The sequence below is a fragment of the Cryptomeria japonica genome, chromosome 7, assembly GCF_030272615.1.
Source record: "Cryptomeria japonica chromosome 7, Sugi_1.0, whole genome shotgun sequence".
Taxonomy (NCBI): Eukaryota; Viridiplantae; Streptophyta; class Pinopsida; order Cupressales; family Cupressaceae; genus Cryptomeria; species Cryptomeria japonica.
In genome coordinates this window covers 263,137,922-263,210,010 of record NC_081411.1, presented here as the reverse complement: position 1 = coordinate 263,210,010, position 72,089 = coordinate 263,137,922, and the positions used below count along the sequence as shown (strand labels likewise).

The 72,089-nt window shown below is 38.1% G+C and overlaps 1 protein-coding gene across 2 annotated transcripts; it reads right to left on the bottom strand.

The window, feature by feature from the left end:
- Positions 1-48,372: 48,372 nt before the first annotated feature.
- Positions 48,373-56,358, bottom strand: LOC131030027 (glutamate receptor 3.2). Of its 2 annotated transcripts, none has more exons than XM_057960711.2 (6): positions 55,930-56,358; positions 54,579-55,843; positions 54,056-54,333; positions 49,594-49,625; positions 49,076-49,473; positions 48,373-48,993 (listed from the first exon to the last, which is right to left on the bottom strand). In XM_057960711.2, the coding sequence occupies exons 1-6, from the start codon at positions 56,207-56,209 to the stop codon at positions 48,550-48,552; spliced, it is 2,697 nt and encodes an 898-aa protein (XP_057816694.2). In that variant the 5' UTR covers positions 56,210-56,358; the 3' UTR covers positions 48,373-48,549. The 2 variants fall into 2 exon arrangements, with proteins under 2 accessions (XP_057816694.2, XP_057816695.2); XM_057960712.2 differs by having other exon boundaries at positions 48,733-48,993; positions 49,126-49,473; positions 55,930-56,352.
- Between the last annotated feature and the right edge of the window lie 15,731 nt (positions 56,359-72,089).

Below are 72,089 nucleotides of genomic sequence, written 5' to 3'. Positions count from 1 at the left end.
TTCACCGTTGGAGTCGTCCGTCTCCATTCTGCTACTTTCCTTAACAATGTCCTCTGTTTCCAACCCAGGGACGCTTTTCCTTTTTTTGCTGGAGGATGCCTTCTCCTTTCTAGTTTCTCCCTCTTCCATCTTTCTCTTGCCCAACGAGGCGGAAATCCTCTTATTTTCCAGCAAGGCAAGGGTTTTGTAATGCTCATAGATGAGCAACAGAAGCCCGCAATGGAGAATCGGGCTGGAAGGGTTAGTCCTATATTTGTTGAGGGACCTGGAGAGGGACTGAAAAAGGTAGTAGGGTAGGGATACTTTTTTGTCGTGTCTGAAATGGTTTAAGAGCATGAAGTGGTAGGTGTGGGCCCTGGAGAAATGGCCTTCAACTGTGATGTACTCCATAATTGCGTTCAGAACCCAGCCCCACAACTTCTTAATGTTTGCAGCTTCATAGTAGCCCCTAGTAGCCTTGCCAATTTTGGCCCTCTCTTTCTCTTTTCATGGGAACAGGTTAATCGCATTGTTGGAGACTTTAAGGTCTCAAAAGAAATTAAGCCCAGTGTGGGGCATTCTGGTCACAGTGGAAATGAGCCCAGCGTCCAGCTTAAACTTAACTCCATAAAGTTTAAAAGAGCCATTAGACTAGTTATCAGAAATCTTGGAAATGGCTAAGTTAACCCTACCTTTGTCATAGTCCTCAAGTTTCTCCATGAAGCTGGTAAGAGAGCCCTTCTCCAGTTTCGCCCAGACCTTTGGCATTGCTTTCCAGGTCATCGTATTGTCTGGTTCTTCCCGCCTAAGGTCTCCTCCCATCTTCGGATACGGGCTATCTGCTTTGTTTCTTTGCAAGTTATAACCTTCTTTCCCGATGTTGCTCAAGTTTTTGAACTGAGTAACCCACAAAGCATGCAGCAATTTATTAGAGATAATAGGAGATTTGCCACAGCACCAAGTAATGATGGCCTTTCTAGCAAGGCATAAATGATGCTTTTTACTTATCATGATTAAATTGTCCTTCTCTCCCCGTATAATGGTCCTTTCTAATGAACTCTTTGATATTTAAATTGAGATCCTCCTCGTGCCAAATCATTTGGGAGTTAGAGTTAACTCTAGTATTCGCTAAACAATTTGCAACGCTGGTTTTCTCTCTAAAGGCATGTTGAATAATAATTTCTTTGAAACTGGCAATGATCTCCCTACCTTTCATGATGATATTTTCAATAGACCAGGAAGGCTCCGATTCCCCCTTTAAGCACTTTATAATATTAAGTGAATCTCCCTCAAGCCATATTTTATCATAATTTAGGATTTTGGCTATAATTAAGGTATTCAAGGTGGCAGAGGCTTCAGCAAAATGGCTAGTTTGATTCCCCAGAGGACCAGCCACCACCTTAAGACAACTTCCAGCAAAATTCCTGACAATGCCCCCATATCCAGCTTTACCCGGATTCCCTTTAGAGGCCCCATCAAAGTTAGCCTTAATCCATCCCTATGGGGGAAAACACCAGACAAGACCTTCTCTTCCAGTCTCCTTGCTAGTAGTAGTGGTAGAGAGGTTCCACCTGTCTTTAAAATCATCTTTAGCAGTAGGTCCTTAATCAGTGCAATAGAGGCATTCAAAAATACTCCTAAAGATTTTATCTGCAACCACTTCAGGAATAGCCCTTTTATCCCTAAAAATCCTGTTGTTGCACTCTTTCCAGATATTCCAGATAACAATCGACAGAGTAAGTTTCCAAGTCTCCACAATTTTAGGATTAGAATTAGGGCAATGCCATTGAAGCCAGGTGTCACCAAGAGAGTTCGGGAAGACCCAGCTCAGGTTCCACCTGGTAAGGATGATTTTCCAGATATCCTGGCTAAAAGTGCATTGATTGAGGATATGGCAAGCTATCTCTTCTTCCCTGTAGCAAAGAGAACACCTGTTAGGAAAAATAATACCTCTTTTATGAAGATTGTCCAGGGTTAATACCTTATTTTGGATGAAAATCCAGAAGAAGATATTGACCTTAGGAACTAACTTCTTGTTCTAGACTTTAGCCTAGATGGGAATTTCTTCCACTGGGACATTGTGTATAGCCACAGTAGAGGAAATAGAGTATTTCCCATCTAGAGTTTCCCTCCATATCAATCTATCATCTTTGTTGTCTCTAGGGATTTTAGCAGAGAGAGCCATTTGAAGGAACTTGAGTCCCGGACACTGCTGGCTAAAATCAATCCATTTCCCATTTCTCCAGTAATCTCTTACCCTTTCTCCATACTTGCTTTTGAATCGGTCTTTCCAATCTTTAAGGATTGGGATTTCCTCCAAAGGTTTATCCAGGATCCATCTATCTTCCCAAAATCTTAATCTCCTCCCATCTCTAAGGTTCCAAGTTCTGCCAGTAGCAGCCCAGCTTTTAGCTGATTGCATAGCATTCCATATGGCGGATCCTTCAACATTAAAAGAGTTGTCAAAGAATTCTTCCTCAGAGGGTTGCATATAGAGATATTTGTTTTTCCAGATAGAGTTCCATTCTCTGTCCTCCCCTTTGAATCTCAATATTTGTTTGGCTAATAAAGCTTTATTCATAGAACCAATGTTCCTTAAGCCCAGCCCACTTGAGGCCTTAGGGGAACAAATTTTATTCCAGGCAATGAGGGGAATTCTATTTTTAACTTCCACTCCCGACCAAAGGAACTTTTTTTGGATTTTTTCAATGGCTTCCACAAACTTTGAGGGGATTTTGAACAAGCTAAGAGCATACATAGGAAGATTTTGGAGAGTAGCTTTGAGCAGAGTGATTTTACCTACTTGACTTAGGACAGCCCCTTTCCAGTCAGCAAGTTTCAAGTTAATTCTATCAATTAGCTTATTCCAAAAGGAATCCTCAGGCTTGAGACACAGAGGAAGCCCCAAATAGGTGGAGGGAAACTCAGAGATGTTGCAGCCAAGAATCCTGCCAATCCTTAGTTGCCTTTGGACCAGGGTATTGATGAAAAATAGAGAGCTTTTATCCCAGTTGATCTTTTGGCTAGAGGCAGATTCATAGGTATTCAGAATAATCTTCATATTTTTGGCTTCCAAGATGGTGGCTTCCCCCATGGTAATAGAGTCATCAACGAATTATTCATGAGAGCAGACAACATTGGATCAAGAAGGTTTTAGACCCTTAAGATTTCCATCTTCCACATTTTTAAGGATGAATCTACCCAGGCATTCAGCAAGAATGGTGAACAGGATAGGGGATATGGGGTCCCCCTGTCCGAGACCTCTAGAGCTTTTGAAGAAACTAGATGGGGAGCCATTAACAACAACAACAAAGGAGGAAGTTTCCATGAGTTGAGAGTAGAGCTGAATAAATTTGTCACCAAAACCAAACGCTTTCATGATCCTAAGGAGAAATTGCTAGTTCACTCTATCAAAAGCTTTAGCCATGTCTAACTTTAGGAAGAATCCCTGGTTATTTGCCACTTTCAGGGAGTGGATATTTTTATGAACAAAAATAATGGAGTCCAAAATCTGTCTTTTGGGGACAAAGCCATTTTGCTGGACATATATAATCCTTGGAAGAATTTCCAATAACTTGGAAGTCAGAACCTTGGATAAGATCTTGTAGACAGAGTTACACAAGCTGATGGGTCTAAACTTGTTAAGAGAATCAGCTCCGAGGATCTTTGGGATTAGGACAATGAAGGTGGCATTCAGTTCCTTAAGAAGTCTTCTAGAGCCAAAGAATTCCTTAACACCATTGCATATGTCAGCCTCCACTATGTGCTAGAAATTTTGGAAGAAAAACATGGGGAAGCCATCCGGACCAGGGGATTTATCACCTTGAAAGGAGAACACCACCTTTTTGATTTCCAGATTAGAGGGAATATGGGATAAAAGGTGGTTGTCAGCTTCCAAAAGGATAGGAGGGATAGCTTGTAAAAGGGAGTTTTGCTTGTTGAAATCCAGGATATCCACATCATGCAGTAGGGTGCTGAAATGCTCGAAAGCTTCCTTCCTAATGTCACAGTCCTCTGTTAAGATGCCTTTATTGCAATTTAGTCTAGATATTCTATTGGCTGCCCTATGCTTAAGAGTAGTTAAGTGAAAGAAGCGGGTATTTTTATTGCCTTCCTTTAGAAACAAGGCTCTAGATCTTTGTCTCCAGAAAGTCTCTTCATTAGAAATGATGGAGTGGTATTTAGATAAAAGATCATTTTCAGCCATCTTAAGATCTTCGGTCAACCCCACCTCTTGGATTCTGTCCTGAACATACTTTATTTCTACTTTGACTTGAATTTTGTTCTTGAATATGTCCCCAAAAAACCCTTTGTTCCAGGTTTTAATTTTGGCTTTTATGATGTTGAACTTTTTGGCAATTCTAAAAAGAGCCTTACCCTCCACTTTAGAGTTCCACCATTCAGTAATGCAGGATTCCAAAGAAGGATGAGAGAGCCAAGCTTTTTCAAATTTGAAAGGGAAGTTTCTCTTTGCCAAAAAAGAGTTGGCAGTAAAGGAGATGGGGTAATGGTTTGAACCAATTTTGATAATAGAAGCAAGGGAACAACTATACTTAGAAAGCCAGTCAGGAGAAATTAAAGATCTATCAAGCTTAACTTGAATCAGATCAGCTCTGGTTCTTCTATTGGTCCAGGTGAAATTGATGCCCTGGAGATCCACATCAATGAGAGCTTGGTCATTAATGAAGTCCATGAGGTCTTGTTTTCCATCAAGTTGTAAAGGGATACCTCCCATATTCTCTTCATCTTTGAGTGGGGTATTGAAGTCTCCCATAATAATCCAACTTTGATTAGCAAACTGGAGTCTGTCAGCTACAAGGCTTTTCCAATATTTAGCTCTCCTGGATTTGGTATTAGGCGCATAGACATTAGATAACACCCAGACAAAGTTGTCCTTAATATGCTCAAGCTGAACAAAGATCCTATTAGAAGCAGAGATGGTTTCCTTTCCAGTAATGGTTTTTTGGTTCCAAAAAATCACAGTTCCTCCAGAAGCTCCCTCCGAGTTTGATCCTATGACTCCATTTTCTTTGAAAATTCTAATCTTTTCAACTTTTTCTTTAGACATCTTGGTTTCCTGAACAAGGACCACATCTGGTTTATGATCTCTGATGATGTTCCGTAACACATCTTGCTTATGAGGGGCATTCAACCCTCTGATATTCCAGGATATTATCTTCATACTTTAACTGGGGATAGGGCCGACTCAATGGAACATTGTGTTCCATCAACACAGTTCTTCCAACTTTCCTGTTCCCTTTGATGTTTTAGGGATGGCCTTCCTTGCTTTTTGTTCTGACTTCCAACATCTGCCTTTTTCTTGATCTTGCTTCTAGTTGAGATTCCTCCATTGAATTCCTCCTTGTTCGATTTTCCTTCTTTCGATTCGATTATCCAGAGATTCCCATCCAGCAAGTCCACACTATGAGAAGGGGTTTTATAAAGCAGAGGCTTTGGGCTTCCATTGGTTAAAAGCAATAAAGGCTTAGTATCAGAAGGGTCTTGACCTTCATTAAATTTTACCTCGACCGATTTTGAGAGTGATAGGGCTGGAATGGTCTCTTCCTTCTCCTGACTCACTGATCCAGCCTCCTGGTTCAGAATGGATTCTTCCTTCTCCTGACTAACAGATCCAGTCTCTTGGTCCTCTGGGTTTTTTTTATTGTTCAACTTAGTTCCTTGCTTTGCTTCTTTAGATCTCTCTAGTTGGTCATTGGAGCAAACACAATCTTGATGGCCATTACTACTATCCCCATTCCTCTTGGCTTCATTCCTAAGATCCGTTATATCCTTATTTTGGTTACTCTTAGTTGTTGAAGAGTCTCCTTTTTTATTTATCATTTGCCAGGTCTTTTTGTTCTTGTTGTTGCTATCGGTCTTGTTTTCCTTGTTTTTCTTGAGCAGACATGATTTAGCCCAATGCCCCAATTTTTTGCAGTGGAAACAAGCAAATGGTAGATAATCATATTCAATAGCTTGGGACCATTTTCCAAGTTTAGAAATAATGTCTATGGATTGAGGCATATCTGTCATTTGATTAACATTTACGTAGATGCGAGCAAAGACTAACCTTGATTTAGTCGTCGTCATTGAGTCGATCGACAAGAGTTCTCCAAAGGATTTTGCAATACCCTTGAAAACTTCCTTGTTCTAGTGTTCCAACGGAAGACCCGGGAGGCGCGTCCAGACTAGCGCAGAAACAAAGAAGGATTCGTCGAGGATGAGATTTGGGGCCCATTTCTGAAGAGCTAGGGATGACTTGCCAAACATCCAAGGGCCTTCGTAGAGAGCTTTATTCATGTCTTCTTCAGAATTGAAAGCGAAGGTAAAAAACCCTCTAGGCAACGCTGCCACTTCCACTTGTCCTTTAACAAGCCATTTTCTCCTTATGAAATTCCTAACATCAACAATGTTAGGCCTAAAGCTAGAGAATCATCCTACTAATGTCATAGAAAGGCCATCAACAGTCATATCAACCACTTTGTTTGGAACAGAGATAGCAAACTATCTAGAGGCAAGGTCTAAAATGTTTGTTACTTCCGAGAGCCCAGATTTAACCAATGGTTTCACTCCAAAGAGCGAAGACCATTTTTTTTCTTTACCTCTGTCATGTGGGTCCCTGGGGTTTGAATCTTTGTCCTCTCTCAGTTTTTCTTTTTCCTTGTCCACTTTTGACCCTTGAGGTGCTTGATCGCTAGTTCCGATCCCAGAAAAACTGCAATCTCCAGGAAATCCGCAATTCCCAAGGATTTCGCCATTTCCCAATTTAAAATTTGGGATTCCCGCTCCTTTTCGCTCCGCATTGATGACAATTATATATGTCATTGTCATAATCATATTCAATATTCAATCCCACTCTAGGTATAATCATATTGAATATGATTATGACAATGATCTCCAGGTGCTAAATCTAAATCCAATATGGTTATGAACCTGTTGATGGAGGAAGAGTTGGTTGTGAACTAGTTGGAAGGAGAGAACTTGAGGCAGCTTGAAGAATTGTTCAGATCGCCAAGAATTGAGGCAGTACAAGGCTTGCAAGTAGACCGTCGAACCTAGGAGCATGAACTTGAGGCAGTTGACAGGTGGACTTGAACAGATCACCGAACTAAGGCAGACTGCAAGGGTGAGGAGAGGCAATTGGAACTTGTAGTCAGACCGTCGAACTTGAGGCAATTGCAAGTATCTATGAACCGATCACCAAAACAGATTTGATGTAGCATTGGTTATCAAGTGATGGGACTCACTTTTCAATTAACCCCGAGAGTCTGATGCAGGAGGATCTGAGTAGTTCATCTGGTTGGAGCAATTAGCAATGGAGTTGCTTGGAGGTTGTTTTGTTTATTCATAATTAAGAATTTAGAGTTGCGGATTTGGATTTAGCACCTAGAGATCATTGTCTTAATCATATTCAAGATTCATGGCATTTGGATTTGATTCCAGTGAGATATCAATTCCGTTATTGTTTTGGTGTTGGTGTGTTCTTACTGGTTGGTCTTGCAGTGTGTGAAGCAAAGTAGAATTGGGTTGCGGATAGTTTTTGTAACTTACAGATCATTGGGAGATGTTGTTTTGGGCTTGACCGATGTTCTTGGAGGTTCATGCAAAGTTGTAAGCATTGTTGGAGGTGTTCTTGATGATTTGGGCTGACATATTATTGTTTGCATGTTTCATTATGAACTGGTGGATCTTTGGATGACTTGATCGAGTTGTTGTTACTTGCAGATGGTATAAGGAGGAAGATAGGAGATTGATTTGAGACGACAGAGGTTCGAAGAAGAAATATTCAAAGAAGATGTAGTTTCTAAAGAGATTCTGGTCTGGGGGGACTGAGGTCCAAGTCAGTGCAGACAATGCAGACTATTACTGGAGGTCGAATTGTTGAGTAGATGATTTGCCAATCATAGATTTGAGCTCTAAGAATTATTTTGTAATCTTGGGTTGCGGTCTAGCATTTGTAAAGCCTGCAAGCATATGTAATTCATTAAACTATTATAAAGATTTCTCTTTTTTGTTGTCCCCAGTTATATCTCATGTTGTGTGAACTGCCTACCAGTACCTTTCATGGTGATTGTGTTATAGGCCGCAAGGCAAGGCTGTCCTTCATTGGATCTCCCTACCTTGTTTACATCATAAGACATTGTAACATCACTCTCAACACTTACAAGAAATAGGAAGTCAAAGTTTCTAACTAGAGTCTTTATAGTGGCATGCAATGGTGAAGTTGGAACTCACGTTTTTCTCCCTCAACAATGAGTTGTAGCAATTTTAGTAGTTAGATAAGGAGGTTATTTTTCCCATACGCCAAGGGAGCTTTAGTTTTCTCAAGGCACATGTTCTTTTTCTCAAGTTTTTGGGGTTAGTTTTGCATGTACGCCAAGTAATGGTGGAAGGAATATTTTTCCTTTAAGGAAATAAGAGATATGTACAAACAACTCATTTTTTAGATTTTGAATTTTTTTTTTGAAGAGTTATTCAAGGATTTTTTTGTAACAAACTTCTATTTTGCTGAATAACGCCCTTTTGATCAATAAAGAGCCATTTTAGCCTTCTCATAGGTTGTATTTTGTGCATTATTATGGAATGACTGATCTTTTCCTTGATACAACTCTTTATCCTTGATTTTTTATCTCATTACCTTTTCCTTTATACAATGGTACAACTATTTTGTAGGTCTTAGTTCGTGTTTATCAAATTTATATAAGTTTTGGCTATGAGAAACCTTCCTCCTAAATGATGTTATGATTTTTAAACCTTTTTATGAAACACTTATGTAGAAACATGTCAAAATTTGAGTTGTTTATAATGTGTTGGCCTTTATAACCATGTTGTTACGCTTCAAAATATTAGTAAGTACAAGTAATCAAGAATTACAATGTATCACTTTATTTTTATATTTTAGGTTCAATTTCATATCTAATCTCTATCCAATTTCCTTATAGAAATTGGAAAATAAGTGCTACACTAGGAGAACCTATAGGTCAACCATAGCCTAGGAGTGTTTCCATTGTTTTAGTTGGAAGGAAAATTAGCTCATGAATCCTCCAAAGGTTAGATTCCAGTATGACAACAAGAATAATGAACAACACATGACCACATAGTTATCGCCATAGCTCCATCAAAAACTCAAATCTAATTTCATTTGAATACAAATATCTAGGAAGAAGAACAAGACTGCAAAGAGAACCTACAAGTCAAAGCATGTAGCACATATCCTTCTACATACACCTTTAAATTATCTAGCTATGATAAGTATGATCTCCTTCATTAAAACCAAAAAAGAAAACCATTATCCACATCTAACCATAACCAATATGTAATCCTCTCAAACCAAAGGAAGATCGACAAATTAATTTGTTCCCAAATTGAGAGAATAAGACCAAAACATCTCCTAATCTCCACATCAATGGATGGAATCATAAATAAACTCATATGCACAAGGAGATAGACATTCCATATGCTCCTCAAATGAACCCTCCAATAAAGGGAAATGGGGCATCCTAGAAAGCTATTTGAGATCATATGTACATCCAACATCTAATCTTTCTTTACCAAATAGATTACAACATGTTGATACAAACAAATACTACTATGCAATAAAGTGGAATTAGATATAGTTTGTAGAGATTACTTTAGTGGCGAATATTCACCAATGGCGAATTTTTCACGTCAGCCCTGTCAGAAATGGCGAGTATTTTATACCATCTAGGGGTGGCCATGTCGCCAGAACATTATCAATTTCCGTCAACGTCATGGCCCAATCGCCATATGTTTTATGCAATTAAATGTTTCTATGCGATGATTTCGCCAATACAATATATGGTGGACACACGGTAAATTTAATTATTTCGCCTACACTCTCCGAGGTTGCCTTAATAGATGACCTTAATTTGCCTATAGGCATGTGAAGATTTGTTAGCCAGGGGGACCCAATTCGCCCGACATCTTGCCGACACGTGTCTCCAGTCACCCCAACTTTCACCAACTATATTGTATTCGCCTATTATTTGGATGACCTATAATTGCCTCGAAAATTACATAAGTCATATTTGGATGACCTATAATCACCTTGAAAATTACATAAGTCATATTTGGATGACCTATAATCGCCTCGAAAATTACATAAGTCGCGTTATAATTACACGTGATTCGCCAAATATTTGTATACTGGTAAATTCCTGTAGAATTCGCCATATAAGGATTGGTATAAATACATGCAAAGATTAGATCTATCTCAACACAATCTGGTGGGTTCTAGGCTCTGAATTCTAATCAACAGAAAAGTTTCAGACCAAGGAAAATCATTCTTGTTGACTATATTGGCGACTGCTAGTTACCTAAAGCCTAAAGGTGAGCGATCATATTTTTGAAGTGGTATATTATACATTATAGTCTATTATTGCTTCTTCAGCAAATTGATATTTTTTTGGCAGCCTTTATTTCATTGGAGATGTCGAACATGAAGAGGGGTAGGAAACCTGAATGTGGGGAAGGCCAGGAGAGGCCAACAAAAAGTAGAACGTTGTCTTCGTACTTTGGCATTGGAAAAGATTGTGGTACTGGTGAAAATCAAGAAGGTACATCATCACAAGTACAAGTACAAAATTCGCCACCTGCACCACATGTTGAAGATGGCGGCGAACCTGATATCTCAGATCAAGATGATCTTGAAGAAGATTATCTGGTAGATACCCAAGTTAGCCGGAATGATATAATCAACTTGGGTGATAATTCCATTGATGATAATGCACAGAAGGGGAAAAGAAAATCCATATCAAAAAATGGTGAACCACAATCAAAAAAGGATCGGGAGTGGGATATGTCAGTGAGGAATTTTCAAATTAATTGGGCATCGAAGTATCCATTCATTGAACCAGTGGAGAATCCAATTGAAGGCGAGCCTCCAATAGAATGCAGGTGTAAGATTTGCACTTGGAAAAATAAGAAGGAAATTAGGTTGCAGCTAAAATTTGACACCGTAGAAAAGCATATGGGTAAAGTTTATGAAAAACAAATGATAGATGGGGTTGAAAAATCAGTGATAAGATAGAAAACAAAGGATGAATGTAAGCATGCGAGGAATGCCGAAGAGTATTATTTTCATGAGAAATTATAGATGAAGCCTGCTGAAGTTAAAAGTTCTATTGAAGCTATTTTTGGAAAAGCAATGCAAATAGAACAACTGGGAAAAGTTGTTCAGTTAAGCGTTGTTTTTCATATTTTGAGCAGAGGGTGTGCTATGACAGATTTCCCATCAACTAGTGGTTTATTACACTTTTTGAAAGTTCCTAACTATCCTAATAGACACTGGTCAGTATATAGTGGATGGGAATGGGCAAGTTATCTTGCTGAGGTTGAAAAAGAAGATGTATAGGAAAAAATAACAAAGTCAAACTTCATTGCATTTTCTTTAGACAAAGTTACGACAGTAGACAATACTTCATGGGTATGCATGCATGTCTATACTATAGAGAATCATACCCACCAAACTCATCTACTATCTATTGCTAAAATGAAGGAGAGCGTGATAGTGGAAATTTTATTTCAACTAGTAAAGAGAAGTTTAATTGAATATGGAGTTATGGATGACATGACGGTGGCCAAAAAATTGGTTTGTGTTGGAGCAGATGGAGCTTCAGTAATGTAAGGTCACAGGAACGGTCTTTGTATAAAGATTGAAACTTCATTTGCATCATACATTACTACAATTCACTGCATGGCTCATAGAATGAATCTAGCTTTTGGAATTGTGAGCAAGTTTGCTTCAGTTAAAAAAATTGAAATTTTAATCAGAGAGCTCTACTCACACTTCTGTCGAAGTCCTAAGTGATTTATGGAATTTCAACACTTTGCTGATGAATTAACTGATGGGAACAAGCTTCTCAAGGATAATGATACTAGATGGATCTCTTTGGATGGTCCAGTGCATTGAGTGTTTTCAGAATATCCATCCTTGATTGGACTATTTCACACAACTCGCGACGAATCAGATCAACCAAAATTTCGTAAACTTCTTGGCCGGTTAAGTAATTTAGAGACACTCTTAACTTTAGTAGCTCTTCTGCCCATGCTAGAGGAAATGAGGAATATTATGAAGGCTACCCAAAAAAGAGCTCTGTATATTGTAGAATATGCTACGTTGTGTAAGATGACATGCATGACCCTCGACAATCTCTATCGAAATCAACCAACACTATCTGATGAAAAGTTTGTTAAGTGGCAGACACTCACAGATTTGAACAATCCTAATAACTTTTTACAAATCGATGCAGATGGGGAGGTATGTGCCAATGTACAGGGAGTTGAGATACCAATGCACTTCTATGCCACGGTCGACCCTGAGGAACCAGGAAAGCAGCCCAAGAAGAAACTAGCAAGAGTTACAAAGGAATATTTCAACAAGATTGTTGAGACTGTAACTACTTTTGTGAAGAAAATTGCATATGATCTTTCCTCAAAAATTAGAAGCAGATTCCCTCCTAACAACCTACTCAAAGCCATGTCTATTGTGTTTCCTCATTATTGGAGCCTCAACAGTGCATCTGATTTTTGAAGTAAGCTACTGACTTTGATAAAACAATTTTGCATATCCAGAGAATTGAATGGAGTAACTATAAATGGAATATTAGATGAAACTCATTTTCGAGAGCAATCATCTCATTTTGCATTCATTATGAAACAACAACATGCCAAAATGGAGAACCCCCGCAAAGAGGGATCAGTAACAAGGCTTTGGAAATATATAGATGAGAACACATCCTTGCATGATTCAATGCCAGAATATGTGAAGCTTGCTGATTTATGTCTTACCATGATATTGGGTTCAGTGGAAGATGAGAGAGTTTTTAGTGCTTTGGGGTTCCTAAAATCAAAGCTAAGAAACAAACTAGACAGAAATTTGGAAAATTGCTTGAGGCTCTATACATCTAGGTATGATGTCCACACTTTTCCTTATGATAGGGTACTGCAAATCTAGAGGTCCAAATGTGAAAGAAGAGGTTTGGGCAACACTTCAAACCAAAGTGCCAGTGGGACTAGTGGACCTACTGGTAGCATTGAGATGCAGTTCGGTGAAGATATGCAGACTCAGACTCAGAGTAAAGAAACCACAGATGAGAATCAAGAAAGCACTGAATTTGATGAGGATGAATGGCAACTATAAGAGATTGGTATTTATTAATCTTATTACTATATCTCATCATTCATATTACAAAAGCATATTACTTTTTGCAATTAGAATTTAATATTGATTTGTAATTTTATTTTTCAACTTTCTATTTCCAGATTTAAAATAGCATAATAAAAAAAAAACCATAATGTGTTTATTGATACAGAGATGTTTATTATTTATTTATACATGCTTGAGTCTCAAATCTGTGTGATACATTTCAGAACCATATGATAAATTTCATTCAATAGTAATACACATTTCGAGAACTTAGATTTTCATTAATTCTTTCAAAATATAGCCATATGATACAATTCATTCAATAGTAATACACCAATCTGTGTGATTCTCCATGCCAATTGCAAAAGTGAATACAAAGTTTCAGAACCCTTTGCAAATGACCTTGAATTCCCTTTTATAGAAACAAGAGAGCAACAACAACTCCTGTGTGATTCTCCAATGTCCATGCAAAAGTGAATACAAAGTTTCAGAACCCTTTGCAAAATTGCAAATGACCCTAAATTCCCTTTTTATAGAAACAAGGGAACAACAACAGCTTTAGCTCGAATTGCAAGTTTGCAACATGTGAACAATGAACATCAAAATCACAAACTCAGCACATATTTATATGGCCATCGTAGGTTGTATTAGCAATTTAACATCTGCTACATGTTTGATGTCTCTTGTTCAAAAAATAGAGTTCAAAATTAAATATTAATTCACGCCATGAGTCATGACAAATTAAACATAGATAATAGCAGTGCCTAAAACCTACTAATCAGAAATAGAGAAATGCATAAATGTTAAAGAAAGGGAGAATTTGAGAATACAAATTTACTGGTTGAAGTTTTGCACTGTGCATCATAGATTCATAGGCTGGATTAACAAAATAGCAATAGCGAGTGCTATTTTTTTCCTATTCATAAATTAGATTCATAGGCTAGATTAGCAAAATAGCAAACAGAAAAAACATAAAACCTTGAAATTAAGAATAAAAGAAGAAAATTGTGTAATACATACTATGATTCTTAAGAATTATGTGCTGGTTTTTGTAGGGTGCTCCACTCTTCATCTAATGGAAGGTCAATATTCTGTAAACTATGGAAAGTCAACTCCAACTTCGTCAACATTCCATATTTAGAAGATTTACTTGACATCACTGTTTCATCCAATAGTGAATTTAGAGTTGTAAATGGTTGGATGAATTCCAGAAAGCTTTTGGGAGTTGTGTCCTTTGGAAGCAAGTCTAAATTAGACTTCATTTTTTTCTCCATGATTTTTTTGTAAGCTTCTTCTCTAATGAATTTATTTTATGTGTCAACAGGCTTAGGCAAACCAAGTTTAATCAAATTATTTTTCTTTTCTTGCAGCTTCATTATCTTTTTTCCACAACTATCCATAACTTCTGATGCTTCCCTTAGCTTCTAGCATTTTTGAATGATAGATGATGTCTTAACTGTAGCATCAATATGGCTCTTAATTCCCTTGGATGCCAAGTAGCTATCATTGGGACTATAGACTACTTTAAGAATCTTTTTTGCCATTTCCTCTTTTGAATAAACATGTGTGCTCTTCTCATAGTGCCCTTTAATTTTTTTAAAAAATTGTCTCATACTTTCAGTCAATTGAAACCATTCAAACAACTTCTCACTCCTCTACATTATTTGCCACCAAATGTTTTCTTGTATATACTTCATTGTATTTTTCATATTATCTTTCAATCTATCATCCAAAGTTTTTATTATATCATTTGCATTGTGCAGGTCTTCTTTCATTTGTGCACATTTTTTTCTTTCTTCCTCTACTTCCTCTTGCAAATGTTTTTCTTTTTCCTTCCCATGATCCAATAGGTCCCGTAATTTTTTCATTTTGGCAGCAACAGACTCATAACTTTTGTATAATTTTTGAAAACTGGCTTTTTCCTCAACAATTTTATTACTGATTTTAGCCAGTTTTTGTGTCAGGTCCTTCAATTCTGCATCCTTCTTGTCCTGCTCCGCAATTTCTACTCCAGAACCTGAATTTTTTATCCTTTTCTGTAATTCATTGCACTTGCTATTTGCTGCTTTCCTCCTTGATTTTTTCATTTTCTAGGTCTGCCTGTAACTTTTCTATTTGTTTCTCCAGTTTATTTTTTCTCTCTCCACCTTTAGCAGTGAAGTTTAGACCACTTCGTTAGTCCTTTTTGACACACTAATTTTGTCCACATTATGTACTTTGGAAAAATCCATTTGGAGGGTGCTAACTTGAAATTGAGAGGGATCTATCTGACTGTGTGGTGGATTTTTATCTTTAGATGGGCCCGGGGGCATAACAACCATGAACTCCATCATACCTTTCTGTGGGTCATATGTTGGAAATACCCTGTTGCTTGCAAGTTGCTCGTTTACAACTTCAGACACGGAATTCCTATGAAATGCTTTCTTTTTTTCTTTATTTGCTTTTGTTGTGTGTTCAAATTTTTCATAGTAATCACAAAATTGAAAATCTAGGCTTGCTGAAGCAATTGGATGTTTGAAAGGTGACATAGGAATACCATAGGCTCCAGTTCCACTTATTCCTATGGTTTTAACTAATGCTTGACTAGGATTACCAACAACAGTTCCTGATGCTGTCCCACTCCCACTGACACTTTCATCTGTAGTTTTCATAGTCTTTTGAGGTGTGTGATCTAAAGTTGCAAATGATTGATTTGTAGTGTCAGTGGCACTTGATATAGGATTCTCAATAGTATGAGATTGAGTATCTACCTCTAGTGGCCTCTTGCGAGAGATATTTTGTTGTTGCCCTTGTCCAACACCAATCACAGCGGCACTTGATTGAACAATAATAGGAATACTATCCCCAGATTCCCCACCAATAGCAGTGGCACTTGATTCACCACCAATGGGAATACCATGATGTGGTGGTGGTTGTGGATTTGAACTAGAAACAAATGTAGGTGGACCCTGAGGGTAATGAGTAGTACCTATCCCTAATGAATCTGAAGAATCAAGTCCAATGACTGGTCTATAAGGACCTTTTGATTTTGACCCTGATGGATTTTGTACTTGAAGTGGATACCAAATGCCCTCTCCTCTAGGACCTAGACCACCACCTTCAAATCCCATTTTTTCCACAATGCTTGACCCTTTGATATATTTCTCTTTCATTGCCTCATTGACTGCACCTAATATTTTAGGGATTGTAGTAGTTGTTTGAGTGGGCTCAACCTCAGGCTCATACTGATCAACATCTTCACTCTTGTCATATGATGTCGTGGGATGCTCCATATTCCACAATTTGCTAAACTCTTCATCCTTGTGATGCTATCAAATTTTGTACTTGTCTTTGGTTCACCGAGATTCCTCCTCATAGTCCAAAAATCATTTATTTTGGTTTGAGTCCAATAATTCTCTTTACATTCATGCAGAATTGATTTGGGAATAGTTTTCTTAGATGGATTAGCAGATTTTATGTAGAAATTGTAGGACCTTCTATTTTGGATGCCCTGGCCCTCCATAATTTGTGATGAAATTTCTTCTGTTGAAATGTTATTGTCAGCTACAATTTTCTCCATCTCTTTTCTAACCTCATCCCAAGAGTCCTTGTTTCTAAGCTTTTCTAGCAATGGTTTACTTTCATGTTGACATAACGCTGAAGAGTTCCCATTTTTCTTAAGCCTTGCTTGAACTACACTAATTGGATCATACTGCCAGAGACCCTCATCACCAAAGTTAAAAACTGTCAAGAAATCATGTGCCACAATGAATGATTTTCTCTCAAATGTGAACCCTCCACATGGGAAAGGCAAGGAAGGAAATATGCTCTTCTTTTGCTGACCATGGAAGTGCCTATCTGTGCTCTCCAATTGCCGTACATACTCTAATGCAAATACCCTCTTTGTCACATGTATTGGAAGTCTGTATGGTTTTACTATCAATTCGTAAAACCTTAACACAATGAATTCTTCCATGAAGAACCAGTCAGCCAATTCTATTTGACTTCCGAGTTGAATGCAATCTCTACAAGACATAGGCAACCTAGGCATTAGAGTGCTTGTAATTTCATTATACATTGGTGCCAAAAAGAAGTCTACAAAATGGTTGTAGTTCTTTCTGTTATCATGCATCCTTATCTTTGGGCTCTAATCATATATTGGACAGTTTGTTCTCTTCCCAGTCTTCTCATCAATCTTATAGCTCACAATTTGAAGCTTGTTGGTCTCAAATATTGCACGATACTTGGATAGAAGGAGATAGCACAAGTAGGATGAGAACCTAAATGTCTTACAGGAATCTTTTTTGATCATAAGTAATTGTTTTTGCATGGATTTTACAATGTGATCAATAAAATTATATCTTACCAGCTAACTTGCACAATGGATATTATAAATCATTTCAAGAAGGCTTGCACCCACTTCCCTATCATTTTTCAATCCCAGGAAAAATGACAGCAAGGAAATAGTATCCCCAACCCATGGAACAAAATTTTTACAACCATAAGGAAGCTTATGATTCTGATCCAACACAATACCAGTACCAATCTTTATTAGACCTTTGATAAATGAATCTCCGCGACTTGGATCGAGACTCTCATAATTCCTTGCCAACTTTTCAAGGTCAATTTGGACGTTTGAATTTTTGGCTTCAAATCCTAGGTTCAACAAACGAGCAAATTCTCCCTCGTTTATGGATAGAATTTCCTCTTTTGTATTTTTATGGACAATTGCTTTTTTATCTTCATCATAATTTTCGGCGCAGACCATGACAAAATCAGGACAAGGAAATACTTCAGGTAACACCATGCTTCCCAATCCAAAATCCCATGATGCGATTTTATTTGTTTTTTGTTGTAACATTGGGTTGAAAACAATAAATTTTGCCCTGGATGCAACTACCACCTTACTAGACAATGTATATCTAATATCTATGATACGCTTTTCACCATGGATAGCAGGGTCATAAATATCATGGTATTCATCATTGAAACCTGGTGTTTTAACCAGTTTGGTTAGCTTAAGGTACATTTTGTTTTTCACTTGGCTTCTTGTTGAACTACTGCTTCCTGTTTTCCCCATCACTATTATTGTTAATAATTCAAAATAATGCTAGGTAGCTAGATAAAAACCTGAAAATGCTAACCCTCAAATTGGACCACGAGATTACCAAAAGCAAAAAAGGCGGGATGTAGGTGTTCCAGATTTTACCCGGAAATTGGAATTTCTATTTCACTAGATTGGCGCAGACAATCTCTGTTGCAACTTGCATTCCTCAATCTAGTAGTTGTTTCTAAATCTCCCTCGATTTACAGGTTTATCCAAGAAATGAAAGATGATTATGATTTACGAGTCTCTTATTTTGAAAACTCTAAAAAGTAGAAAAGTAAAACCTAAAGGGCAAAATATCAAGAATCATGTTGTAATTTTATTAATTACTATTAATAACTATTCGATGGCGAAGGACAAAACATTCATTACTTCAGTATAAATTCCGAGGACATTAAGAATCATGTTGTAATTTTATTAATTATTATTAATAACTATTCGATGCCGAAGGACAAAACATTCAATACTTCAGTATAAATTCTGAGGACATTAAATGTAATACGTTCAATTCTAGGCGAAGTTCTCCCAAATGTGTTCACTTCCCACATTCGGGCCGAAATCCACCCTAAGTCGTTGATCTTTTCTCATCCAACGGATGAGGGACCAAGGTACTTGTTGTGACTTTACAAGTGTGTTTTTTAAGTCTGTTTAATAATTTTAAACTTTTGTCCGAAAAAGTTCTTTACAGACTTACTTATATTTAATTAAATTTAAAACGTTTCAATTCTGGGTGAAGTTCTCCCAAATGTGTTCACTTCCCACATTCGGGCCGAAATCCACCCTAAGTCGTTGATCTTTGCTCATCCAACGGATGATGGTACCTGTTGTTAGTTGTCATGGGTCCCATCACTTCTGCCAATTTTTCAGGCACGTCACCATACTCGTGTCACTTTTCCGAGCAAAGTTCTTAGAAATTTGTTCACTTCCCACATTCGCCCTGAAATCCACCCTAAGCCGTTGATCTTTGTTCATCCGACGGTCGATGGTACCTGTTTTAAGATGTATTGGGTCCCATGACTTTTGCCATTTTTCTGGCACGTCACCATACTAGTGTCACTTTTCGGGTTTGATTTTTAGTCTATTTAATCATTTTAAACCTCCGCCCGAAAAAAAGCTTTATAGACTTAATTATATTTAAGTAATTTTAAAATGTCCAATTCTGGGAAAAGTTCTCAGAAAGGTGTTCACTTCCCACATTCGGGCTGAAATCCACCCTAGTCGTTGATCTTTGTTCATCCAATGGTCGATGGTATCTGTTTAAGATGAAGTGGGTCCCACGACTTCTGCCATTTTTCTGGCACGTCACCATACTCATGTTACTTTTCGGGTTTGTTTTTAAAGTCTATATATTCATTTTAAAATTATGCCCGAAAAAGAGATTTATAGTCTATAGACTATAGACTTAATTCTATTTAATTAAATTTAAAATGTTCAATTCCGGGCAATAGTTTGAGAATAAAACAAATAACTAAATAAAAATATAAAATTTGATATGCAATTTGAAAGGTAAAAGTTTAATATTAAAAAGAAAACATTTAATATTAAATATAAAATATTAATTTAAAGTTTAACAAAATTCTTTGAAAATATGTTTACGATATAATTTTCAAAAATAGTTTAAAAATATATATCAAAGTTCAACATAAATTTAGTCTATTAATTTAAAAAAATGTGCCACTGCAGTCCTCAACCTGTTAAGGTGAGCAAATTTGGAAAGTACAAATGCCAAGGTGGTGATTAATTGTTGCACAAGGAGTTGTTTGCGGCATGCCGCACGAAAGGAGGAAGGGTAGGATGGCAAGAAATCTTTTCCTAATCTCATGGCATTAATGTCTTATCGTGCACATTTATTACTCGGCCTATAAGACAGAGGCAAATTTTTTAACCTTTTGATCTGTGTACCACTTTTTACTTTGAAGTAGCTGTAGAACAAATCTGTAGTTCGTAGAATCGTACCTTCTATAAGACATTTTTTGCAGGAAGTGATTTTGAAATTGTAGGTGACAATGGAGGCCAATTTTGTTGGCATTATGTGAACCGACATGAAGACATAATAATATTGGATGTTGTCATTGATGTCAATATGAGACATAGTGTGAATCGACACATGTGATAGGTGAATAGAGAGAGGAACCGACATATGTATGAACCAGTTTATATGCCAAAGTGAAGCGGCATATTTGTTCAAGGTGAACTGGCATGTAGTTATGAGAACCGGCACATGGAAGCATTGTATGACTACCGGTTGGTAGGTAGCTTCCACTTCGGGGTTTCTGGTTGGAGTACCTCAAGTCTGTGTGACTCAATTGGTGATCTTTCTGTGATGAGTTAGCAGTATGATGGAGGACAGATCATGCTGCCACGTAAGCTCTATGCGCGTTAGGGATCTTGCATGAATAAGACTATTCCTATCTACCTCAGAAATGTGCGAAGTTTGTCAAACGGTGATAACGTGTGATGGGTTATCAGCTGCCAAGAAATCGGTGGATAATGGACAATGGAGAATGTCTTGAGATCGATTCAAGATTGTTGCATTTAATGTAGTATGATTCAGCGGTCAGGATCGAACCGTTTGAATTGCTTAACCTAATAGGTTTAGGGTTTAGGGTTTTTGCTATCGACCTGTATGTTTCCTATAAGGTCGATGTTGTGTTTCTTTCTGAGGTTGTTGGCAAAAGTTGTGAGTGTGTATCCAAGGGAAGTGATACGTGATTCTTGCCAGACCAAAGGAGAGAAGAGATACCTGCAAAGTGAATGTGCAGAAGGAAAAGAGGAGCCTAAACGGATCTGCGTTAGCATTGAGTGTTGTTGACATATCATTGTAATACCTGTTGATCTCTAACCACTTCAATAGTTGTAAAATCCCCTAACAGGGTAGCCTTAACTGGCTTGATTCAAAATCACTTAAATTGGGTGGTCTTAACCGACTTGATTCAAATCCCTTAACCGGGTAACTCGAGGCTAATGAGTTTTGAGAAGCTAGAGAGCTTAGGAGATCCTTTTAGCTATTGAGTTCTTGAAATCCTCTAACAAGGTGACCCTACTGGGTTTAACCCTTAACCGGGTATCCCTTAACCAGGTGATCCCTAACAGGATCGGTTCCTACTAGAACCTATTGTAATGTCCTTAACCGGACAAGGCTCCAAACAGAGCAGACTTCTAAAGAGTTCAAAAAACAGCTTGTGGGTATTCATCCCTACCGTGGTTTTTCCCAGTTGGGTTTCCACGTGAAAAATATGTGTGTCATGTGAAATGCTTTTGTCTTGTGATGCTTTGTCTGACCTGTTAAGCACATGAAGGTTCTATGTTTTATGCCTGTCTATAAAACATATTGAACTCACTGTTGTGAAGATCTAGTGGTTAAGTTTACTTGTTTATGCATGAGAATATAATGATACTGTAGTATTGAGCTAAGAGGAAAGCTTATTGAGTGACCGGTTCATGACTGATTGAGTTGTACTGGATGTTACCGGTTGCACTATGTTTTACCGGTATCCCTATTTGTCAGTCATTTGGAGCATTTGTTGTCAAACCAGTTTTGGACTGTATTTGTGTTTGTACTGATTCACCCCCACTCTTAGTACTAGTTTGGTACTAGTGGTTCATCATTGAGTTATCAATTGGTATCAAAGCGCCTCCAGGTCCTCTGTGTTGTAAGCCTAACCGCTTGAGGAAAATATCCTAGTCAAATGATGAAGAGGGAAGGTCCAAAGTTTAACAGGGAAAATTTTGGTATATGGAAAGACAGGATGAAGATATTCATCAAAAGCATGGGTGTTCAACATTGGAGTTATGTTGAAAGTGTATATGTTGTTCCTACCAGTACTCTCACGGATGACCAAAAGAGAGAGATACAAGAAAATGGGCAAGTCATGGAAGCCCTCATTAGTAGTCTATCTGACATTAAGTTTATTGATGTTCAGGACAAGGCAAATCCCAAAGAGGTATGGGATGCTCTTGAAAATATCTATGGTGGTGATGAGCATGTAAAACAGGCTAAGGAAGAAAGCCTAAGAGGGAAGTTTGAAGACATGCGGATGGTTGAAGGAGAGACCATTCAATAGTATGGAATAAGAATCAAAACAATTGTTGGAGAAATAAAGAGTGCAGGTGGCAAAATAGAAGATTCCACTGTGGTAAGTAAAGTTCTGAGATCCCTATTGCCGGTCTATGCAATAAGGGTTGTTGCTATTCAGGAGCTAAGATCAATAGACAAGTCTAAGGTGTCCTTGGACTCCATCATAGCCAAGTTGACAACCTATGAGCTGAATAGTTTTGATGGCAGTGTTCAAAAGACAAAATCAGCTTTTAGAGCCTCTGCTATACCTTCCAAAAAAGGAAAAGAGGCTAGCACTAGTGAGAAACCTAATCAGAGCAGAGAAATGAAGGATGAAGAGTTTCTGATGGAATTTGAAGCACTTCTTGCTTGGAAATTCTCAAAAGGAACTGGTAAATACAAAAGTAAGCTACCTTTGAAATGTTTCTCATGTAACCGGATAGGAAATATTGCTATGAACTATCCTAATAGTGACAACAAGGATAAATCGAAAAGGTTCAAGAAATTCAAAGGAGGAAACGGAAGAAATTGTTTTGTGGTAGTTGATGAAGGTGTCATAGATGAGGAATCAGAAGATGAAGAGAATGAAGACATTGTGTTTGTTGCTGTAAAGGAAGATGTGGCAGACAAGAAGGCTCTTGTCTCTCGGTTTGATGATTCCAATGAGTGGATCATTGACAGTGGCTGTTCTCACCATATGACTAGTGACTGTAGCAAGTTTATATCCTTAGAGGAGTATGATGGTGGTGTGGTTCGCTTTGGCAATGATGCACCATGCATGATCAAAGGCAAAGGGTCCATCTCTTTGAATGGAAAGAGTAGTGCTGACAATGTGTACTAGGTTGATGGTCTCAGACACAACCTTCTAAGTGTTGCCCAACTAAATGATAGTGGCCTCACTCTGCAATTCAAGAATGGAGTTTGTAGAATCAAAGGTAAAGATGGTAAATTGGTAGCCACCGACATGTAGACTAAAGGTAACCTATTTCATTTGAATGCAAATATAACATGTCTTATGGCTAAGCTTCATGATAGCTGGATATGGCATAGGAGATTCTGCCATGTGAACTTTGATAACATTATGAAGGCTAGTAAGATCAAGGCAGTCAAAGGGTTGCTGGTGCTGAGCAAACTGGATAATACCTTGTGTAGAGAATGTCAATTGGGGAAAATGTCTTCCTCAACCTTTAAAGGTAAATCTTTCACTGCTAACAACTTGCTTGATCTTGTGCATACTAATTTATGTGGTCCTATGAAAACTAGAAGTGTGCAGGGTGATAGGTACTTCATGATTCTCACTCATGACTGCTCAAGAATGATGTGGGTCACATTCTTGAAAGACAAGTTTGAAGCTTTTGGGAAATTCAAAGCTTTCAAAGCATTAGTGGAGAAGGAAAGCGGTAAAAGGATCAAATGTCTCAGAACTGATCAAGGAGGGAAATTCACTTCTAGTGAATTCAACAAGTATTGTGAAGAATTTGGCATCAAGAGACAGCTGTCTGCCCCCTGGACTCCACAGCAGAATGGCCTAGCAGAGAGAAATAACCGGATGGTGGTTGAAGCAGCTAGAACCATGTTGATTCAAGGAAAGGTTGCTCACACCTTTTGGAGAGAAGCAGTGAGCATTGCAGTCTACACTATGAACCAGGTACTCATCAAAAAGGGTAAGGACAAAACTCCTCATGAGTATTGGACCGGTAAGACACCTGTGGTTAACTACTTTAAGGTATTTGGTAGCAAATGTTACATCAAGAGGAGTGAACATCAAGGAGAATTTGAAGCTAAATGTGATGAGGGAATATTTCTAGGATATTCCACCAAGAGTAAAGCTTTCAAGTGCTACAACAATAGGACTCAGAGAATTATGGAAAGCATCAATGTAAGAGTTGATCAATCCTCTGAGAAGACTGAGGAAACCGGCAGTGAGCAAGCTATAAATGAATCGGTTGCAACCTTCTTGGAACTGGTTGTCAATAAACCGAGTACCAGTAATAGTGTTCCTGAACCAGTGAATGTTGATATTGATGAAGATGAGGATAAAGAAGAGAAGCAAGAAGAACTAGTTAAGACCATTCCTCAGTATTGTAAAGCGGAAAATCGCGAGTGAACCCTAAGTGTTCCCCCCCACCACTCCGAGGAGAGGGGAAGGAGGTCACTAGGGTTGACGGTTTTCACTTAGGGGAGACTTTACATTCAAAAGAGGGGTTGAAACCCACAAGATCCAATCCCACACAATGCAAGATTGGATTCTAAATGAGCTTAAGGGTTATGACAGCAAGGCTACCCTCTTTTGTAAAGAATATGGATAGAATGCTTAAGCTAGGAATGCATGAAAAGTGAGAAAGATTCACTTATAAACTGAGATAGGGATATAGGATGAAGCTGCGGACATGGAATTAGCAGTAAAATGTTGAGATGACGTTGTCCTACAAATTTGAGCGAAAGTTGACGGGATGATGGCACCCGGCGTGCACACGGTCCTCCGAAAAATCCGCGAAACGAAGGGGGATCTGTTCGTCTCTGCACAAGGATTCCAGATCTTCAATTACAGCCGCGTACCTGCAACCTACACATAGAAAAGTGAAGATGATTGGGGGGTTAGGGATTAGGGGTTTGCCCTTAGGTCAAACCCCAGTTTTGGAATTAACCAAGAAATGAGAATGCTGTAAATGTAAATGATTGTAATGTAAAACAAGTACTAGTACCTTGTTGTAAGAATGTTTGTATTCTTACATGCGAAGGTGTAAATGTTGTTGCATGTTGTATGTTGTATGTGATCTCCTCTTCCATGGTTGAATCCTTGTCTTGAATGCAACACTTAGCCTTGAATGGAGACTTAGAATGATCAATTGCTTGAAGGAATGCTTGAATGCTTGAATGCTTGAATGTTTGAGTATCGCTTCCACCTTTTTTTCCATCTTTCAAATGGGAGAGGAAATGTAGTTTATATACTTGTCAATTAGGGTTGATAGACTGATTTTTCTGACCTTAGGTCGACCAGGAAAGATTATTTTCCAATTTGCAAACATAAAGACCCGAGGCCCCAAAAGAGACTAGGCCCAAAATAAGGCCAAGGACCAGGGCGTTGGGCGCCATGGTCCAACCTCCAGGGACAGCGGGGTGCAAGGAGGATCAGGCCAGGGTGCTAAAAAATGCAGTTTTTTATGTCATGAACAAGTTTCGGGGTCTCCATTCAGGTTCAGTGTTGCATCGCCATCGTGAAGACCCAAATGTGGTCGAAATTGCAAGTGTCACAATTTTAGGACGCTACATTTAGCCCCCACTTTAGCGGGAGTATAAGCGTACGCTCATACTTTCGGTAAAGTACAAGGAAGCAACATTGAAAGACTTTCACCATGTCAAGGAGGAAAGACACACCAAGCCCCCAGTGGACTAAGGATCTTACGACTTCGATTGACAAAGTAAAAGGGAAGATCACGAGGGAGAACCATGACTGTCAGTAGTAAGGTTCCCTCACTATGAGTCATGCAAGAGAAATACCAAAAATTTTCAAGGCAAAGCTAAGTTCGCCAAGAAATTTTCAAGTATCTTGAAGGGATAGATGGGGTGTATGCCCCCCTACGTTAAAGCGATCACACACGCCTCAATGGGGGTGATTGCTTTAAGGTAGTGATACACATAAGAAATGAGAAGGGAAAGGAGCACGTTATCACAAAGATTTAGCCCCCAAGCCCAAGGATAATAGATACAAAATGCAAAGCACAAGGTGACTTCGCTTTCCTCAGGGTCAGTATGCTGTATGATAATTCATGTATATCATATGTATGTATGCATAATTGTTCTTCATTCCCCAATCAAGGAAGGTCACCTAGAAGAAGGGAACACATGTGTCTTTTGAGTCAACATGAGAGAGACCAAAAGAGATCTCAATGCTTTGCATCGTCCTCAAGTAGACAACACTAAGGACAACAAATAGAAGAATGAGAATAACACATAGAAGAAGTAACTAAAGAGAGGAGGAGAGAGTCTGCTATGCTAATGAAACTAGTCTAGCATGTCATATACCCCCCGATCTTGCTAATCAATGTTTCGGGAAGACAGGGAACACGCTAGAGGAGGAACATTCAACACAGCAGATGGAGCTATCACAAGATCCAAACAAGGGCTATGTTCATGTTCCAAGCCACATTGTTCTTGTCTAGGAGCTAGGATAAGTGCTTTAGAAAATTCGTTAGATAAATGGTTATCAATATCAACAAGTTCATATTCACTATCAGAAGCAAGAGAAGTAACATTTTCATCATGAATAACATTTTCATCTATATCATCATCAAGATTTATAAAAATAGGATCTTTAATTCGCACAGGATCAAGACCATCATGCATCTTATGTTTAGGAGATTTTGGAGAAAATGGAACAATGCTTGTTGAAGGTGTTTTTGGGGATTGCAAAGTTTGAGAAGCAGCTGCTTGAGCTCGGAGATGACGCTTTCGTCGGTGTTCACGTGCATAATGATTTCGTCTAGTCTTAGTAGGAAGTGGAGAAGATTGAGGAGGAGGAATGTTCTCATCCTTATCCCTTGGGTGTTTAGGTTGTGGTCTCTTAGGCTGGATAATAGGAGAAGAGGAAGGTCTCTTCTCTCTATAAAAAGAAGGAGGAGGAACTGCTCCGTATAAAGGAGGAATATTTGGTTTAGGAAGGAGACCAAGTCCATCATGACGAGGAGGTATAGGTCTACTTTTAGAAAGTTTATTAGGCGTAGAAATAGTCACATCCATCGGAATGGGTTGGGAATCTTCTTGAGGAAAGACATTAGTTTTATCTTTCAAAGGAAGAACTTCCTTCTCAAGAATGATAGGAATATCAAGTTTGGGTGTTCTAGGTTCACTTAGAGATAGGATCATATCTTTTTTCCACTTTTGATAAGATTTGAAAAGATGATCACTTCGCGGTGGAAGAGATTGGAATTGTTTAGGCCAAAAATAATCAATAGGAATGCTAGAAGTTCTTTCAACTGGTTTAAAGAGACTATGATTGATAGTAACAACTTCACCATTATGGGGAAATTTCAAACACTTATGAATAGGAGAAGCAATAGCTTTCATGGAAGATAGCCAAGGATAGCCAAGCTTCACACGAAATTGTTCGGATGAAGGAATAATAGCAAAGTTCACATCAAGGGATTTGTTATGGACCTCAATAGGTAATGTAATAGAACCAATTGCAGGAGAAGAAAATGCATCAAATAATTTCACAACCACATCTGTTTTGTCATAGACCACTTGATTCAATTGCAAAGTAAAAAGAAATTCTTCAGTAATAACATTAACCATGCATGAAGGATCAATAAGCACTCCATGGCAAGGTGTATTCTTGACTTTTGCAACTATGTATAAAGGACCATCAGGTGCCCTGATAGTTTCATTAGAATCAAATGTGATGGGAGGTTCTTTAGGGTTTTCTTGCTGCTCTACAAAGTTAATCACATTCGGAGTCATAGACACAAGACCATCAGATGAGAAAGAGGAATCATTAGCCTCAATTGCATTAGAGGTATGAGAAGGTAATGGATCAGTAAAAATCTAAAGATTTTGGTTAGGAGGAGCTACAGATGTATTGCCTTTATCATTCACTCCAGAAACAGAGATAGTATTATTATCAATCAAGTCTTGAATTTTACCCTTTAAAGCAAAACATTTTTCAGTATCATGCCCAGGTTGACGATGAAATTGACAAAAAGATTTGTTATCAAAATAGGGTGAATTAATCTTTGTAGGATCGATTTGCCTTATAGGAGGAAGAGTAAGCACATTTTGTTCCAATAACTTATTCATAATACTATGCAATGATTCATTCAAAGGAGTAAACTTTCTTTCTTTCTTGAAAAACTTAGAAATAGGAGGCACACCTGATGCTCCATTCACATTGTTGTTGATGATGTTTTCATTGAATTTAACAGACTCTCTGTTCGGTTTAAACTTCCCAAATGGTTGTTGACTACTATCACCCTTATCACTCGGAGCCATAGGATGTGATTGTTCCATTTGACTCACAGTCAGTTGATAATTGTGAAGAGTTGCACACAACTGTTGGAAAGAAGTAAACTCAGAAAACAGAAGTTTATCTCGAATATCTTTTTGTAAATTAGAAATAAAGATTCTTTGAATATCATTGTCAGGCACTGGAAAAGAAATTTGAGCATACAAATGGTTATATCTACCAATGAAATCAGTCACTTTTTCTTTAACACCTTGTTTACAATGCATTAAATCAATCAAAGTAACTTTAGGACTTATATTGTTTTGAAATTGTTGAATAAAAGCATTTGCAATTTGTTCGAAAGAAGTAATAGAATAAGAAGGCAACAAGCAATACCATTGTAGGGCTTTATCTCTTAATGTTCTAGTAAACAGTTTTGCAAGCAACCTTTGGTCATAAGCAAAATCGGTACATATTGTTTGAAAAGTCTTAACATGTGTTAGAGGATCACCTTTACCATTATAAAGCTCCAAATGTGGGATTTCAACATGTTTAGGAGGGATAGCTCGAACAATGTCAAGAGAAAGTGGGTTCGCAACATCAAATGTGGGCACACTAAACTTAGATTGATTCATAGAGGCAATTTGTTGCTGTAAAGAAGAGACAGTTTGTGCAAGATTGTTAATGGTCGCTTCAGTCGAAGAGTTCATATTAGACATGTTAGATTGAGATGGAGGTGTTATGTTATTGAAAGAAGGTAGAGAGTAAGGTGGCGGGACACTATGATAGTTAGTCATAGGAGAGGATTGGAAAGGAGGAACACTACAAGGAGGAATGGAATGGTTGAATGAATTGCCCCCTTGTGTCATGTTCATTTGTGGAGATGTAATAGGAACACTCATTGAAGGAATGAATGAAGAAGTCGGATTAAATGAAGGCAGACGGTTAATTGAAGAAGGATTGCCCCCATGACTAGTGATCATAGGCGGAATGTCTTGTATAGAAGCAGTCATTATGTTTGATGTAAAGGTAGGTATGCTAGCAATAGAAGTTGTCAAATGAATAGAATGATTGACTTGAGTAGGAGGTTGTGTATAACCTAAAGTTTCGGCACAACTCTTCATAGGCATCACATTCGAATCCACAATGTGTGCAATACTACACAAAATATCAATTCCATTCTTATCACTTTGAACCATACATTTTAGACCCTCAATTAAAGGAAGAGCTTGACTATCAGGATACTCTTGAGACATCCATTGCTGAAAATCATCAAATTGGTTATGCAATTTCGAAAGTTGTTCTACAGAAACCTCATGGAGAGCTTCTTCATCATTAGGAGGATTAGAGGAATTAGCCGTGTCCTCGTTAAAAAGGCTATTCAAATTAGGTTCCATCTCCTCAGTAATTAAACCTTGGAAAGACTTAATTCTAAGGCTTCGTCTAACGGGAATAGTGTAAGAAGGGCTTATTGTTGTAAAACTCATGCATTAGAGAGAGAGAGAGAAGATTTTGAATTTAGAGGTAGCAAATTTCAGTAAAATCAGCCAATCTCCTAGATTTAAGCTGTTAAATGCAATCACGACAATCTCCCGAAATTTCGAAAAAAATGTCAGGGACTGTGGCACTCAGAGTGCACACGGTCCTCGCAACTTTTTTTGAAATTTGTAGGGATGAAAGTTATGATGATTTTAAAGCTAATCTGAAAAAATTGGGTGATTTTATGATTCGTAGATAGGCCAAATTAAAGTTGCAATCTCAAAATTGAACCCTAGCAAGATTGTCGAAAAATGCAAAATTTGAATTTTGAAAAAGAGAGGGAAACTGAAATTTTGAATTTTATGATTTTAGAGGGAATACTAAGAGCAATGCAAGTTTTGAAATTTAAAAGTTGACTCAATTTCACGCAAAATTCAATTTTGAAAGTGGAAATCAAAGTTGTTGTAATTAAACACTTAATTTCAAAAGTCACAAATTGCAAGAATTTGAATAAAGCACTAAAACTTCGAATGAATGCCAACACACTTTTCAGATTTAGGACAGTAAGAACACAATTTTGACACAAAATTTCAATTTCAACAATTTTTGAATGATTAGAAGCCTTAATCCAAGCAATCACTAGACCAACTTTGACTTTAATTTTGAAAGTGTTAGAATTGATGAAATCAACCAAAATTCTGAATTTTAGCAGAAAAATACAGTAAGATCTAACTCCCGAAATTTCAGAAAAAATGTCAAGGATGATGGCGCTCGGGGTGCACACGGTCCTCGCAACTTTTTTCCAAATTTTCAGGGATGAAAGATATTATGATTTTGTTGCGGAATCCAAAGTTACAGCTGATTTGGAGATGTTTTGATCAGTGAAATTATCAGTCAAAGGTTGAATCAAGAGGGTTTTAAAAATTAGGGTTTTGACACTTAACCACTTAATTTTTAGAATTAAAGCACAAATATGAATTGATAATTTGTAATAGAAGGATAGATCTGAAACAAGCATCAACAATTAAACATTTCACAAGCTCAATTACTAAAAAGGAAATTTAGGGTTTTTATGCAATTAACCTATAAAATTTGCAAAAGATCAAACATGGAAATGTAATCAAGGCATCCAATTTTCAGATCTAACCATGAATAATCAGAAAGGATGTTCACGTCGGGTTCACCAAAATGTAAAGCGAAAAATCGCGAGTGAACCCTAAGTGTTCCCCCCCACCACTTCGAGGAGAGGGGAAGGAGGTCACTAGGGTTGACGGTTTTCACTTAGGGGAGACTTTACATTCAAAAGAGGGGTTGAAACCCACAAGATCCAATCCCACACAATGCAAGATTAGATTCTAAATGAGTTTCAAGGGTTAAGACAGCAAGGCTACCCTCTTTTGTAAAGAATATGGATAGAATGATTAAGCTAGGAATGCATGAAAAGTGAGAAAGATTCACTTATAAACTGAGATAGGGATATAGGATGAAGCTGCGGACCTGGAATTAGTAGTAAAATGTCGAGACGATGCTGTCTTGCAAATTTGAGTGAAAGTTGACAGGACGATGGTGCTCGGCGTGCACACGATCCTCCGAAAAATCCGCGAAACGAAGAGGGATCTGTTCGTCTCTGCACAAGGATTCCAGATCTTCAATTACAGTCACGTACCTGCAACCTACACACAGAAAAGCGAAGATGATTGGGGGGTTAGGGATTAGGGGTTTGCCCTTAGGTCAAACCCCGGTTTTGGAATTAACCAAGAAATGAGAATGCTGTAAATGTAAATGATTGTAATGTAAAACAAGTACTAGTACCTTGTTGTAAGAATGTTTGTATTCTTACATTCGAAGGTGTAAATGTTGTTGCATGTTGTATGTTGTATGTTGTATGTGATCTCCTCTTCAATGGTTGAATCCTTGTCTTGGATGCAACACTTAGCCTTGAATGGAGACTTAGAATGATCAATTGCTTGAAGGAATGCTTGAATGCTTGAATGCTTGAATGTTTGAGTATCGCTTCCGCCTTTTTTTCCATCTTTCAAATGGGAGAGGAAATGTAGTTTATATACTTGTCAATTAGAGTTGATAGACTGATTTTTCTGACCTTAGGCCGACCAGGAAAGACTATTTTCCAATTTGCAAACATAAAGACCCGAGGCCCCAAAAGAGACCGGGCCCAAAATAGGGCCAGGGACCAGGGCGCTGGGTGCCATGGTCCTGGGGGACCAGGGTGCTGGGCGCCATGGTCCCACCTCCAGGGACAGCGGGGTGCAAGGAGGATCAGGCCAGGGTGCTAAAAAATGCAGTTTTTGATGTCATGAACAAGTTTTGGGGTCTCCATTCAGGTTCAGTGTTGCATCGCCATCGTGAAGACCCAAATGCGGTCGAAATTGCAAGTGTCACAATTTTAGGATGCTACAAGTATATCAAATTGAATCATGATCCCAAGCAGATCATAGGTGATAAGGATGCAGGAATCCTTACTAGAAGAAAGATCAGAGAAAACTCATGTATGATTTTTGAATTTGAGCCTAAGTCATTCAAAGAGGCTCATAAAGATGAAGACTGGATCAAGCCAATGGAAGAAGAACTTGACCAGATAGAGAAAAATGGTACATGGTCCTTGGTACCTAGACCAGAGCATAAAAATGTCATTGGCACCAAATGGGTGTTCAGAAATAAGTTGAATGAGGATGGCACAGTGATTAGGAATAAAGCCAGGCTGGTATGCAAAGGATATGCTCAAGAAGAAGGTGAAGACTATGGGGAAACCTTTGCTCTTGTAGCCAGATTGGAAGGAGTTCGTATGCTTCTTGCATATGTAGCTTTTAAGAGGTTCAAGGTATATTAAATGGATGTAAAATCTGCATTCCTAAATGGTGTACTTGAAGAGGAGGTGTATATTGAGCAACCAGATGGGTTTGCCCTGTCTGAAGATAGTGACATGGTATGTAGGCTACATAAAGCATTATATGGTCTAAAGCAAGCACCTAGGGCATGGTATGAGTGCCTACATTCCCATCTTGTGAAGATTGGATTTGAGAGAACAAGTGAAGATAGCAATATCTACTTGAAGTCTGAAGGAGATCAGATCCTAATCTATGAAGTTTTTGTTGATGACATCATCTTTGGTGGAGATGACAAGATGAGTCATGAGTTTGCTGATGAGATGAAGAAAGAGTTTGAGATGTCTCTCATAGGGGAGATTAAGTTCTTCATTGGACCGCAGATCCAGTAGATGGAAGATGTAATCTTCATCACTCAGTCCAAATATGTCAAAGAGGTGTTGAAGACTTTTGGCATGGAAGACAACAAACCAGTTGGTACATCGATGGTGACCGGTTGAAAATTGACAAAAGAGGATGATTCTGCACTGGTTGATGAGAAGGAATACCGATCAATGATTGGTAAGTTGTGTTATGTAGTGAATAGCAGACCGGATATTGCACATGCAGTTGGCATTACTGCAAGATTCCAAAAGAGTCCAAGAGAATCTCACTTGATTGCAGTCAAGTGGATTCTTAGGTATCTGAAGGAAACAGTTGACTATGGATTGTGGTACCCATACAACAATAATTTCAATCTGAAAGTGTTCACAGATGCTGATTGGATAGGCAATGTGGATGACCAGAAAAGCACAACTGGTGGTGCATTCTTTCTCGGTGGTAGACTGGTCTCATGGATGAGTAAAAAGTAGAGTATGTTGCAGCTTTCATGAACTGCACTCAGACAATCTGGATGAAGCATGTACTGGAAGGCTTCAAGATCCTTGTATCTAAATCGGTAAGTATATTTTGTGATAACACAAGTGCTATCAATATATCAAAGAATCTGGTTTTACATTCTCGAACTAAGCATTTTAAGCTTAAGTATCATTTCTTGAGGGAAAAGGTTCAGAATAAAGAGATTGCACTAAAGCATGTGTCCAGTAAGGAGCAGTTAGTAGACATATTCACCAAGCCTCTCCCAAAGACAACATTTGTGCATTTGAGAGGTGAATTAGGGGTATTGCCCCTTCCGGAGGTGAACTAAAAGTGATTGCTCCACATTAGTCAGGTACTGGAAAGACAAATTTTTGGTTGACTAGTGTGTTGAAGGATGCTACTCCTCATGGGGAGCAGCATGATGAAACAGTGATGATTGTACCTCCACTTTGGCAATGTTGTCAAAGGGGGAGAAGGAGTGAAGCGAAAAGATATCTATAGCAAATGGGGAGAAGATGTGAAGCAGAGAAGATATCTTTTGTATATTGCCATCAATGCCAAAGGGGGAGATTGTTGGCATTATGTGAACTGACATGAAGACATAATGATATTGGACGTTGTCATTGATGTCAATATGAGACATAGTGTGAACCTACACATGTGATAGGTGAATAGAGAGAGGAGCCGACATATGTATGAACTGGTTTATATGCCAAAGTGAAGCAGCATATTTGTTCAAGGTGAACCGACATGTAGTTATGAGAACTGGCACATGGAAGCATTGTATGACTACCAGTTGGTAGGTAGCTTCCACTTTGGGGTTTCCGGTTGGAGTACCTCAAGTCTGTGTGACTCAATCGGTGATCTTTGTGTGATGAGTAAGCAGTATGATGGAGGACAGATCATGTTTCCACGTAAGCTCTATGCGCGTGAAGGATCTTGCATGAAGAAGAATATTCCTATCTAGCTCGGGAATGTGCGAAGTCTGCCAAACGGTGATAACGTGTGATGGGTTATTAGCCGCCAAGAAATCGGTGGATAATGGATGATGGAGAATGTCTTGAGATCGATTCAAGATTGTTGCATTTAATGTAGTATGATTCAATGGTCAAGATCAAACCGTTTGAATTGCTTAACCTAATAGGTTAGGATTTAGGGTTTTTGCTACCGACCTGTATGTTTCCTATAAGGTCGATTTTGTGTTTCTTTTTGAGGTTGTTGGCAAAAGTTGTGAGTGTGTATCCAAGGGAAGTGATACGTGATTCTTGCCAGACCAAAGGAGAGAAGAGATACCTGCAAAGTGAATGTGCAGAAGGAAAAGAGGAGCCTAAACGGATCTGCATTAGCATTGAGTGTTGTTGACATATCATTGTAATACCTGTTGATCTCTAACCACTTCAACAGTTGTAAAATCCCCTAACAGGGTAGCCTTAACTGGCTTGATTCAAAATCACTTAAATTGGGTGGTCTTAACTGACTTGATTCAAATCCCTTAACCGGGTAACTCGAGGCTAATGAGTTTTGAGAAGCTAGAGAGCTTAGGAGATCCTTTTAGCTATTGAGTTCTTGAAATCCTCTAACAAGGTGACCCTACTGGGTTTAACCCTTAACCGGGTATCCCTTAACCAGGTGATCCCTAATAGGATCGGTTCCTACTAGAACCTATTGTAATGTCCTTAACCGGACAAGGCTCCGAGCAGAGCAGACTTCTAAAGAGTTCAAAAAGCAGCTTGTGGGTATTCATCCCTACCGTGGTTTTTCCCAATTGGGTTTCCACATGAAAAATATGTGTGTCATGTGAAATGCTTTTGTCTTGTGATGCTTTGTCTGACCTGTTAAGCACATGAAGGTTCTATGTTTTATGCCTGTCTATAAAACATATTGAACTCACTGTTGTGAAGATCTAGTGGTTAAGTTTACTTGTTTATGCATGAGAATATAATGATACTGTAGTATTGAGCTAAGAGGAAAGCTTATTGAGTGACTGGTTCATGACTGATTGAGCTATACTGGATGTTACCGGTTGCACTTTGTTTTAGTGGTATCCCTATTTGTCAGTCATTTGGAGCATTTGCTGTCAAACCGGTTTTGGACTGTATTTGTGTTTGTACTGATTCACCCCCCCTCTCAGTACCGGTTTGGTACTAGTGGTTCATCATTGAGTTATCAAATTTCACACTTCGAATAGACAAGAAATTGGTGCCCTTTTTGGGAAAAGTATCTGATAAACAAATGCAAGGATTGTTCAGGTTTAAGGAGGTGAAGTTGTGGGCGGCAGCTCGAATGATGCTTGTGGAGGAGGTGACACATATCTGTCACCGGTATCGAACTAATATGGAGGTTTACTCTTTGATTATGGCGTGGGCCTGTGAATTCAAACCGAAAGTGGAAAATGTAAAACCCACATTGGTCAATTTGATTGATGGGGAGTTTTTGATTAACCTGGATTCAATCTTGGAGTGGGTGGTGTCGGGAGTTGGCATTCAAATTAAGGGGATGACCAGGAGTATTTGCTTCCTTTTATTCGTGGCCCAGAGGATGAAATCAATTACTAGTGCCATGAACAAGCCCGAGTGGGGTGGGAAGCGATGAAAGTCTTTGTTAAATTAATGAGGGTGGATGAAGTCCTGAATGCTTTGCATGTGGTGGCAAGGATGGAGGTTGGTAGGGCATTGAGAGATAGGGCTGAAGAAGGAAGGGCCATACAGCTACTGGCAAGCTTGGAGGGCGACCCTGACTTCGGGTTCCTAAACTGCATTCCAAAAATGAAAGCTGAAGTGACAAAAGGGAAAGCCAAAGCATCTACCTCCGAGGAGGGAAGGGACTGGGAGGAGGCATCCCAGGGGGATAGTGAGACTGAGTGAGCGGCCTATCGGCAATGAACTAGTTTTTTTGTCTGCTTGCTATAAGTTGTGGGCAAATTTTGTATCTTGAAAGTTTTCAATTAATTGAATTAAAAAACCTTTACCGATAAACTTTTGTATCTTGCAACTTTTGAAATTTTGTATTTTGAATGACTATATAGTATATATTTATAAAATTATAATCGACCATAATCAATGTACAAATAATTAATGGAATGAATTGAATTTTTTTTTTATAGCATTACATAAAAAAGATCACGATATTAAATTTATTTCCATTGTTTAACAAATAATTGAAATAACGTAGCTCATATACAAAAAGCATTTGAATGAAATTAATTAATAAAAATGAAAGAGAATTATAGAAAGCATTTTTATATCCATAAGAGTCTAAGACTGTAAGAGGTAAATTGAAACAAACTGGAATTTGAAAAATTATCATTAATATTTATGCTTTTGAAATTTATAATTTTTTCGTCTGAGACTTGAGTCCCCCAAAAACTTAAAAGCCAAAATGAGTGAGCCACTAGCAGCCTGTTAGGGTTCAAGGACATAGGAAAAAAAAACTACAGGGGGGCGGGGCTAGGGCACAGGTAGTGGAATTGTTTACAATTTTGCCCTAAGAATCTGGCCCTCCTTCCATGTAGAATTCTTTGGACAGCATAAGCTAAGAGAATTCTTCAATCCACATATAGTTTGGAAAGTCATCTAGGAGGAACCATTTACGGAGGAAGTCCCTGCCAATCCGTGCCCATTTTCTGTGATGTGTCAGTTGCTCTGCATTTAGGTTTAGGAGAAACGGTTGCCTAGCCACTGACAGTGTTTGGTTAGGGAGGAGAAGCTTGGATAAATCACTCGCCCAAGGGATCCCCACCCCTACTTCTACAAGAATGATAAGAGTAATGTCATCTCCGAGGAAGTCTTCCTTAAAAACCTTCCTCAACAGCATTAGCATATCCACCTTTTCTCCTCCCAGGTCCAGAAGAGACGCTAAGAAGCGGGATGTAAGGTCCATGTTAACACGGTACCTATTTTCATTTCGCAGAAATTCTCTACCCAGCACCATCTACACAACCTCATTGGTGAACGACCCAACCTCCTTGCAGACTGATTGGAGGGTTGGGTCTGTAACTGAGCCTAGAAAGGCCCTTTGGTCCTCTATAGAAATGCTTCTCAAGTGGATGGGAGTGTCCATCTTGAGAAAATAGATTAACAAATTAAACAACCTGAGCAATGAGCCTATAAACCTAAAATACCGTGAGCAAAGGCTAATTGAAGATGAAAGAAGCAGAGATCGTATATTAATTGTTGAAGCTCTTGATTGTAATAATTACTTCTTTAACAATATTAATTGCTATAAAAAAATTTAAATCTTTCGTATCTCTGCAAATCTTTCCCATAAATGCACTATTGTGCGAAAATGGAAACAGCTATGAACCTATATCAAATTGGGAAGTATCACATTGGAAGTTGTGGGGACAGAGTGGATTGCCGTAAGTGAATAGATATATATTAAATGAATGAAATTATCGATCATGATTCATGACATTTGACATGTGTCTATTGAATACAATTACATTCCGAGCACATTCTGGTGAGCTATGTTCTCTTCAAAAAATTGGGCCAAAATAAAACTTCAGCCATTGATCTACGATCATCGAACGGTTTAAAATCATTGATAGATTTTAGGTATGTGTCACCCTTCATGTGTCAAAGAGGCCGTGCTTATTGATACATCGTGCAGAGTCCGGACTCAATGAATTATGTGATGTGATGTGCCTTGTCTATTAATGGCAATGAATTCATGAAATCGCCAATGAATTATATATTGTACCATAAATAACAAAATATTTGCCAAAACAAATTAAATAATTTTCAAGCGGTGGATAAAAATCGCCAATACATTTAAATAATTTTTCCTTTGGAGTAAACATTTTTGCTCATACAATTATATATTTGTTCCTTTAAACAAAAATTATTCGCCTCCCACAATAAATAGTTTCCCCATAGAACAAGGTACTATTCACCAGAAATTTATGGAATTTTTGTACCCTAGAAAAAAATCGCCAATACAAAATAATTTTTTTCCCCATTTAAATTTTTTTTTCACCATCCATACGAAAATTTCCCCCCAAAAATAATGTCTGATTTACCAGGATTTTACACAATTGCCCGGGGGGTGGTTTCTTAAAGTTATCCCTGATAGTTTATTTCCCACAATTAAATCCTCAAAGGAAATTAGTTGCAATTAATATATCTTTTTAGATAGAGTAGGTTTCAACAACATTACAACATTTAGATTCAAAGCATAGAATCATAAAACATGAAAAAATAGAGATAGAGCACAAAACACTAATATATGTGGGGAAAACCCTTTTTGGTAAAAATCCCCACACTCCAAAACACATAGCCAATGCATTATTTAGCAACAATGCTAATAATACACTTTCGGACCTTAGGCCTTTACATGGATATTTACATGTTGTTACATTTTTGAAAGAAATCCAACAACATAACCCCCAAGAATTAATTTCTCCTCTCAATTCCTTTAGAAAATAATTTTATTTATAGAGCTTACAATGCACAAAGCATCAATTTCTAAAATACAACACCCGATCGTGAAGATGCCACATGAAGGTGCCACATGCAACTAGCACCTGCCAAAACTAAATACACCTCCAAAGGCATCCACATTCCATGTAGATTTGACACAAAAATAGAAACTACATCCAAGCATAACCCAACTCGCAATAGAAACTTCCAAGCTTGAGTCTTCCAAGTGGGTACTAACTTCCTAAACAATAGGACCCTGTCGTAGTCAACTCAACAATGTCAGGACACATGTCACCAAAGTGCACCTTTGAGAAGTTTTTACAAACTCCTCTCTCCAAATGAGTGTCCAAGTGACAAGTGACTCTCCTTTGAGCTCTCCTCATATTACATGTAGGAATAACCTCCCATACATGCCCCATAAAGTGATATGCCAACTATAAAAGTTAGCAACTTAGAATATCATGAAATATTCATCAAATATAATCCAAATAATTGATTCTAGGACTCAAAAGTTGAGATTCCTTCATCTCAACATCCAAACAAAAACCAAGTATAGCTCAAGATCCATATTTATGAGAAGATAAAGTATAAAACATAATGCATCTAGAAATAGAATGGAAAACACATCGTAAATGACTATTTGTTGAGTAGACTGGGAGTGGGAAATGAGAATGCTCCTCTAGGATAAACAAGTCATCATGACTCACTTTAAGTATAATCTCCTTTATAGGTCCATGTTGAACTCACGTCCAACATAGGTGTAAGGTCCTTGGTCTTCTCATTGATAATTCATCAAAGAGTAATTATACCAACACATGATCTCCAAAAATAAGAGATCTCCTAGCATCACCCAAGTCTCCAAGTATCCATGAGTACCTACAGTTGATCAATCCACACTAAGCTCCAAGTGCAAAATAAGACTATCATGAAGCTCCCAAGAAAATGACAAATGTACTCAATACCAAAAGAACATTATGATATAACATCATATGATTGATCGATCATTCCTAAGGCTAATATTCACTATATAAGCATCACTCTTGGTCATTTTAAAGTAGTTAGCTATATAAAGTTCAAACTTTGCACCACCTTATGGTTGATCTAGATCAAATTCCAAGGCTAAGATTCATTATATAAGAATCACTCTTGGAAGGTAGTTATCTTTAGCTCTAGTTTTGGAAGACTTGTTTCATCACCTTTGTAGGAAGTTGGTAGAAAATTAAAGAAGATTGAAATACCAATTTAGAATTCAATAATTGCCATGTGTGTGCATATACGTACACAAACACAAACACAAAATGCATACATGCATACATACATGTATTTATGTAGAAAGAAAGAGGCCGCATGTTGTAAGTGCATTGTAACAAAGTATAATGCATTTCATCATTTTGAATAAATGAAACTCAATTCTATTTTTTACTTCGTCAATTGAATTCCAATACGTGTTGTGTATTTAGCTGCATGGTTGGATAAAATTTCATTAGACCCTCAAACCATAAATACTTGAATGATTTGATTTTACATGTTATTTTTAGATTTGTAGGCACAAATATGAGAAGTGAACCCAAACACTAGACATCAATTTTCTAAGTCCTAAAATTGTCATTTAATAGGTTCCAAATTTTTAAGATAATGATGTTATAGTAAAATATTCCTCTACTATTATTTGAGTTATTCTATTTTAAACATTTATTTGACTACCAATATTAATTTCAACTTTAAAGGTCAATTGATTATCTTGGTTGGTATTTATAAACACTTTAAAAAATAATAATTACTATATTTTCCCTCATGAATATTAATCATATTTTCTTTAAACTACAAAACAATAAAAAAATTATTCACTTATCCAATAGCAATTAGTAAATAGTTAGCTTCTAGTATGGAAGCGGTTTCTATTATGGTTGCTTGAAAGGAGCTAAAATGAGTCTCATCTCATGGTTGCTCACAAGAGCTTGTATTAATCTCATGTTAATGCTTGTATAATAGAATATTTGTAAATAATTAGCCATATGATAATAATAATAAAACCTAATTTTGATTATTTTATTAAAAAATTAAAATTTATAACTCTTTTAAATTATTAAAAATAATTGAAAGGTACATTCTATCAAATATGACTACTAGATTTTTTTTTATAAAATAAAGAACTAATGACTAAGTCATTTTTTTATATCACTCCCATTTAAAAGGTTAAATTCCTAAACATTTAATATATTTCTTATTTTTTATTATATTTTTATAATTTTATAAACCAATTTTAAGACCATTAAGAAAAAATAATCCCCACTAAATAACTTGTATAATATGAAGTTTCATAACTGAAATCTCGTCCTTTGTTGATGGTGTATATTATGGGAAGCTTAAGCTATTTAAGTCCTTTGCACACTATGAGAAGTTGAAGCTGTGTTAGTCATTTCTTGATGGTGCACTCTATGTGAAGATAAAGCCATGTCAATATCCATGCAACATTGTGTACATGATAGATTTGAATTTAGAGCTACTAATTGAATTGCAAGCCTAGAGTTCTCCTAAAGCATGGGCTAAATTTTCCTTGTTTAATGCTAGGATTCACTATATAAGCATTACTCCTAGCCATTTGACGGTAGTTAGCATTAGATTTATATTTGAAAGACTTATTTCATTATCTTTGTAGAAGATTGATAACAAACTGAAGAACATAGAAATATCATTTGAGAATGAAGTAATATGTATGTAATTTTAACATGTGTATGTATGAAGAGAAAGGCCTCGTGTTGTAAGTCTATTGTAACAAAGTGTAATGTAATCCATCATTGTGAATAAATAAAAATCTATTTTGTCTTTTATTGTATCAATTGAGTTCCATTATGTGTTGTGTCTTTTGTTGCATGATTGGATAATCTTTCATTAGATCTTCAAAACATGAGACTACAAATATTAATTTCAACTTATTAATACAAGACTAATCCCTTATCATATTTGAATTTTATAAACACTTAATTGTTTTAATTATTGCTTTTCTTTTCAATTATAAAATGTTAATTATATTTTTAAAAACTATTAAAAATAATTTTTTTAAATATATCCAATAGCAATTACCAAATTTAGTTTCAACTATTTTATTAAAAATAAAAAATGTAAACTCTTAAAAATTATTTAAAATAATTGAAAGGTGCATTTAATCAATAAAAAATTGTTGCTATAATTCGTTTTCTTAGAAGATAAATAATTAATAAAAAACAACTTTTTTTTGTATTGAACAAAGTTGATTACATGTAAAAGAATAACAGTTCAAAGGGAAGTGAAAAGAAGAATATATGATTATACAATATAGCAATGCTCTACAATATACAATATCAATAGCTCGTAAACTTGTACTAAATAAGAATTAGAATTGTAATTTAAATAGTCCAGAACAGCTTTGATCTTTTCCAAAAGCTTGAATTTTTAGAACTGTGTGAAACATTTTGCATCCCCTCTATACAATTGCACTAGCTGATATTTAATTTCTTCCAAACACTTGCAAAAGACTAGACAACTCTTCAGAAATAGATGTCGTCACCCTCTGCGGAAGATCTCTAGAGTAGGTAATTGGTGTTAGGATGAAGAAATGAATTTAAATAGCAAATAAATAGAATTAAATAACGCACAACACAAACAAGTAAGACACAGATTTATCGTGGTTCGACAATTGCCTACATCCACACTTGAAGCAGGGGAATCACTCTATTAATCACCAATCTAGTTTACATATACACAGTTGCAAGCAGCTCCAGAAATTAACCTCTACAAATGAATTACAATCAACTCTTAAAGAGCTTTTAAGGAGAAGTTGAATAGCCAAGAGTTTTGGCAGCAAAAGGAAGGAGTCTGTTGGACTTCACTTCCAACAATCTCCCACTGAAGGCCAACGAACTGCTGCAACAAGTAGATTCCCCCACTCAGTCCTGCTATCAGTTATTGGAAAGGCCGAGAGAAACTCGACAGAAATCGAACTTCTCCCACTTCACCACTTTAGTGAGCACATCAACTGGATTCATGTCAGCATGAATTTTATCTACATGAAATTTGCCTTCTTCGACCATATGGCGAACATAATGACTGCGAACATCAACATGTTTTGACTGCGGCTGAGATGTCTGATGTTTATTCATAAAATGGCATTGTTATTATCACAAAACAAAGCAAAATCTGATTGCTTTAAACCCAACTCACTGAAAAAGAGTTGCAACCATACCATCTCTTTTGCTCCCTCAGAAAGAGCTATGTATTCAACCTTCGTGGTTGATTGAGTAACTATATGTTGTAATTTTGAAGCCCAACTAATTGTTGCCTCGACAAATGTGAAAGCATAACCTAGAGTAGACTTTCTTTTGTCTAGATCACCGACAAAATCATAATCGGTAAACCCTTGCAAAACTGCCTTGTCCTTTCCAAACCATAAACAAAAATCAGAAGTACCATTGAGATACCGCAAGATATACTTAACCGCCTCCCAATGTGATTTGCCTGGATTAGCCATAAATCTGCTCATCAATCCCACAACATGAGCAATGTCTGGTTGAGTAGACACCATAGCATACAAGAGACTTCCAACTGCAGATTTGTAGGGAATTTTATCCATAAACTCCTTATCTTCTTGTGTTTTTGGACACAATTGAGAAGACAACTGAAAGTGAGAGGCTAAGGGTACACAAACAGACTTAGCATCTGCCATACCAAATCTGTCCAAGACTTTTTTAATGTAGTCTTGCTGAGATAGTTTGAGTTCTCTCTTTTTTCTATCCCGAAAAATAGTCATTCCTAGGATCTTCTTTGCTGCCCCTAAATCTTTCATGGCAAATTCCTTTGCTAAGTGAGTTTTAAGTTCACTCACAATCCTCATGCTTGTGCCGACTGCTAGCATATCATCCACATAAAGGAGAAGAATGACAAATTCACCATTAGGAAGCTTCTTGTAATAGATACAAGGATCAGACTCACTGCGAGTAAACTTGTGATCAATCATGAACTTGTCAAATTTAAGATACCTTTGCCGGGGGGCTTGCTTAAGCCCATACAAACTGTGTTTCAATCTGCGATAAGGTGTTCCTACCCCTTTTTAATGAACCCTTCCGGTCGATGCATAAATAGTTCCTCATCAAGATCGCCATGGAGAAATGTCGTCTTCACATCCAGCTGTTCAAGTTCAAGATCCCAGGCTGCAACTAAGCCCAATACTGCTCGGATAGTAGTCATTTTAACTAGTGGCGAGAAACTTTCTTTGAAGTTGAGGTCTTGTTGCTGAGCATATCCCTTTACAACTAGTCTTGCTCGAAATTTTTTGTGACCATCAGCTTCATCTTTTAGTTTATACACCCATTTATTTCTTAATGTCTTTCTGTTAGGCGGAAGTGGCACCAAGTCCCATGTCTGATTTCTCACTAGTGCATCCATTCTTCGCACATTGCAGCATGCCAGTTATCACGGTCTGCATTTTTACAAGCTTCTTTGTATGTTGCAGGCTCTGTTTGATCAGAGATGAGCAAAGAAGGTTCAACTTCTTCACAAAACAGTAAATCATTATCAGAGAACTTTGCAGGAGGTCGCCTCTGTTTGGTTGATTTCCTCAATTGACTCTCTGCTAGAGTAGTAGAATCATTATGTGTTCCCTATTTATGCAAACTCATATCTCTCCCATTGTCTCTATTTATGTTCCCTTTAATGACTTTTTTTTTTAGTTTGGTTTGATCTATGTCTGCAAGGTAATTAGAAACTTGTGGATTTTTATCCACGTTTGATGCACGCAGATCGCAGGAGGGGAACCCCGCAGAAGTTTCATCCATGGCGTGAGATGGGTGAGAGGGTTGGGTGCGCAAGGCCGTGACATCATCCTCACAGGCTTGCATGGGAGGGAGACTCTGCAGGTGGATTGCGGAGGTGGAGCCTGTAGGGATTGAGTGGAGTGGACTGCAGGGAGCCCGCTGGAGAGGTGAGGAGACTGCGGGAGGTTGATGGGGGAGACCGCAAGGGGTCTGCGAAGGAGTGGAGGAAGTTGTGTGGTGTGGGGACTACGGTGGATGTGTTGCATTAGAAAGTTGCGCAGCATGCCGTGAGGAATGTGGGTAGTGTGCAACAAGGTGTGCAGGATGCGGTGGAGAATCAACAATTTGGTGATGATGCGAGCCAAAATGCTCACCGTATGGATGTTCTTCCATATGAGTGTTAGTTTTAAGAGGATGTGCTCTATTCTGCAAACCCCCAAATTCTGAATTAAATGAAGACCAACCATTTTCAACACTCGCTTCTTCATTCTCAGTCTGAGAATTATATTCAATAGAGGTAGACATCATAGGAGCTCCCATTGAATGGGAGACTGAAGGCATAGTGCTAGTAGTCGAATTCTGAAACAAATACATAGGGACATATTCTGTCTCTGATTTATTTGAATCTTGTAGTGCGGGAAAGGAGGTTTCATGGAAAAATACATTCCTGTTGCGAACAATCTTTTTGTGAACTGGATCCCACAATCTGAAACCAAATTGCTCTTCTCCATACTCCACAAAAATACATTTCAGTGACTTTGGATCCAGTTTTGTTCGCTTTTCCTTGGGTATATGCGAGAAGGCTTCTCATCCAAACACATGAAGATGCGAGTATGAAATCCTCTTCCCTTGCCATTCCTCTTCCAGAATACCAAAATCCAATTTAGAAGATGGACTTCGGTTGATTAAATACACTATTGTGTTACATGCTTCTGCCCAAAATTCCTTGCCTAAGCCTGCATTTGACAACATACATTGTGCCTTTTCAAGAATTGTTCTATTCATCCTCTCGGCTGCACCGTTTTCTTGAGGAGTGAAAGGAACAACCTTGATTCTTCTCATCCCATTATCAACACAAAAATCATCAAATTCATGTGAACAAAATTCCCCATCGTTATTGGTTTGTAAGCATTTAACCTTATGCCCAATCTGATTTTCAACTAAAGCCTTGAAAATTTTAAATTTTGAAAATACTTCAGATTTCCTAGAAAGCATATAAATCCATACTTTTCTTGTACAATCATCAAGAAAGGTTACAAAATAATTAGCTCCTCTAATGGAAGTTACCTTGGTAGGCCCAAAAACATCCGAGTATACAAGCTCCAGTAGTGTTGTCTTTGTATCATGCCCACCTTTCAAAAAACTAACTCTCTTTTGTTTTCCATAAAGGCAATGTTCAAAAAAGGCTAAGTCAACAAGTTTGAGGCCCGATAGTTGATTTCTTGTATGCATAACATGGAGACCTTTCTTGCTAATGTGCCCAAGTCTTTGATGCCAAAGATCCACTTTGTTGTCCTCAATCACCAATGCAGCTCCCACTTCACCATGAGTCTTAAATATGTATAGGCTTCCCACTTTATTACCATTTGCAATCAGCATGGTACCATGTGTTACTTTCCATGTATCCGGGAGAAAATTAACATTAAGACCTTGACCAAAAAGTTGTCCAATGGATATCAAATTCCGCTTCAATTTTGGGACATGGCGAACATCTTTGAGCAGCCATGTTTTACCACCTTCTAATGGCAACAATACATCCCCTTTGCCTGTAATTTCACAAACTTTGTTATCTCCTAAGAAAACATTGCCAAAATGACCTTCATGCTAGTTAATGAACGCTTCAAGACATGAGGTAGCATGATAGGAGGCACCAAAATCAAGCACCCATGAATCTAAAGTAGTGTCGGTTGTTGAAAGGATTAATACACTATCTTCTTTATCATAGACTGTATTTGCTTCGTTGTCCCGCACCCTCTCTTATGCCCTTTTGAAGTTTCTACAATCCTTCTTCACATGACCAGCTTTGCCACAAATCCAACATTCACCATTTATGTTTCTAGACTTCGATCTCTTTGCTGATTTTGAACGTCTATGGTAATTATTTATGCCTCTATTATGACTTCTACCTCTATTTTCGGTGTTGACCACCGTTAAAGCTTCATCGGATGAAGGTTCATCATTCTTTCTTCTCAAATCCTCGTTGAGAAGAGTAGCTACTACATCATTAAAAACCAACTTATTTTTACCGGATATAGATGTGCTAACTGTTTTTACAATGCCATCCAAGTTGCTTGGTAAAGAACATAATAACAGAAAAACCTTGCTTTCATCATCTTGTGTCATCCCCACCAAAGTCGCTTGACTAATCAATGTATTGAATTCATTGATGTGGTTTGCCATAGCACAACCTTCCTTCATTTTGAGTTTGTACAAGCACTTCATAATAAAAAATTTATTTGCAGTCGATGCCATTTCATACATGGCTGTGAGTCTATCCCATACATCTTTTGTTGTTGCATCACCCGTGACATTGAAGAGAACATTATTGGACAGCGAGAGAAAAATTGTCGCTCTCACCTTCTTGTCCAATTTTTCCCATTCTTCATCAGCCATCCCAGCTGGTTTCTTTGCTTTCCCTTCAAGCGTGAGTGAAAGGTCTTGCTTTATCAGCAAAGACTCCATCTGCACCTTCCATAACCCGAAGCTCTGACCAGAGAACTTCTCTATCTTTGATTCTTCCATAATTTTGGAAATTCAAACACCAAAATCTAAACAATGATCTAACCTCGCTCTGATACCAATTGTTAGGATGAAGAAACGAAATTAAACAGCAGATAAACATAATTAAATAACGCACAACACAAACAAGTAAGACACATAGATTTATCGTTGTTCGGCGATTGCCTACATCCACACTTGAAGCAGGGGAATCACTCTATTAATCACCAATCTGGTTTACATATACACAACTGCAAGCAACTCCAGAAATTAACCTCTACAAATGAATTACAATCAGCTCTTAAAGAGCTTGCAAGGAGAAGTCGAATAGCCAAGAGTTTTGGCAGCAAAAGGAAGGAGTCCATTGGACTTCACTTCCAACAATTGGAGCCCTCCTCCTCAAAGTATCTTCAAGGTCAATACAAATGGGTCTTCAAGAGGCAACCCTGGACATGCTGGTATTGGTGGTGTGGCGAGAGACAGTTTGGAGCAAGTCCAATTTCTTCTTTCTATCTACAAGGGTTTTCATATGAACAATTATATGGAGGCTCTAACCATTTTGGTTGCATTAGAGCATTGTTGTTCTCTTGGTTGGCAACACATAGTTGTTGAGTCTAATTCCCAGATTGTGGTGACTTTATTGAAGAGCTAGGATGGTGTTAGTTAGCAGCTTTAGAAGATTATTCGTCATATTCTTTTGTTCTATGAGTTTTTTGAGTCAATCACTTTCATGCATATTCCCAGGGAATAGAGGATAGAGGATAGACGATAACTCTCTCCAGAGTAGTTTGAGGTGCTAGATCAGCTTGTTAGACATGATAAGTCTATGATGTAGTTTCTCTTTGTTGGGCAATTTGCTCTCTTTTGTTGTTTCTCTTTCTCTGTTTTCAATAATTTTTTACCCCCTTTTATTGTCACAACAGAATTGTAACATTTCTATTTCATGATGAATAAAAACCAAATTTTATATCACTCCCCCACAAAAATGATCAAATGGCTAAGCTTGCCCATTGATATATATATGTATATGGTCCATAAACAACAGAACCTGAATAAATATTTCATATATACATGGAGATTAACAGTTGCCAGCCCTTCTGGGCCTTCCCAGGACTTTTTTTTTAATTATATTTTTACAATTTTATAAATCAGTTGTAAGCCCACTGTGGAAAATTCCCAAGTGACAAACTTGTGTGATATGGAGCTTCATAAAATTAAGCTGAGTGAAGTCTTGACGTGCTTTGTTGATGGTCTACGTTAAGGGGAGGTAAAGCCGTGTAAGACCGCCGCACACCACGAGAATGCAATAGATTTGGATCTAGGGCTACAAATTGTATTGCAGGCACAGGGTTCTCCTGAGGAATGGGCTGAACTTTCACCGCGTTTATTCTGCCTTTACAAAACCTGCTAACCAAATAGGCGGATAGTAATGCACAATATATACCTGTAGAGATAACGAATAAACCCCAAAAGGTCTTTGGGCTCAGTCTCCCAATATCATTACCACCCTGTTCTTGAGAAACATTACTCTTATCATCATTGCAGGAATCTGAACCAAACCAGCAGCTTCGAATGGAGTCTAGCTCTGTTTTGTTCTGAGTAATATTCAGGACTGCAGATGTCATCTCTGGAACCACTGGACAACCTTTGGCAAATACCTACAGGATAGCATACAGAGGTTAGAATGTATTTCAACCCAAAAGAAAGAAAAATGCACAATCTCTTGGAACAAATACTTACAAAACCAAATCCTCCCCTGTAGAATGGCCGACTTACAATCTCAAACTCACCACAATTTTCTGACATGAGCATGTTAATGTATGGAGTCTCATCAACGACAGCACCAATAGATCCACTTCGGAGAGAATCGACATAGTCTGTTGCCTTGGTAAAAGCTCTTAATCTGTTCTTATCAATTCTTAGTTCGTCTATTAGGTAGTTTTCAACGAAGGAGCCATCCATATGGCCTATGGAGGTGTTGCTTGCTCTCAGAGACTCTGTATCTCGTATTGTTGGAGACAGCTGCTGAACAGTGACATAGGATGCAAGGCTAGCTGTATAGCTTGAATTTAGTATCAGCACTACGAACAGCCATACCATCAAAATTACTTTACCAAGAGATGTCATAATCTTCTCTCCTGCACATTACATTTGAAACGTATCCAATTGGAGGATCAGTTGCCATTTTGAGATATCCAAAGTTTGGCTGAGACAAAAAGGTTCAACGCAATAAAAATTCCAATGAGGAGGTCACTCACCCTGAACAAAAACAATTGTTGCAAATGAAAACCTGCAATCCAAACATTAGATATTGTCACGTAAAATATACAGTGGTCACTGGTTCAGTTTTATATCCTCAAAAGTTTATTGTAATATCAAATCATCCAACCAAGAGCCAAATATATGTCATGTCATTGAAAGGTTTTACTAGACTTCAAAACATGAAATTTTAGCAAGTACCTAGATTGCAGTTGTAAATAGAAAGACAACAAAAATCAGGCCAGAAAGCTACTAAACGATTATAAAAATGCTCCCTTGAATGAAAATACACAACAGAGAATTTATAAAAGAGACATTGTTTTGATTCCAATCCATCTTGTTAAAAAAACACTGCAGAAACCAGAAGTTCTCTTTAAACAGAGTCCTTTCCACTCCCTCGCAACCTTTTTCTCTCTGCTCCTCTGCTTCCCTTCACTTCCCACACACTCTCTTTCCTTTGGAGATAGGGACAATAATATTATGGAGATTGGAAGCCCCTAAGATGTTTCATTTGTAATGAAGCCTACAAGACCATAAATTGCACCCAAAAGCCCCAAAGGCCAATTGTAGCCTAGGAAGAAGAAGAACCCTCTAAAGCAGAGACAGGAGAAAACTTGATGCTACAAAAATACCTTGATATTTGGGAAAAAACAAACCCCAAATAACCCTGATATTTGGGGAAAAAGAAACCCCATAAGCTGATTGGAGGAGGATAAGTATCTTCCAAACAAAATGCAAGTGTTAAGGACAATTTTGCCAAGTGATCATAGATGGTGGATCTATTGAAAATTTGGTAGAAATAATTCACAATTGCAGCTTGCATTCCAAAATCTAACTCTAACAAGATTTCTTGGTTGAAGAAGGATCATAGTGTACTTGTAGAAAAATATTGTCTTGTTGCTTTCAAAACTCATCCTTATGTTGATACTGTTATGTGACATGGTGCTAATGGATGCTTGTCATTTACTATTAGTAGGCCCTGACAATATGACTGAAATACAATCCATCATGCTAGAGAAAATACCTATGAAATATAGCATGAAGGCAAGAAAACACTCTTAAAACAGTGGAATGTAGAGGAGACATCTGTAATCTTAGACTTGCCACTTGTATCAATGAGCTATGAAAAAATTCTGCAAAGAAACCAAGGGAGCAACTTCTTGTTTGCTATGCATGAGAGATGCAAAAGAAACTACTGAGATCCAACCCCCACTAGAGTTGCAAAAGTTGTTGGAAGAATATTTTGATAAAACTCTATGAGCAGAACTACTAGCTGGTTTACCTCCCTCGCAGGGTATTACACACCATATTGATTTTGTAACAGGATCAAAGTTTCCTGCCCAAGCTTTATATAGATTATCTCGAAAAGAAAATGAGGAAATAAGAAAAGTAAGTTTGTAGAGACAAGTTGGATTTCCTTGGAAAGTGAGCATGGATTTTGAAAACATTAGAAGTACTAGCTTATCCCTCAAAACATTATAGAGATTAGAGATATCTATGGTTTAGTAAATTTTATAGAAGATTGATTACATATTTTAGTAAAACTAAGTGATTCTTTCACTGATTGCACAAAAGGGAAGTCCTTTGCTTGGACTCAAGCAATTGAGAGAAGTAGGAAGGTGATAGAAGCTCCTGTACTTGCCTTATCAGATTTTGAGACGATTTTTACTATCAAGTGTAATGCTTCAATAGTAGCCATCAGTGGCATGTTGAGTCAAGAAGGAAATCTACTTGCCTACTTCAGTGAAAAGCTAAATGATGCCAAGAAGAGGTATGGCACTTATGATAAATAATTGTATGCTATTGGTCAAGCATTGAAATAGGGGAAGCACCATTTGCTGCATAAGAAATTCATCTTGTTGATTGGCAATCAAACACTGAAATATATCAACTGAAGACAAATTATTGCATATGCATGCTAAATGGGTGTCCTTTTTACAAAACTATAGCATGTGAGTGACAAAACTAAAATGGTAGCCAATGGTTTAAACAGGAAGCATCACCTACTTGTCTAAATGAACACTGAGACTGTCAAGGGAGAACATGCATTTGATCCTTACTTCAGAAAACTGAAAAGTTATCGCTGCTCTCAACAATTGCTGCTGCCAAAATGAATTCTCCGAAAATTACTTATTGGTAGATGGATTTGTATTAGAGGTCTCCAACTTTGTATTACCATATAGTCTAAGAGAAAAAATTGGTTAGGTTAAGTACATTGAGAATGGGACAAAACTTACAGCCTAGTTAGTGATAAAATCTTTTTGGCCTCTGTTAAGAAAATATGTAAATAAGTTTGTTTCTACATTAAGAGTTTGTTAAGCTTCTAAAGGTAGACAGGAATACATGGTTTTGTACAAACCCTTGCATATACTTAAGGGATTGTGAATGGACATCTCCATGGATTTTGTGTTGGGATTACCTTGTGCTCAAAGAGGTAATGATTCTATTCTTGTTGTTGCAGACTGAGACTCTAAGATGACTCACTTCATTCCATGCAAAAAGACTATTGAAGCAAGTAAGATTGCTGATTTGTTTTCTAAAGATATTGCCCATTTGCGTGAACTGCCCAGTACTATTACCAGTGACTGGGATTTAGGGTTTTTGAGTGTGTAACAACAAGTGAGGTACCAGTAGCAACTAATCAATGAAAAGTATAAAAGAAATGCACATTTACATCAGAGAGAAGAGGTGTATCAGAAAGGGGAGTAAGTCATGGTTTAATTGCATAAGTATAGATTTCCTCGAGGTACTTGGAACAAATTGAAGCCAAAGAAAATTGGCCCTAACAAAATACTAAAGAAAATTAGTGACAATGCCTTAAGATTTTGATATCAATCCTATGGTTAATATTGCAGAGCTTTACCCATCCTTCAGATATACTAGGAGATATGACTAGTCAATTGCCATGGAGAAAAAATGATCTGATTGAAAAGACAATTTGACACTAAAATTGCTGCTACAACATCCAAGAATTACAAGATTTATTTGGTGAAATGGGTTGAGTTACCTGACTCCAAAACACCTAGGTCACCAAAAAAGAACTCATGAATTTTACAAAATTAGAATGGTACAAGATCCAAGAATTACAAGATTTATTTGGTGAAATGGCTTGAATTACCTAACTCCAAAACACCTAGGTCACCAAAAAAAACTTCGTGAATTTTACAAAATTAGAGCGCTACAAGATCCAAGAATTACAAGATTTATTTGGTCAAATGGCTCGAGTTACCTAACTCCAAAACACCTAGGTCACCAAAAAAGAACTCGTGAATTTTACAAATTAGAATACTCTGAACCTGGAGGTTCAGAAATTTTAAAAGATGGGGAGAATGATGTAACTGTCCATTTGTGATGGGGTTTCCCACTAGATGTCAGTTGCTTTTGTCTTTATTGCTTTCTGATTTTTGTTTTAACTGCCATGAATGGTGGACTTTGTGGCCTGTTTTTGGGCTGTCCTTTTTAAAAGTTTCTCATTTTTTGATTTTATAGATTTTCATCTGGGCTTAGCAGCCTTTCATGGAATTAGTGATGGTATTTCCAGCACAGGCGTAAAAGATGAATCTTGCTGTTGCTATCTGGCTGATATTACATGTTGCTTATGTACCTATTATGAGTCAATAAAATATTTGAACAGAGCATACTCAAAGTATTAAGTCCATTGCTATGTTGTGGTTTTTAATTTTTCCGTTTTGATTCATTTCGGTACGAACAGAGTATTTACTTTGCAGGAACAGGGGTTGTCTACATCAGTAGATATACAAAACAAACCATACTGTGATGATGATTTGTCTGAGGTTGTTTTATGGCCATCATTTCAATGATGATGCACTAATGTAGTAGGCCAAACAAGCAGTGAAGGTAAGCTACGGATCCAGGAGCGATATGCACATTAGGATATAATAATAACGGGGATGATATATGTAACCCATTTGTGGATGGTGAAGTGACAAGTATTCTCTTAGCTGGCTATGTTTGATCTTTGGTCAATGCTGGCTCTGGTGAAGATGGGATTGCCCTTGCACTTCTGGCATCTTCTAAACAGCCAAACTACGAGAATTACGCATCCAGAAAGCATCATATGCATGAAGGTGAACCATGAATATTTGCAATCTGAAGCTTACCTGCTAAAATTTAAAACTGTTTTTCAATGCAAATAGATAAACTCCATAGCATAAATATATTTTTCAGCAGAAGACAAAATTAAGGTGAACTCAAACAAATAAGGCGATCAACTAAAGGATCCCTTGTGGCAATTTGGTGAGCATAGCTAGGATTTTGATACTCTTCATATTATGCAGGTATTTTCTCGTTAACACAGACAGTTTGTGATTCTTTAACATAGTAGCATATGTAACTTCACTTACTGTTTTTGTAATTCTGTCTTGTTTCTTCTTTGGCTTATAATCCATGAACATGACAATATAATAAATAAGACATTGAAAGTATAAGAGAAGCACTTACCAGAGAGATATCTCCAATTGCCTAGCAGTTTCTCCTGTGAAAGCATCATTCTCATTCCGTTCGAATAGCCAAAGAAGAAAAGCAGTAAGAAGAATAAACGCCAATGCTGTCAACCACATGGATAATGTAAAGGGTTTCATGAAGGCCCAACCAGAAGACTTTGTATTCTTAATAGGGACCATGATTACCAGCCCCGTGTCTGTATATGGCTGTGTAAAATCTACGTTTTCGCTGCGGTCTGAGAGTATTGTGATATCAGCTACAACTGCATCAAATATCTGGCCACCAACAAGCACTTTGAATAAGGACTCGAGCTTTTACAAAATTCTCTCTATAAGAGGCATCATATTATTCCCAGAGTGATTTGAAATAGATATCATTTTAGAGCATATATGCTATTAACAACAGTTCAAATTCCAATGGATCCTTAACTGCTCATATAAATAAATAAATAAATATAGCAGCCCTCCTAAAATCAAAATAAATATGGGTTAAAATAGGCCAGAGAGAAAACGGTGAGTACCTTATTTGCAACCTGTTGAACGAGGGTATCATAGTTTGGATTTTTATCACTGTTCTCAGACACCTTAAATTCATAGTCAAAAGGGCAATTGAGCTTAGTCACAGCTTTTTTAAATACCTCTATGCAGAATCCATTAAACAATTTGTTATTGTCTTTAATGTTTATAAATCCAGGAAACACAACATTTGGGGGTACTCCCACTATAAACTTTCTGAAACCACAAGGTGTTTTTGAAGATCCATTTGGCCACATAATCTCTACTCCGCTCAATTTGAGCTCTTCTTTCACCCATGATCCTACAACTCTGATTTCCCTGTTGACTACATTAACGATGTCATATGAATGAATTTCAAGAAGCCCACTATTGCTGAATTTAATTTTCCCAATAATTCCCTCTAAATTGCTGTTAACTGCTTTCTGAAACAGGGCATTCCCTTCCTGAAAAACATAGGCATCTGTCGAAGTTTTCCCAGAAGATTTAAATTCCAATTCAGCAAGTTTGTTGTCTCTGAACAGATCATCAATAGCTTTAGCAATTACCCGGACAGAATCATAAGCATAGGCTCCAACTATGCCAATGTTTTCAGAGTGTGTTACATTTGGATACAATCTCATGAATTTCTCCTTCCATCTCATGCTTATATTCTCGAAGTGTGGAGTGTGTGTTATTTTTATGCGAACTCCAATGACTCCTTGCATTGAATCCATAGTTGTATCATCTGCAATTTCCAAAGAACTCGCTACCCACTCTGTTACAACCCAAGCCCCACCCAGTTCCTTCATAATGCCTGATTGTTTTGCCTCCAGAAAGATTTTCTGGGCCAATCCATAACTAGTATGTATAACAAACACTCGACTCCTAGTCATGTCACCTTCTAGTCTCTTCGCAACATTTTTCCATGAAAAGTTACTGAAAGACTCGTCGGATACTCCAAACTTTTGGACTATTCTGGCAGAGATTTCTTGGAGTGCATTCTTTAAGGCTAGAATTCCGCTGAGACCCAATTCATCTTCTTGATATATGACCACTATTTCTCTCCACTGAAAATTGTTCAGCAAGGCAGCTATTGCCTTCATTTGCAGTACATCCCTGCCAATCATCTGCATTGAATATGCAGAGTGTTTCAAGGACATGGAGGGATCATTGCCAGCAAATGTAATGAGTGGCACTTGTGCAGAATCAGCTAGGAAGGATACTAAGTTAGAGATTTGTGCTGTCATGGGTGCCACGACAGATACCACGTTTGCTCTGAACAGTTGCAGCACTGTAAAACAAATTTCAATTAGAGCAGGCTCATCTAGGACAGTGAAAAACACAAAACAAAACAAAACAAAATACAATTTTTTTTACCATTCCCTGCATCTATGAGAGCAGTACTTCCTATCTCTGCAGTCTTGAGCTGAAGAAGGGTTCCATTAAGAATTTTGGGATCATTGTTAACATCTTGAATGGCCAATTGTATGGCTACATTCGATTGTTTACCTTGATAGCTTCCCAAATTAAAGACTCCCCCAATCCTCACCTCTGGAGGCCTTGCATCACACAATCCCATAGAGAGAAGAAGAAGAAGATAAACCAGGTGTTTCATAGCAAAGCTCTGCACATCACAAGTAGTACAATCAAGAAACATTATTGAGCATTAGGCAATCCCGACAAGCTGTAGAGCTGAAACATGAACTCATACAAGATAGAAGAAGAAAGGAATTTATATTAGTAATGTTATGTTATAGTCTTCTCTTCTATCTTTGAACTCTCACGCGCTTAGATACGTGTGTTTGCAGGCTACACAAACACTAACACTTGTTTGACATTACCAGCTTTAAGCGGTGGAGGATGCTTCTTACAGACTGATTTTCGCGAGTGAAAACAAATTAGCACTCAAAACCATTCGGAGATGCCATAGTTGACTAAATTTTGCTCTGTTCAAATGTTACGAGTCAAATATTTCTATACTCTTCTCAAAGGAAGCCGTTAATCTTCACACAAAAATATTGTCAATCAGATTTGATAGATTTTTATGTGATTTTTATCATTTTAATCTTCATAATCTGTTTATTTAATGCTATTAAAACTCAAAATATCAAACGAGAAACAGTCATATTATGGAGATGTACCATTTTGTGTGGAAAATAGCAGATTCAATTCTGAAAAATATAAAACTCAGGTTGAAGTTTTCTTCACAACTTCAACTAATTATACATTAATAATGAAAACAACTTCAACTAAATGACTGTCATGAAAATATTAACCGTTCATGGAGTGGATTAACCGTCAAATTTAGACCCTAGGCCTATCTTTTAGAACGTGACGCAATAGCATTGTGAAATCATTTATGAGGTAAAATATATTTATCTAGATTGTGAGTTTTGTTTGGCTTGTTCAAAAATAAGGTATTGGAATGCCACGTATTTATTAGTTCATGTCAAATTGTTAATGGATTTAATAAGGTGTATGTTTCCATATCTTAATAGATATAGATATAATCGAGTATTATAATTTAGTTGATAATACAAAGCTCTAAGAGGAGACCACTTGTATTAAAATCAATCAAAATGTATATATTAAAATAGTTTAATTTATAAATATAAAATTAAAGAGTAGTGTATACAAAAATTTAATTAAAAATATTAAATTAATAATAACTTGTTTCTATAATTAAATAAAATTTAATTTAGGAATAAAATGTATGAAGTGGATTATTTCAAATAGTAAGAAAATTGTATGACTAGGACTCCTTTTTCGGGTACTATTAGTCTGACTTTAGGGAGTGACCTTGTGTCCTCCTAACTTTTTTTTTGTGAATATGTGTATTTGTTATTATTAATAGAATCAGGCGCACCTATACATAAAAAAATAGTAAGAATAGTTATGTTATAAATAATATTAAATATGATAGATTATTTGGTTTTATAATTAGAGAATAATTATCATTTGGTGAAGGAAATGAAATTATATGGTCATGTATGTTGATCAAATCAAAATATTCTTCTCTACTTTATTATCGATTTTGCCATTTGAATCATGCTTTACAACTTACACTCACTATATGAACATAAATTATCACAATTTAATAACATCGCATGTCACACACAAATAGTGCACTTCCACAAAATATTATTCATAGTTTCAACCTAATAATATACTTGATCCAAGCCTTCCTCAACTCCCTTAATCTCACAATTTTTTTCACTAGTTTGTATGGTGAATTGTAGCTACAAGTATGGTATCAAAATGACTCCAAAAGTTCAATGTGTAGGTTTTATGAATATGAACCTACATTTAGCATACACATCTACTAGAGTAGTTGCAACTACCTTTGAGAAAATTCATCTACCCTTTATGCATTAATGGATGTCCATGCCCTATTTGGCACAAGTTGGGATGATAGTCGCAAAGGTTGTAAAGTTTGGAATTACACTTGCTGATTGCATTTGGTTGAAAGTTTCTAAATCCTTTTCAACAAATCCATTTTGTTAATATCTTGCAATTAATGCATGTTCCATGATAACGCATTTCTTTTAGGCATTCTGTCAAATAATTCATGTGTCTTGTTTATGCTTCCAAATTTTGCATACATGTCTACCAGTGTAGTTGCACCTACATAAGACAAAATTCCTCTATACTTTATTATATGATGGATGTCAATGCTTTGTTCCAAAGCTCCCATTTTGGGATAGGTAGGAGGGATGCTAGCAAAGGTTGTAGAGTCTATGTTTGCTCTTGCTAATTGCATTTGGTTGAAAGTTTCTAAATCATTTTCAACACACATTTTGTGCATATCCTACAATCATAACAATTCGGGAGACCACATTTGTTTGAGGAATTCAATCAATTAGTTCAAATGTCTTGTTTATGCTTCCACAATTTGCATACATTTCTACCAAAGCATTTCCAAAATTTGTAATATCTAACTTAAGGCCCCTTCCATTATGCTTTGATGGATGCCCATACCTTATTCGAAAGCTCCCATTTTGGAACAGGTCGAGAGTATGTTGGCAAATGAGCAATTGTTTATTCAACATCCTGAATGCACCTTTAATTGTGTTTATTTATTACTTAAAAATTCAATACAATAAGTTTTTTATTTTTAATTAATTAATAAGCATAGTCAAAGGTGCATCTTGGGTCGTGCATAGATGTTACCCACACATTCCTCCTAAAAAATCAAATAGATTAGGGTGATCTCTTTAAGTTTGACTCAACTAAGGGAACTTTCTAAGATTTCTTGTTAATAGACACAAATGAAGCAAGGATTCTCGAAAGTGCTTTTGTCTTTTTCTCTAAAAATATTAGCCATGTTTTTGTCGACATATTGAGTGATGAGTGAGAAATTAGATGAGTTAATCATAGATTAAGTTGGAGAAGTAGAAAATCCATTCACTCTACTAGTTGTGTCATGTTTTTCTGGTAGAAATTGGTTTGACTTGCTTTAAAATAGAGGAGAAGCTATAGGAGAGGAACCTTGAAGAAAACAAAAATTCATGCCTAGGCTTTGAAGAGATGTTGAATTCTATAAGCAATAATTTCATTATCAAAACCTAATTGGTTGGTTTGGATTTGAGAATAGAGAAATTTTTCATCAAGAAATCTTGTATCATAAACACCTTGTGCACTGAAAGGGAAGTCCCTCATAATAGGCGTTTCCTCCACTTGTTGTTAACAACCTTTAAAAACTACTTTTAAAATGCCAAATTCTAATAAACTGTAGAAATAGGCAATGTGTGTGAAAACAAAGATTGTTGAATCAATATAATGAATGTAATGTATGAGTATATAGCTAGAGATAATGAGTTCTATGTTAGGATTGACAGCTTGTGGAGATGTAAGATGGGGCGACACATACTTTTTGTAGCGTCGTAAATTGTACGCACTCGCTAGGGTGGTACAATTTCACACCTAGTTTAGCACCTGCCTTAGTGCATTTTGCATCCTGCATTGCATTTCTCCTTAAGCACTTAATTAATCAAATTAATTAGGTCTAAGGTCCTATTTCATCATTCTCTACATCATAAAGTTGGGCCCTTTCACTAAAGCGCGCCCTTCGCATTTTATTCTTCCAATACACCACTTAATCAAAAACCCTAATTAGGTTCTATTCTGAGCTTGGGGGCTTAATTTCGGGGGTCATAACATCTCGAAATCACCTGTAACTTCGGGATTCCCTCTAAAATCATCATATCCGACGGCCCTGAAAATTTGGTGAAAAGTTGTCGGGACCGTGGCGCCCGGTGCACATGGTCCCGGACATTTTTCCCGAAATTTTAGGAGCACGATCCAATCATAAAATAATGCTTAACCCCAAGAAATTGGTGGGATATTCAATCTCTAGGTCGGCCAAAATACGAATTTACGACCTAGGGTTTCATACATAAAAGCTCTCTTTCCTCATTTGAAGGGATCCGATTTTTGTTTCCAGGAACTTCATATGCAGCGAAAGAGTAGATCTTTGAGGACTTCAACAACATTCCACATCATTCTATCAAGCATCTATCAAATTCATTCATCCACTTAGGGCTTGGAAGACATTGAAGAACAATAGGAGATTACCGACTGAAGATTGGCTTGTACTCCTCCCTTGAGGGTTGGGTATGATTTCGTATTGTTTTCATGTCTTTGCATAAGCTTTGATACATCATTTATTCACGCTTTAGATCAAATTGCATCTTGATTTAGAGCATTTACATTATTGTTTACAAGCAATTAGGGTTTACTTTCTAGGTTGCTCTAGTTTGCTTTCTTGCATTTTGGACCTTGCACACACACTAGGTCTGCACACACAATACATTTTACAAAACAACTTGGCTATTTGTGGAGGTGGAAATCACCGAAGCGGGGGTTTGACTAAGGCAAAACCCTATATAGCCGCCCCTCCCCCTTTTCAGATATTATTGCAGGTTTCGGGATTCGGACGACGCCGCGGGATACAGATCCGGAGAGAGAAGGTTGGAACAGCACTCTGTGTGAAATTGCAGAGCAGGAGACTGGGATAGGGGCGCTGGGCACCCTGGTCCTGCCAGGACAGGGGCGCTGGGCGCCCTAGTCCTTGGGACAGAGGCGCTGGGCGCCCTGGTCCTCTGGACAGACAGTTTACAGACAGTTTCCAGACAGTGTTTCAGAGTGTAGAACAGTGGTTTCCGGTGCAGTTTTCAGGACAGTGGCGCCCGCGCCCCCGTCCCGAACATTTTCAGTCCGATTTTGACTCCGGGTACATATCTGCATTCTTATTTCATCCTTGTACTTACAGATGTTCATTGTTTAATCTCAATTCTGCAATCTTGTTATTAGTTCATACTTGCATTTTGAGATTAGGGTTTGAACTTGCATTACTTGATCTTACAATTTCAACAAGGGAATAGGAATCCTAATAGATATCCCGTGGCTCTCTCTTTCACAAAAAGAAGTAGCCAATTGTGCGATATCTCTAGGCTCTTTCGTATTCCGTAATGTGTGTCAAAAGGTAGGATTAGGGCATGATAACCTAGTCTCGCTTTTTCCCCCACACATTTTGGTGAACCCGACGTGAATCTATCATTTCTTCCTCTTGCATTGCATTTATTAGATCTAGATCTAGATTTAGTGTGTTTTCATTTCATTTTCATTAAAAGAGAAAAAGAAAAAAAAAGAGTGTGTTTCTTTGCATTGAGTGTTTAAGTTTTGTGTAATCTTTTCAAAATGTCAGATTTTTATTTGCAAAATGTTCATGCTTTCGATGATTATTATGAGTATAGCCAAGAGGAATTAGATGAAGCTTTAGATGAGTTTTTAAACCCTAAGGATGCTAAACCTTCATTTTACCAAAAACTCATAAACCTTGTTACTATGCCATTTAGGTGTGATGAGAAAGATAAGTCGAATGATTCCTCTCAAGGATACATTCCTATCAATTCTTCCACTAAATCTAGTAACATGGTTGTTTTCAACAATCCTCTCTATGAGGAGATGTCTCCTTTTGAATCAAAAGATAAACCTTTCAACTGATATGATCATGCTTTGTTGGATGATGCTCTTGATGACTTTGTGGCTTTATCGAAATCTTTAAACAAAAACAAGACTTCTAAACTAGTTAACATGATAAATTTGAATGAGCATAAAAAGCCTCTCTTTGAAGTCCAAGGAGCTTATCCTTCTCCCACCTTTCAGGGTCCTAAGACACCTCTCCTTACTGTCCAAGGAGGGTATGATCATGATTCCTTGTGTACTCCGAATAAACCAATCATCACGGTGCAAGGAAGAAAACCTATAAGTCCTTATAATTATGCCAAGCAAATAACTAGAGAGAGTTATCATGCGGTTGCCCATACTTATCATACCAGAAATAATAGGCAACCTAGTCCTCCTCCTGTTATCCCAGTTTCCCTTCCGAATCCTCAACCGATTCTTCTACAAGCTCCCCGTATTTCACAAGTTCTTAGCAAGGAATATGATCTCATAGAACAACTTAAAGCTACCCCTGCTAAGATATCCCTTTGGGATTTGATTCAAACTTCTTCTGCTCATCATGGAATGTTACAAGATGCCTTGAAAGATTTGAATGTTCCTCCACTGAATACATCTAGTAATATAGCATCTTTGGTTAACTCTGTGATGAATCCTAAAGCTCAAATTGTGTTTACCCAAGATGAGTTGCCCACTAGTGAAACCCAACATCAATATGATCCCTTGATGATCGTGGTTATCATGAAGGACACTGCTATAAGGCGAACACTAGTAGATAATGGCTCTGGTCTTAATGTGTGTAGCATTAATCTTTTGCATAAGATGAATGTGGATACATCCTTAATTGAACCGGACTCTCGTCCTATTTGAGGCTTTGATAATGTGGCTAAAACTTCATTAGGTACTATCACCTTACCCATCACAGTGGGGCCTGTTACTTTGCCTACACCTATCCATGTTATGTTGGGAAATCTAACGTACAACTTGCTACTGGGGAGACCTTGGATTCACAGTATGCAAGCTGTCCCTTCTACATTGCATAGACAAGTTAAATTCATTTATAACAATAAAACATATACCTTGATAGGTGATACTAATTTTCAAGCTTGTTTGCAAACATCCACTTCTAAGGGGGGTTCTTCTAAGCTATCCTCATCTAGTGATGACTCTTTAAATAAGGTACCTATTGGTGAATCCTCGCTCTCAGATGATCAAAATTCCTTGGATGAGTCTGGAGCTCTTGGAGAAGATTCTTCTCGACTTGAAACTACACATAAGAAGGATTTTGATCCTAAGAAGATCCTCGAAGATGACGATTGGGGATCCCTTGATTTTAATCCTACCTTTGTGGGTGAATATAAGGTTCCTTCTAGAGAAGTTAAAATTGAAAAGAAGGAAGAAGCTGAAAATCATAAAGTTGAAAAGAAAGAAGAAGCTAAAAATCAATAAACCTTACCTGAATCTATGAGTAATAATTTTGTGGCCGCCTCTCAAACTTCTTCTCCTCACATCTCTAATTATGAAGAGTTTGATTCTTTGTCTTATGAAAAACCACCTTCTCTTCCTGAAATGGCTGATCGTTATGGTCGTGGTTTTCGCATTTTCGCTAAGCATGGGTATCATGGAAAAGGTTGTGGTGCTCATGAACAAGGGATAAGAGTTCCTCTAGAGACTAATTTTCACAATTATGCCTTTGGACTTGGCTTTAATCCCTGCAAACGTACTAAAGCTTCTAAAAGACCATGCATTAGTGTTAATGCTATCTCTACATCTCTATCAATGCAACATCCTGAGTATATTGATGAGGATCCTTCGTGTGCCTGTGCTTTGGATGTCTTCCCTATCGACGATGCTTTAGCTGAGTTCTTGGGAGCCTATGACACTCTTCCTCGTTATCATCACAATAGGGGACTCCCTTATTGTTTGAACACCGAAGCCTATTTTGGAAAAGTGATTGATAATGATGAGATTGTGAAAGAATTCCCTCAGTTAAAGGACACTCCTCAACAAAGCAATCTTATCATAAGTGATACCACTGATGTTAAGATAGACCTTTGCAATAAAGAGAAAGTTATTAAAATTGGGAAATGTTTGGATGAAGAGGAACAGAAACAATTTGAAGAACTATTGCATGAATTCCCTGAGATCTTTGCTTGGACATATTCTGACATGCCTGGTATAGATCCTAAGATCGTTACTCATAATATTGTCTTAGTTCCTGATGCTAAGCCCGTGAAACAAAAGATTCAAAAAATGAATCCTAAGGTGGCTCTGCTTGTTAAGGCTGAGATTGAAAAATTATTGGAGGCTGGATTTATCCGCCCTATTGACTATTCCCCATGGATTTCAAATATTGTCGCTGTGGCTAAACCAGATAACAAAATAAGAATGTGTACTGACTTTCGGGATCTAAATAAGGCTTCTTTGAAAGACGATTTCCCTCTTCCAAACATTGACATGATAGTTGATTCTACGGCAGGACATGCCTTGTTATCCTTCATGGATGGTTTTTCGGGCTACAATCAAATTTTTATTAACCCTCAAGATCAATTCAAAACTGCTTTCACCACTCCTTGGGGTATGTTTTGTTGGATAATGATGCCTTTTGGACTTAAAAACGCCAGTGCAACTTATCAACGAGCGATGACCCTTATCTTTCATGATTATATGCATAAGATTTTAGAGGATTATGTTGATGATATTTTAGCTAAATCTTTTCTTCGCATGGATCATGTTAAAATCCTTCGTCAAATCTTTGAGAGAATTCGTAAATATCACATGTGCTTGAATCCCCGAAAATGCGTTTTTGGTGTGGATAGTGGAAAACTATTAGGATTCATAGTTTCGCATCGTGGGATTGAGGCGGACACTAAGAAAATAGATGCTATTGTTAACATGCCACCTCCTAGAAATGTGTCTCAACTTAAAAGCTTACAAGGAAAGATTCAAGCTATTCGTAGGTTTGTGTCTCAGCTTGCGGATCGTACCTTTCCTTTTACTCAACTTCTTAAAAAGGATATCACTTTTCAATGGAATGAGGATTGTCAGCAAGCATTTGAAGATTTAAAAGTGTATTTGGCTAGTCCTCCTATTCTTCAGCCTGCCGAACCTTCTAAACCCTTCCTTCTGTATACAGCTGCTTCCTCTCATGCTCTCGCAGCATTGTTAGCACAACACGATAAAGATGGTAAGGAATGTCCAGTTTATTACATAAGTCGTACCTTACTCGATTATGAGACCCGATATTCTGCGATAGAAAGACAATGCTTGGCCTTGGTATTTGCGACTCAGAAATTGAGACATTATCTTTTAAATTTAGAAGTCCATGTCATGGTAAAGTTTGATCCTTTGAAGCATCTTTTCTCTAAAACTGACTTATCAGGACGTCTAGCTAAGTGGGTTATGATGTTAACTGAATTTGACCTTATATTTGTTTCACAAAGAGCAATTAAAGGACAAGCGTTGACCGATCACTTAGTTGAGGCCCCTTCACATTTCTCCTTCCCTAACCTTGAGTCTTTTCCTGATGACTTCATTCTCTCTATAGAGAAAGATGAAACTTGGGAGTTATACTTTGATGGCTCTAAGTGTCGTACGGGATCGGGGGTAGGGGTTGTTCTGATTTCTCCTACAAAGAAGTCCATACCTTTATCATATCGTCTAAATTTCCTGTGTACCAATAACATTGTTGAGTATGAGGCTCTTATAGCAGGGATAAAAGCAGCCTTAGCTTTGAATATAAAACACATACATATCTATGGAGATTCACAATTGATTATAAGACAAGTAACAGGAATATATCAAGCAAAACAAGACAAATTATCACAATATAAAGACCTTGTTGTCTCTTTATTACAAAATTTCGATTCTTATACTATGGAACCCGTTCCTCGAAAAGATAATCGACATGCGGATGCAATGGCATGTGTGGCTTCCCTGGTATCTTTAGAGGACCCTGTGGTCGATCTTAAATTCGTTATTCACAACCTTATTTCTCCAGCTATTGTAAACGATTCTAGCCTGGTAACATGTTGTGACTTTGTAGACTCAAACGAATGGTACTCGCATATCGTAAGATATTTGACTGATGGTACCTTTCCTGATTCCGCTAATAGGAACACTAGGGCTAGAATCCGCAAGCTGTCTGCTAGGTATATCATTCTTTCTAATGTCCTTTACCGAAGGGGTTATGATGGTCTTCTCCTTCGTTGTCTTAACAAGTTGGAAATCCTCGTTGCTCTTGAAGAGGCACATTCAAGTGCCTGTGGGGGGCATTTTGGGGGCAAATCCCTGGTTCATAGGTTGCTTCGTATGGGATACTATTGGCAATCTATGCAGAAGGATTCATTTTCATTTGTTAAAAAATGTCATCAATGTCAACAACACAATAATCTGATTCATGCTCCTGCCCAACAACTCCGTTCTCAAGTAGCTTCTTGGCCTTTCTCCGCATGGGGTTTGGATCTTATTGGAAAAATCTCTCCTCCTTCATCTCAAGGACACACCTTCATTATAACCGCAACAGATTACTTTACAAAATGGGTAGAAGCTATTCCTCTTCACTCTACTACTGCTGAAGTGATTTGTCAATTTCTTCTAGAAAACATCATTTCTCGATTCGGGATACCTTCTACTATTATCTCAGATAATGGGACATCATTTAAGAACAAGGACGTGAAGAAATTCCTCGAGAAGTATCATATCAAACATCGATTTTCTACACCATACTATCCTCAATCAAATGGCCAAGCCGAATCATCCAATAAGATAATTGAACAAATTCTTCGCAAAACCGTGAGTAAGCATGGTAAGGATTGGAGTAACCAGCTAATCTACGCTCTTTGGGCCTACCGAACGAGTGTACGAATTGCTACGGGAACTACTCCTTATAATCTTGTTTATGGTGCTGACGCTATTATGCCCTTAGAATTAGAGATTCCATCACTTAGGGTTTCTCTCAAAGGTATAGTAGATGATGACTCTTATAGAGAACAACGACTTCAACAGCTTGAGATGCTTGATGAACAGCATATAAACGCTCTTGAGTATATTCAAGCGTATCACAAAACTCTACAACGAAGCTATAATGATAAGGTTATTCAACATTCCTTCTCAGTAGGTGACTTAGTCCTTTATGAGAATCAGCGCAATGTGAATGCCTTGCCTGCAGAAAAGGGAAAATTTAGTCCTAATTGGCTTGGACCATATATCGTTATTGAGGATTATGGATCAGGTGCTTACAAAATAGTGGATGTAGACGGTAGGCCTCTTAAAGAACCTATTAATGCTATGCACTTGCGTAGATATTATGTTTAATTCTTCATTCTTCATTTATCTTCTTTTTCAATTCTCCAACATTGGATAATATGTTAGCATTCCTTAATTAAAGCAAAATAGAATTAAATGTTATGTTGTTTAATCTATATTGCTTCGTTCCCGACAAGCGTGTCTTCTTACTTTATAGTTTGTCTTGAATTCATTTATGTAAATTGTAAAAGGTTTACATTTCTCATTATGCTAGCATATTATACAATGTCTTTATGTATTAAGTAGAATTGTATCATGTTGTGTTGAAGTTCAAAATTAAATCACATTAGTTATATGATTCTTAGACTTAATGCATATTTCTTCCTTATCATCAATGTAGCACTTGATTAAATATTTTAATTAAGTCACACATGTATCGATTTAATCATGGAGCATTGAGAAATCAATCACATGGCAATTAAATTCTGAACATAGATGTACATTTACCAAATGTATTAGATTTAATCAAAACAAAACATACATTGTTTTAAGCATTAAAGATAACACATTTGAGACAAAAGATAAGCATGTATTAGATTTAATCAAAACAAAACATACATTGTTTTAAGCATTAAAGATAACACATTTGAGACAAAAGATAAGCATGTATATATACATATATATGTGTGGATCGTATACAAATCTAGGTCACTGTACATCATAAAATCATCTCCTATCCCTAGGGCTAGTGGCTGGAGAGTGTCGACTGGAGGCTCCCTCCTGGTCTGGCCGTGAAGGTGGACCCATGGGTGTGTAGCGCGATACAGATCGTGAGTGACTCCGAGACGAACTCCTACTATCCCTATCCATAAGGATCGCACGATAGGTGGTAGCCTCGATCTGAGCCGCTGCTAGATCTCGCCGCGCCTGCTGGAGGTCCTCTGATAGGACTCTCTCCCTCTGCCGTGCCTACTAGAGGTCCTCTGATAGGACTCTCTCTCTCTCCCTCCATATATCTACCTGTACTCGGAAGGGGAAAAACAAATCCTCATGCCGACCCGCGTTCCCCTGAGGCCTATAGGCAATCTGTGAGGAACTGGGGATCTGTGCTATCATGGAAATGTCTGTCATTGCCTGCTGAATCAAGGAACGCCATTCCTGCACATTAGCTGTGGCAGTAGAACAGATTTTTGTTAGTATCATTCTATATCATCAAAACATTAATCAATCAATATAAACCTACTATACCTGGATCTCCCTCGCGCCAGTAGGGATCATGATATGGTAGTATCTATGACTGAGAACCGCTAGGCTCCCCTCACTCGTATACTCTATCCACGATGGGTGTAGGTTGGATGGTACTGGTGACAGGTCTCCGTATCGCCTCTTGTTCCCCCTGTTGGAGAATAGGAGGTGGATCCAGAGCTATGGTATCGTCTCCTGAATGGTGGGGAGCTGCATTCGACTCCTCCTCATCATCTCTATCCTCCTCCTCGTCATCCTCCTCATCATCATCATCCTCGTCCTCATCCGCATCATCACCTGCATCCTCCTCGTCCTCCTCTCTATCTGCATCCTCATCCTCCTCCTCCTCGTCACTGGGCTGATCGCCTGTAGGTGGATCAGGATCTCCCGCCTCCTCATGACCCTCTCCCTCCTCTGGCTCCTCTGACCTGGATAGCCTGTCGGATGATCTGGTGGAAAGATAGGACCTGGATATGATCTCATGAACCATGAAACATATCTACGCTGTGCTCCAGGCTTTGCAGAATAGTCAGTGACTACATCCTGATCAGATCCCTCCAAGTCTGTCATCTCAATGTCATCTACCGTCGGTCTCGCTACTGCTCCAGGTCTGGGAAGGACCCGTGAGTGTCGAGTATAGATGGGCACATCGGCTGGAACACACTGCTCTAGTCCGAACTGCCTCCGTACTCGGTCAAAGTAGAAGGGGACTATGATGTGTGCATATCGTCCTCGCAGTAGGCGGTTCCTCTGTAGACATGCTAACTGTCTCTCCATACCATCCCATCTGTGCATCAGTAGGTAAGGTCTCCACACTATCACCTCGGCTGTCAGTCTGTCAATAATCACTCTCCAATATAATAAATCTCCAAATCTCCACTCGCTGGTAAGTGGATAAGCGAACACCCTAGGTCGCTCGCTCGCTGTACTCAGTGGAAAGCCGACGGGCCTGGTGCATGTGAAGTGCTCTAAGATCCACACCTGCAGAAGTGTGCATGTCATCAAACTACAACCCTGTTCGAATACATACTCCTCAAGGTCGTGATAGAGATGTGCAAGCATACTCTGACCCCATGCATACACTCTCCTGTGTCTCTCCATCGCTCTGATACACCATGTGAGGCCCCCATGCATGTGTGTCCCTTGCCCATTAGGGCAGACAGCTAGTGCTATGATGGCTATCATAAGGCGTCTCAGAAGTGGTACCTCCCCTGTAGGATGTAAGAGCCAGCTGACCATGATGCGACCTCTCGTCTCGCTCGGCATGACTCTCCCTATGCAATACATCTGCTCTCTCTGATGATCCTCCGCTGACCGATCGGTCGCGTATGTAACTGTCGCCCCTCTGATAGGAAGACAGAGTATACGGTACACATCCTCGAGTGTGACCGTCAGCTCTCCTACTGGAAGGTGAAAAGTACATGTGTCAGGATCCCATCGCTCCATCAAGGCCATCAGCATCGCAGGATGAAATCGAATGGCCGGCATCAGAATCACATACCACAACCCTACAATTGATAGTGTGTCTCTCTCTGACTAAGTCAGCCGCGGAATCTGATCTCGCAAAGTGCGAAAAATATGTCCCGCTGTATGCTCTCTCATGTACGGGAGACCCTACAACACGAAAACATGACGATAATCAGTACTCGATCATCGAAATCGCAAATGCAAACTATTGTACATTGTATGCTAGCCTTGTAACCTCTTGCCAGGCCCTGATTGGGGACCATGGCGCCCTGATGGGGACCATGGCACCCTGTCAGGGACCATGGCGCCCTGAGGGGACCATGGCGCCCTGCAGGGACCATGGCGCCCCTGTCAGGGACCATGGCGCCCTGGGGAGACCAGGGCGCCCCTCAGGGACCATGGCGCCTTGGGTGGGCCCCGGTCAGCCTTCAAGGCCCGCATACGATCACAGAAAAGTCAAACATGCGAAAAATCAAAAGTCAAACGTTCAGTCAACTCACCTCGTCCAGTGGCTCGTCGTCGATCACGGCCTGGTACAGGATCTCGCTCCTCGTAGGACGCTCCAGTCGTCGTGAAGGCATGATGATGGCTATGTGGGCTCCACTACACTGAATAGTATTCTGAAATCAACAAAGTGGCGAATACAAGTGTCACTTTCGAGGTATATACTTTCGTTTGCTTGTTCTTACTTTTTGAAACCCTAATTCTCCTCTGTCATTCATTTTATCATAACTTGAGTTTGGGAGATGCGATTTTCGAACCATTTGTTGCGTTGGAATCGTATTTTCCTTCCCCTACTCTCGGGATGTTCCAAAAAGTGCTCTGATGAAGCCTATTTAGTGAACACCCCTCATCAATACTACCTTACACAATTTGTTGCGAGTAAACATGCTACCCTGTTTCACCTCCCTAATAAGCAAGTCGAAACAGGGGGGGCATATAGCTACTCACAGATTTCATCACTTTCCTTAGTAAGCATTAGGTGGTTTTTGTGATCTAACGTGTGTTTTGTAGGGTGCGGTTCCTAACTGTGTACTGCAGATACCGCTGGGGGCTTCGTCCGACAACTTATGGATATATCCTTTTTCAAATAATGTTTACTTTTCTGTACTTTAGCTTGCATATGCACGTAGTACTCATATGACCGCTAAAGTGGGGGCTAAATGTAGCGTCGTAAATTGTACGCACTCGCTAGGGTGGTACAATTTCACACCTAGTTTAGCACCTGCCTTAGTGCATTTTGCATCCTGCATTGCATTTCTCCTTAAGCACTTAATTAATCAAATTAATTAGGTCTAAGGTCCTATTTCATCATTCTCTACATCATAAAGTTGGGCCCTTTCACTAAAGCGCGCCCTTCGCATTTTATTCTTCCAATACACCACTTAATCAAAAACCCTAATTAGGTCCTATTCTGAGCTTGGGGGCTTAATTTCGGGGGTCATAACATCTCAAAATCACCTATAACTTCGGGATTCCCTCTAAAATCATCATATCCGACGGCCCTGAAAATTTGGTGAAAAGTTGTCGGGACCGTGGCGCCCGGTGCACATGGTCCCGGACATTTTTCCCGAAATTTTAGGAGCACGATCCAATCATAAAATAAGGCTTAACCCCAAGAAATTGGCGGGATATTCAATCTTTAGGTCGGCCAAAATACGAATTTACGACCTAGGGTTTCATACATAAAAGCTCTCTTTCCTCATTTGAAGGGATCCGATTTTTGTTTCCAGGAACTTCATATGCAGCGAAAGAGTAGATCTTTGAGGACTTCAACAACATTCCACATCATTCTATCAAGCATCTATCAAATTCATTCATCCACTTAGGGCTTGGAAGACATTGAAGAACAATAGGAGATTACCAACTGAAGATTGGCTTGTACTCCTCCCTTGAGGGTTGGGTATGATTTCGTATTGTTTTCATGTCTTTGCATAAGCTTTGATACATCATTTATTCACGCTTTAGATCAAATTGCATCTTGATTTAGAGCATTTACATTATCGTTTACAAGCAATTAGGGTTTACTTTCTAGGTTGCTCTAGTTTGCTTTCTTGCATTTTGGACCTTGCACACACACTAGGTCTGCACACACAATACATTTTACAAAACAACTTGGCTATTCGTGGAGGTGGAAATCACCGAAGCGGGGGTTTGACTAAGGCAAAACCCTATATAGCCGCCCCTCCCCCTTTTCAGATATTATTGTAGGTTTCGGGATTCGGACGACGCCGCGGGATACAGATCCGGAGAGAGAAGGTTGGAACAACACTCTGTGTGAAATTGCAGAGCAGGAGACTGGGACAGGGGCGCTGGGCGCCCTGGTCCCTGGGACAGAGGCGCTGGGCGCCCTGGTCCTCCGGACAGACAATTTACAGACAGTTTCCAGATAGTGTTTCAGAGTGCAGAACAGTGGTTTCCGGTGCAGTTTTCAGGACAGTGGCGCCCGCGCCCCCGTCCCGAACATTTTCAGTCCGATTTTGACTCCGGGTACATATCTGCATTCTTATTTCATCCTTGTACTTACAGCTGTTCATTGTTTAATCTCAATTCTGCAATCTTGTTATTAGTTCATACTTGCATTTTGAGATTAGGGTTTGAACTTGCATTACTTG

Coding starts and splice junctions, on each gene's coding strand:
- LOC131030027 (XM_057960711.2), bottom strand. CDS start 56,209: ATGTTTCTTGATTGTACTACTTGTGATGTGCAGAGCTTTGCTATGAAA. Junction 55,844..55,929: donor TCTCATAGATGCAGGGAATG/GTAAAAAAAATT, acceptor TTTGTTTTACAG/TGCTGCAACTGTTCAGAGCA. Junction 49,474..49,593: donor AACAATTGTTTTTGTTCAGG/GTGAGTGACCTC, acceptor TGTAATGTGCAG/GAGAGAAGATTATGACATCT.